The 72,089-nt window shown below is 39.6% G+C and overlaps 2 protein-coding genes across 3 annotated transcripts in view; one reads left to right on the plus strand and one right to left on the minus strand.

Annotated features, from left to right (window-relative positions):
* The first annotated feature begins 15,893 nt into the window (after positions 1-15,893).
* On the plus strand, positions 15,894-46,705 carry Serpinb13 (serpin family B member 13). The gene is made up of 8 exons (XM_013121517.2): positions 15,894-15,998; positions 17,122-17,303; positions 17,822-17,878; positions 27,488-27,616; positions 27,975-28,092; positions 29,536-29,678; positions 29,838-29,993; positions 44,340-46,705. The coding sequence occupies exons 2-8, from the start codon at positions 17,139-17,141 to the stop codon at positions 44,739-44,741; spliced, it is 1,170 nt and encodes a 389-aa protein (XP_012976971.1). The 5' UTR covers positions 15,894-15,998; positions 17,122-17,138; the 3' UTR covers positions 44,742-46,705.
* A 19,848-nt stretch (positions 46,706-66,553) lies between these two features.
* The window catches only part of LOC101832132 (serpin B4), a 6,216-nt gene continuing 680 nt past the window's right edge, over positions 66,554-72,089 (minus strand). The window contains exons 2-8 of one of the 2 annotated variants that reach the window (XM_040738690.1): positions 71,900-72,076; positions 71,400-71,456; positions 70,281-70,409; positions 69,480-69,597; positions 68,518-68,660; positions 67,924-68,079; positions 66,554-67,266 (exon numbers count right to left, since the gene is read on the minus strand). In XM_040738690.1, the coding sequence (XP_040594624.1) occupies positions 66,862-67,266; positions 67,924-68,079; positions 68,518-68,660; positions 69,480-69,597; positions 70,281-70,409; positions 71,400-71,456; positions 71,900-72,061 (1,170 nt within the window). In that variant the 5' untranslated portion in view covers positions 72,062-72,076 and the 3' untranslated portion in view covers positions 66,554-66,861. The remainder of the gene's footprint in view (positions 67,267-67,923; positions 68,080-68,517; positions 68,661-69,479; positions 69,598-70,280; positions 70,410-71,399; positions 71,457-71,899; positions 72,077-72,089) is intronic. The other variant, XM_005081447.3, reaches the window with a different exon arrangement.

The following is a 72,089-nucleotide window of genomic DNA, read 5'->3' on the forward strand; positions in this document are numbered from 1 at the left end:
TCTTCCCATTAGCACCCATGTGATTTTAGATGTTAGATCCATGTTTAGGATGAATTCCAAGTTTCAGAATAACAGTGCAGCCACAGACTCTGAATTAGAACTGTGATAAGCCTAGCACTTAGTGTATTAGTTGTGTAGCAGTGTTGGTGATCCCATTCCATCAGACTATCAGCCATTCACCCCTTTCCCTCATTCAGAGATCTAGGTTACTTTTTAAAAAATATATGTTTTTATTTAAATTAGAAATGTGAATGTTTCACATGTCAGTCCCAGCTCCCTCTCTCTCCTCTCCTTCCTTGTCCCTCCACCAGCTCCCCAGCCCCCACCCAATCCCCACATCATTCCCCAGGGAGGGTGAGACCCTCCTTGGAGAGGGGATCTCTAAAGTCTGTCATTTCATCCTGGGCAGGACCTAGCCCCTTCCCCATGTGTCCAGGCTGAGAGAGCATCCCTCTATTTGGAATGGGCTCCCAAAGATCGTTCATAAACCATGGTGAACACTGATCTACTACCCAAGGCCCCAGTGATTTCTGTGGCCTCCTCCCTGGCACTGCATTCATGGGGTCTGGATCAGTCTCCTGTTGGCCTCTCAGCCATCATTCTGGGATTCAAGAGCTCCCCCTTATCCAGTCAGCTGTCTTTGTGTGTTTCATCATCATCGTCTTGACCCCTTTGCTCATCACTCCTCCATCTCTGTCACTAGGTTCCTGGAGTTCAGTTCAGTGTTTAGCTGTGGGTCTCTGTCTCTGCTTCCATCAATCCTTGGATGAAGGTTCTAGGATGGCATATAGGATAGTCATCAACCCTATCATCAAGGAGGGGCTATTAGTGTAGTCTCTCCACTATTGTTTAGGTTGCCAGTTGGTATTATCCTTGTAGATATCTGGAGATCTCACTAGAGTCAGCTCTCTCCTCAGGCCTATAATGACTCGATCTATTATGGTATCTCTCATCTTGCTCTCCTCTATTCTTACTTCGACTCAACCATCCTGCTCCCCCAAGCATTCTTTTATTATTCATATCCAGCAAGTGGCAAACTGCGATACAGAGATTCAGCGATTTGACCAAGATCATGCAGGAAGCAAATGGTTGAATTTAGATTTGAACCAGATGGCTTGTTTGTTACACAGTTGATAACCGTTTCTCTGCATCCTTTTAAGCAAAAATCAAGGGTACAAGGATTCATTTGCTTCCATCTCTTTATTTTACTTGTTTGATCTAGTAGAGCTCAGAAAAACTCACCCAGAAGTTTTTGGGCATAGGAGTAGAATTTGGGTTTAGAGAGCCAGTGTTCTTGAAGTCCAGAGATGGAACATTCAGGAAAATGCAGAGTACCATTTTGGTGGCTGGTTTCAGGACTGCAGTTGGTTTCAGGATTGCTATGTATCTGATAGTGAATGGCACAGGCCTTTGTGCCCAGGCCAGATCAGTGTGTCCGATGGAGTTGTGGTGGTACAGTGGTACCTGGCAATCTAAAGGGAGATGAGTTGTTCCCAAGAAAATTTATGGCCCACTAATACACTTACCTAGAAGCATGTAAAGTCTCTCCCACTCTTAAATTTCTAAGGTAGGCTTGAAGCTAAGCCCCAAAGGGTAATCATTCAGTTTGATGAGGGATTACACCTGCAAAGACTAGTCTTTCCCCTAGACCTATCCAATATTAGAGGAAAATAATAATGCAAGGAAATCAACTTCAAAGTGTTTATAGACCAAACGAAAGGCTTAAAAAATAGAAAAATAGTAGTCATAACATCCACTAATTATGGATTCATTATTACTATGAATTTCACCAGCATATCAGACAGACAGTGGTCTGAGCAGCATAATAGACTGGGCTAAAGAGTTAGACAAATGAGTGCTACATTGACTTCTATAATACACAGAGCATGAAGCTAAATAAACAGAAATGGAAAGGAATTAGAAAATGGTAACCAGGTATTGTGACTGCAATCCCAGTGTTGAAGGCTGAGGCAGGAGGATCACTATAAGTATGAGGTGAGTCTGAGCTACACAGTGAAACCCTGTCTCAAAAAAATGCTGAGTTTTGTGCATGGTTGTTTAAGAAGTATAACTACTTTGGGGCATTCTAGGAATAAGGGAAGAAGGAATTGAGGCCAAGCACGAAAACTCTATCTACATAACCAGAGGTTGAGCTCATTGATAAGAACGTTTGCCTAGAACTGGCTTATCAGAAACCCACACTTCCATATGACAAAGAAATGAAAAAAATTCTAAAAGCATTGATAGCTAAGAGAAATAATTCATAAGAGAATGAAAATCAGGATTTTTTTGGTCCTACAAGACAAAGAACAGTATTTTGAAGTTCATGTTCAGGGCTGGAAAGAAGGCAGAGAGGTTGAGAGCACTGGCTGCTCTTCCAGAGGACTTGGGTCCAAGCCCAGCACCCACATGGCAGCTCATAACTGTTTGTAATTCTAGGTCCCCGGAATCCAGTGACCTCTTCTGGCCTCTGAGAGAACTACATGTACATGATGTACAGATATACATGAAGGCAGAACAACCACATACAAAACAAAACAAAACAAAACAAAAACCAAACCCCCAAACTAACATGTTTGCCATATAAACTGTCATTCAAGGTTGAAGGCACCAAGGAAGGCCTCTGAGTTAACTATTTGCTAACCCCAACCTTCAAAAATATCTAGAAGGTTTGTTCTAAAAATACAGAAGTTATTAAAAAAGAAATATGAGTAGTAATGATGAAGAGAGCAATTATGATTTTAAATTAAGTTAGAATTAGCAATTGCAAGAATTAACAATTACAATTACAAAATCCTGACGTGAGAAGTGGCGTATGGCAGTACTAGGGTGTGAAGGAAATGAGAGAGCACAGGGAAGGAAGGGAAACCTGTGGGGTTATCGTTCTATTTTGCGAGGCAATGGGAAAACAATTTAACTATAGACTTAATGGAAAATGGGTGCAGGATTTCATTAAACTGTGGATAACCATCTGAAGAATTGAGACACTTTGCAAATTCATTAGAAAAGGAATACTGGAAAACACTTCAAATTAGAGAAACTGAAAAAGAATGTGCATACAGGGATATGTGCATACAGGCATACAGTGGGCAGTGAGCTGGCCTGGTTTGTTAAAAGACAGGCCACATTACAAGGATCCAACAACAAACTATGCACAGGAGACAATGAGTTAGTCGGGTTTCTCCAGGGAAATAGGACCAAGAGGATGATGACATGGACACACAGATAGTTATAGGGAAAATGCCCTGTGAGGAATTGCTCCCAGAGAAGTCCCACGAACTGCGTGTGCACACAGAAGAGCTAGATAAGCACCTTTGTGGTAGGCTTACACTTACATGTTACTCCAGCTGCCATTCTTTGCTGAAGTTCCTGCAGTCAGTTTTTTGAAATTCATCTGATAAGTTCTTGTCAAAAAGAATGTTCTGTAGATAGCTGACAGTTCAGCATTCCTCTGTGGGCTTCTTCTTTAAAGGGTATTTGTTGGGATGCAGGAAACTTGGTTTAGAGTTTCTTTACATATATTGTTCCACTGAGGGGCTGGCGTGTAGTCAATCAGTAGAAGGCTTGTCTAGCGTGCATGAGTCCTGGACTCAGTCCCCAGGACCCCATAAAGTGGACCTGATATATATATCTGTAGCCCCAAACACACACACAGACACTGTATAATATTTATAATATTCACGTATTCTATTGATTTGCATTATTTCTAGGCAATTTCATTGCCTAGATTCAAGATGTATTTTGAAATACTTTCTTGGATCACAGGTTTAAATAAATTTCTACCCCACAATTTTGTTTCTGTTTTTCAGAGACACAATTGCACATTTAAAGGCTGTTTTAAGGCTTTTGCTTTCTCTATGTCCATTCTATATAACCTTTTAACTCCACATTTTGTTTTGTTTTCTAGTCTATCTTTATACCTCTTCTCTATGTACCTTATGGTACTGTAACTCTGTAGGCAACTTAGTCTTATTTCTGGGGAGAAATAGTTTATTCTATAATTTTATTTCCTAGTTTAAGACAACTATAATTACATACTTTTTATTGTTATTTTTGTTATTCACATCTGTTCTAAATCATGGTTTGGAGCATCTTTCATGTGCCTCAATCCCTGTTGGATGTTACTTAGTAGTACTGGACACCAGGCTTCCTTCCCATGATCATGCTCAACTTGCTGGCCAGGGTTCCCAGCTTCTGGGAAGCGCTTATTTTGCTGCTTCCCCTCTACCAATTTTCAGGACTTGTTTCAGACTTCTTTATATACTGTTAAATTTTCACATGTCCATATTCTCAGGCCATTTCAACATCTAGATTTAGAATTTATTTTATTTTTTGAAAATTTTTTAATATATTTTAAAGGTACCCTTGACTGTGTGTGCTAAACTGTGCAGACTATTCAGACTAAACATGATTGACGTTAACAAAGTGTTGTAGGGGCACTGTATTTTGTTTTTCTTGGTTCAAGACTGCCCTCTTCTGTTTGTGTAGATAAGTGCAGTTTTAGATAGGACACCCAGGATATAGTGGCATAGTTCCTACAGGGAAGTTAAGTACTAGCATGTGTTAAGTACCCAGCATGTGTGAGGTTCAGAGTTCAATCATTTGTGTAACACACACACACACACACACACACACACACACACACACACACACAATGCTGCAGGTAGAGACCAGGAGACCACCCAGCATAACCAAAGTGCAAATTTAGAGTCAGTTTTAAGCCAGCCAGCGACTGCCTCCCTGAGCATACTTGAATGCATTTTACAGGGAACTTTTAAAGACAAAGAACACAGAAAAATCACATCCTGGTTGGCAGTTGCAGGGGGAAGTAAAGCAAGCTAGCAATTTAACGGAGGAAAAACCTTAGCTAGGGCATCCCTACCCTGAGATTCTAGAATAGGATTGGGCATTTTCCCATGGGACTCTTCACAACAGGGGTGGAAAAGATTTGGTGAGTCAGTGTCAGGTAATACAAAAGAAGGTTCAGCGGAGGTTCTTGGCCCCACCTCCTCATTTCTATAAACACGTGCCTATGTGCATGTGTACGTGTGCATGTCCGTGTGGATATGTGTGTTCTCAGGACAACTGTTGTTATCCAAGTATGTTCACTGAGATTTGAAGTTAAGTAGCTTCAATTCTTTTATCATTATTATTATTTTATTTAAATTAGAAACAAGCTTGCTTCATGTGTCAATCCTCGCTCCTTCTCCCTCCTCTCCTCCCCCGCTCCCCCAATCTCCCACCCAAATCCCACTCCAATCTCCAGAGAGGGTAAGGCCCTTCATGGGGGAAATCTCCAAAGTCTGTCATATCATCTGGGGCAGGGCCTAGGCCCTCCCTCATGTGTCCAGGCTGAATGTAGAATGGGCTCCCAAAGTCCATTTGGATGCCAGGGACAAATACTGAGCTAGTACCGGAGGCCTCAAAGATTGCCGAGACCTCCTCACTGACACCCACATTCAGGGGGCCTAGATCAATCCCATGCTGGCCTCTAAGTCACCAGTTTGGGGCCCATGAACTCCTCCTTGTTCAGGTCAGCCGTCTCTGTGGGTTTCACCAGCCAGGTCTTGACCCCTTTGCTCATCATTCCTCCCTCTCTGCAACTGGGTTCCAGGAGTTCAGTTTAGTATTTAGCTGTGGGTGTCTGACTCTGCTTCCATCAGCCACTGGATGAAGGCTTTAGGATGGCATATAAGGTAATCATCAATCTTATTATCAGGTAGGACATTGACTTCTTCCTTTCCAATTTGTATCCCCTTGATCTCCTTTTGTTGTCTTATTGCTCTAGCTAGAACTTCAAGTACAATATTGAAGACATATGAGTTGAGGGACTCCTGCCTGGGTCCCATTGCAGCTTTGGCCCCCAAATAACACACAAGACACTGTATTAATTACACAAAAGGACTTCCCCCATCGTCTCCTCTTTTCAGTCTAAATAAAAAGAAGGTTTTAACTTTAACATACTAAAATATATAACAAGGCAGTTATTAAGCAAGAATTATACATACAACATTCAGTCCATTAACATTTAGTAAGATTTAAAGCAGTTTCTTGCCCAAATGGCTAATCTAGCCATTTTGAAAGCAAACTCCATAACGAGTTTCTTAATGCCCATCTTCCTCTCAGACGTAATTGGTTTGTCAGGAATGGTTGTGTCTCACTATTATGAACAACCCTAAACCATTTAAATGCCACATATTCTTTCTGTCTTTGAAATGTCTGAAGAAAATCTATCTCAAATACATCTCTGTATATCTAGAAAACCTAACTAACCTAACTATAAGTCCTGACGATTATAGGTAACTATCTATAATCTGTATTTAATTATATATTACATTTTTTTGCTTGTGAGCCTAGCATTTAATGGCTGAGCTATCCCACCAGCCCATATATTACATTTTTAAATGAGTTATACAAACACAATACCTAAACAAGAGGAGAAATATACATATCACAAAAAGTATTTATTTCTATACCATAATGCCCTTTTACCTTTAAAAAGAGATTGGTTGTGTTCATTAACCATTTATGAGTAACCCCATTTAAATGAAAGAAAAATTTTATAAACAATATTTGGGAATTTGGGTGTTGTTCATTCCAAACTGCTTCCTGCTGGTTGAGGACACTGTCCATATCATGGGCATCATGATAAAACACAGAGACCTGTCTAGGTCCTTATTTTTGCAGTCTGCATGGCTGAATCATCTCAGCTGTCTTAGATGTTGGATCACCTGGGACACAGTTTCAGGGGGTCTTACTTCATCAAACCATATTATTCTGGAAGAAATCCACAGCTTTTCATTTTCTGTGGGAACACAAGTAGAAATTCTTTTCTCAAATAACTTGTACTTGTATTTAAATTTAGAAATCAAAGCATTTTTAAAATATATAAGCTGGATTAATTTAACAGCATTGATAATCAAGTGTATTTTAGCAGTTGTTGTTCCTTCCTTAGCGATTGGACAACTGAAAGACAATGCAACAGCCTGCAATATCCAGATTCTGTGTATTTTCCATCTTTACGTGGCTTTTTTATTACTCTATTTTTTAAATTTTATTGCCTTCTTTCTTTCTTCTCTGAGCCAAGGTTTCTATGTGGAAACCTACCTTCCTCTGTCTCTGGAGTGCTGGGATTAAAGGCTTGTGCCACCACACCCGGCTACTATCCTGTTTCTTTTTCTCTTTCAAGCCTATGCATATTTTTTAGCACATGATAAACCTTTAAGAGGTTTTACTTTATCTGAATCTGACCCTACTGTAAATATTTGTTTTTCTGGCTACATGTCTGTTATCTGCTAAACAATATTGCTAAAAATCAAAGATGCTGCTGTTTTAACTGCTGTCTTTCCAAGATGGCGGGCCTAAGTTTACTGCTAGCACTGACCGCACAAGTCTCTGCTTGTCTCTAGCAAAACAGAGCCCACCCAAGAAAATGCTGCTACCCAAAAGCCATGCTGTTCTCTGTTCTTCTGTTTATAAAATCCCTTTTAAGATTTGTCATTCGATGTGGAAATTCATGCAACCAACTTTGGGTGCCACATGTACTATGCATTCTTCCCACCAGCCTGGTACTAGAGTCACATCAGTCCCAAATGAACATGCAGGACACTATATTAATTATGAAGCTCTTGGCTGTATTCTATGGTTTCTCATTGGCTAGCTCTGACTTAATTATTAACCTATAACTACTAATCTATATATTTTTACAAGGTTTTATCTTACTGAGAATTCTGGACTCATGTGTCTTCTCCTCCTGAGATCACATGGTGACTGTCTACTCTTGACTACATTTCCCAGAATCCTTCTTGACTCCTAGTCCCACCTATCTTGCTTCACTATTGGCCAATAATGCTTTATTTGCCAATCAATAGGACAACATATACACAGAAGTACTTCTCCCATCAGATATGGAGAGATATGGACAACCTTGTCATGTTCCTGATTTTAAAGGAATTAAGTTGAGTATCTCTCCATTAGTTTGGCTGTTGCTTTACTGTGTATGACTTTTATTATGTTTAGGTATGTTCCTGTTATCTCTGACCTCTCCAGGATCTTTATAATGAAGTGGTGTTGGATTTTTATCAAAGACTTTTTCATCATCTAGTGAGATGATCATGTGGTTTTTCTTTAGCAGTTTGTTTATATGGTGGATTACATTAATAGATTTTCATATGCTGAACCATCCCTGCATCTCTGGGATGACGCCTACTTGATCATAGTGGATGTTTTTCTGATGAGTTCTTGGAGTCGATTTGGTACTATTTTATTGAGTATTTTTGCACCAGTGTTCATGAGCAATATTGGTCTGTAGTTCTCTTTCTTGGTTGTATCTTTGTGTGGCTTGGGTACCAAGGCAATTGTAGCCTTGGTAAAAGAGTTTGACAACAAACCTTCTGCTTCTATTGTGTGGAACACTTTGAGGAGTATTGGGATTAACTCTTTGAATTTCTGTACTGAAGCCATCTGGGCCTGGACTTTTTTGGTAGCGAGACTTTTGTGACTGCTGACATTTCATTAGGGGTTATATGTCTGTTTAAATTGCTTATCTGTTCTTGATTTAATTTTGGTAAGTGATATCTATCCAGAAAATTGTCCATTTCTTTTAGATTTTCAGATTTTGTGTAGTACAGGTTTTCAAAGTATGACCTGAAGATTCTCTGGATTTCCCCAGTGTCCATTGTTATGTCTCCCTTTTCATTTCTGATTTTGTTAATGTGCATGCTCATACTCTGCCCTTTGGTAAGTTTGGATAAAGGTTGTCTATCTTGTTGATTTTCTCAAAGAACCAACTTTTTGTTATATTGATTCTTTGTATTGTTTTCGTATTTTCTACTTTATTGATTTCAACCCTCAATTTGATTATTTCCTGACATCTACTCCCCCTGGGTGAGTTTGCTTCTTTTTGTTCTAGAGGTTTCAGCTGTGCTGTTAATTCTCTAATGTGACTATTCTCCAGTTTCTTTATTTGAGTACTTAGTGCTATGAACTTTCCTCTTAGCACTGCTTTCAAAGTGTCCCATAAGTTTGGGTATGTTGTGTCTTCATTTTCACTGAACCCTACAAACACATGGAAATTAAATAATGTGTAACTGCACCATTCCCGGATCAACAAAGAATTAAAGAAAGAAATTAAAGACTTGCTTCTGTCGTTCGTGATTATTTACTCACCATTTCTAATTCCAGCATTCCTTCAGACTGTGTTTTTTAAATTTTCTTTTCTTCAGCTTTCAAACCTTGCATTGAGTGAATTGTTTCTTGCATTTTTGGTTTGTCTTTTCTTCCATTTCTTTAAAGGATTTTCTCATTTCCTCTTTTTGGGTTTCTATCATCTTCATGAAGTTGTTCTTAAGGTCATTCTCTTCTGCTTCATCGGTGTTGGAATATTCAGGTCTTACTGGTGTAGAGTCCCTAGACTCTGGTGGCATCATATTGGTATTTCTCTCGTTGAATGTGTTCTTATATTGTTGTCTTCCCATCCTGTCTTCCAGTGGGTACAGCTGGGGTCTCTTCCTTTCCTGGTGGGTACAGGCCCAATGTTCTCTTCCAGTGTGTGTAAGCAGGTCCAATAATCTGATAGGTCTCAAGGTGGGTGCAGGCGGTTTGGGGCACTCCCTCTCCCAGTGGGTGTGAGCTGGATTAGCACAGTGATATCAACAGACTCAAGGTTGTTTGGTGTGCCAGGGGTGAGTCGACTTGTCTGCAGTCCCCAGGCCAGGAGATCCCAGAGTGGGCAAGTGGAAGGACATTGGCCCAAGGCAGGGCTGGAGCTCACCTATGCCTTCTGCCCTGAGTGGGAGCTTGAGTAAATTGGCACTCTCAGCAGGCTCCAGGTTGCTTGGTCCTCTGGGGGTGAGTTGACCTGGCTGCTGCGGCTTCAGTTCTATCGCAGGAATAAATATTGGCAAAGGGTCACTAAGATGCCATTTGATAATTTTGTAAATGGTTTTTGGAAAAATTCTCATGAATAAGTTGTGAATTTAACAAGAGATAATAATTGAATGTGGCTAGTGAGTTATCCCTTGTAAAAGATTAGTCACCAGCAATAATTTTACAAATTTAATCCTTTAATTAATTCATAACAGTACAGTCTATTAGAAATTGTCTTTTGGTACGGTATTGTACACATCTAGTCAGGAGAATGTGAATTTAATGATTAAAGGCCCTTGAATCAGATCCACTGCTGTACTTTAGTAGTACTTATTTTGAATCTAATATAAAGTAGTTGCTCAAAATTTGTTGAGTAAATCATGGACAGCTCCCAGCCTGACTCATAAGATTGAAAAAAACAAAACAAAACTGTGAAGTACTTGCCTGAGAGTCTGATCAAATTTTTTTTTATTGTGAGTGTCTCAGTCAATGTGCTATTAATGAGAAGACATATGATGACCAAGGCAACTCTTAGAAAGGCAACCATTTAATTGGTGCTTGCTTGCTGTTTTAGAGATTTAGTCTGTTATTAGCATGATAGAAAGCATGGCAGCCTTCTGGCAGATGTGTTGCTGGACACTGGCTGAGAGTTCTATGTCTGTATCCACAGGCAGCAGGATGAGAGGAATTCTGGTCTTGGAATGAACTTTTTGAAACCTAAATACTCCCTGCTGCAAGACACACTTCCTGCAAAGTGGAGGACAGCCTGAGCTATATCAAGAGAGTTTGCTTAAAAATACAAAACCAAAAGTAAAATGAAATTTCAAGTATAGCTTAAACACTGTCACAAAGTGTAGAGTTTGTAGCTGCTACCCAAGTAAAAAGACAAAAAATTCCTTCAAAAATGTCTGCCTCCAGCCCTTTTATAAATAGTCCTTTCTTCTTGACTTGTACCATTCTAGTTTAGCTTTGCTGTCTTGGAATTTCACATAAATACCATCACTTATTAGGATTCTTTTATACCTAGCTACTTTAAAAATATTGCTTGTAAACCAATTCATTTTACTTTCTGCAGTTTTCCGAACTGTAGGTAGATTACAATTAATTTTTAAAATGCTGTTGGTGCACATTTGGCTTCCTGGTATCTGGGTATTTTGAATAAGGCTGCTGTAAACCCTTGTGCATGTGACTCTAGGTGCCTTGCATGCATTTAACTAGATGCATACTTAAGGTGGAATGGCCAGGTCATGGGGTATACTTGTTCAATTTCAGTAGTTTCTTCTGATAAATGAAAGTGTTTAAATTTTACACAGTAAATCTGCTAATATTGAGTATTATTGCCAGTGCTTTTGTGTGTCTTACTCTAGCTCAGTAATATATGGCATCTGGAAGTTTGCATGTGGTGTCTGGGAGTGTAGTGAAGATTTCTTTGTCCCCATGTGGATATTTGATGGACTCAGTATAATTTTTGGAACGTCCATTCTCTCCTCATGGCCCTGCAGCAACAGCTTACATCAAGTGTGAGCATGTGACTGTTCCAGCCTCACCCCTCCCCACACCAGACAGGCTTACTTATTTAACAACAGGTCTCCCATCTGATAGGATAGTTCGTCTCTCCTCCTTCCTACCTTTGAAGGGTGGTTTGGCTACTGTTGGCCCTTTTCTATCTCCTATAAATTTGGTATTGGTTTGCCAGTGTTTCGAGAAATGAAACCTGGAATTGTGATGAGATTGAAGTGATGAGCTTGGAGAAAATGGACGTCTCTAAGATACAGAATTTTCCAAACAATAAGTTGAACACATTCTTCCATTTACTTAGTCTGCTTAACTCCTTTAAAATCATTTGTATTTTTTTCTTTTAAAGGTTTATACAGGTTTTCTTTGCATAAACTTGCCTAGTATATGCTGATTTTTAAATTTTGTTTTACAAATTAATAGGTAAAAATTGTATGTGTTGTGTACAACATGTTTTGATGTGTATGTCATCATATCCAGAATTCAGTAGACTTTCTATGTTCTTTAAATTATATATTAACATTTTCTAGTATATGTTGTCAGTATATTTGGTTTTTATATTGATCTTGCTTTAAGTAATCTTTTTAAATTTGCCCTTTAATTAGATGTTTGTCTCAGTTCTTTTGTGGGTGTAATTGTAATTTTTCTTTTGAATAATTAGCTAGTTAATTGATCAGTTAATTAACATCCCTATTGTACTTCTATGGGTCTCTGATATAATTGAGAATGTATGCATTGATGGTGTACACAGCTTTTTCATTCCTTTTTATTGTGTCTATAAATAATATTTATTGCCTCCCAGGATCATAGCTATTTCTTTTAGCTTTTGTGTATCAATTCTAAGTTATTCAAAGAAAAATGTTACAGTAATCAATGTTTTCATCATGATTATGCTTAGTATAATTAAAATGATATGCACAAAATCTTACATTTTAGAAATTCTTCAAGTCATATTTCACTTTAATTTCTTTGTTTTAATCATAAATAGAAAACTCTTTTATTTCTATATGTTTCTGTTTACCTATGAGTGCTACCAAGGGACATGAAAGATGATAAACTCCTTGCTTAATGTGTAAAAATGAAAATATATTACTTTAAAAGACCCAAAATCTATACCCAAAGAGAAAAATTGTTATAAGTCTTAGTGAATCAAGAATTTATGTAAAGCAAAATATATGTAAGGATTGCTGAAGAATTTTATTAATTTTGCAAAAGCAATGGGGTGTTTGGGCTAGGCATAAAAACATGTTTGTCTTAGGTTAATTGCCTTAGAAACAAAGTCAAAGATACTTACAATTGCTTTTGTGATTTTCCAGAGGGAGGAGGTGCTTTGAAAAAAGAAAGTTGGGGTAAGGGAAGCGTTAATTATTAGTATATTTCCACTAGAAATTTGATTCTCTGGTACCACAGGACAATTCTGGAACCAAGACTACATAACAGTTAGTCCTGCCTGAGGCAGGGGTTGGGGGGTAGGGGTGTTGGGCACTTTCTTTCCCATGTAAAAATAATTATGCAGTTTCATGGGTATGGTGAGTGTTAGTAATTTTTACCCCCATTTCCCTTCTTTATCCTTCCTCCCCTCCCACTAAACCCTTCTTTTTCACAAGTCTCCCCCTGCTTTCATGTCTTCTTTTCATATGTGACCCAGTGAGTTCAACTAGAATCACTTGTGTGAGCATGAATGGAGGCTGCTTACTAGAATGTGAGGACTAGTTACTGTGGCACTGGAGCATATGACAGTTAACTAGCAATGGACTCTCAGGGAGGTCTCAGACTCCTCTCCTCTTCACAGTGACATGTTGATGGGGCCAATACTGTGAAGGTCTTATGCAGATAACCACAGTTACAGTAAGTACATGTGTGCAGCAACCATAGCAGGCACAGAAGATACCATTTGCTGGGTATCTCCTCATCCTCTAGCTCTTATAATGTTTCTTATCTTCCCCAGTGTTCCTCGAGCCTTAGAAAGGGGTGATGTGGACAGCTCATTTAGGACCAAGTATGCCACAGTCATTTATTCTTGACTCTTTGGCTGGTTTTGAAGTTCTTGCATTAACCACCATCTGCTGAAATAAGAAGTGTCTTAGATGAAGGCTCTGAATGTCACTAGCCTTGGATGGTTATCAGGAATTGGGTGGGATCTATATTTTTATACTTGTTTTCTAGGGAGCCACAGCTGAGTTATAAGTAGCTCCTGGATTGGTAGATTCCATTCAGATGAGAATCATTGACCTTAGTAAAGGGCAGATGAGGGGGTAGATGTACAGGCTTGGAAAGGGAATCTCATTGAGACATCAACAGCATCTAGAACAATAAGTAAGTATAAGTAATAGATAAGTAGACATTATAACAGAGCTGTGAGCTATGGGAGAGGATAAGTAGTCCAATGTAATCTGCTTCAGGGCTTGTTTAGTTTATCTTTTTACTCACTGACACCAACATTTTCTTTCCTGAGGATGTTTGAAACCAGAGACAAGAGACTGATAAAGCAGAAGAAATGGAAAGAGTCTCATGATTGGGGATTAGTGGTGGGAGCAGTTAGAAAGGACAGAGAGACTGGGTGCACAGGATCAGAGGGACATACTATTTGGGAAAGGGTAGTACAAGCAAGATAATGAAAGTGTTAAATGAGGAGAGAATGGCTTGGAAGGAGCAAGAGTGGGATGGAGCCCAAATGGACCATGCTTCCTGATCCCAGGATATGAATGACTATTCCCAGAGAAGACTGAGAAATGCCTGATCTCATAGGAAGCCAAATTTCCCTGAAAAAGCAGAGGAAATGTTTCTCAACAGCAGCAGAGAGCATTTGGAAGCATCTACACAGTGGGGCAGTGAATGCAGGGCGCACAGAGAAAGAACTACAGGATAAAAGTGGATAGGCATATTAAAGCAAGAATTATTATGGTAGACTTAATGATTTTATGCCATCAAAACCTGTAACATTACTGTATCATCGACATTAGGGTTAACTATAATTTAAAACCCTTAACATTTCTACTTGACTGATGTTAGGGTTAGCTATAATTAAATGCTGATTCTTTCTCAACCTTACTCAATTTGCATATTTCCAGTGACAATTAAAAAGAAGAAGCTAATTAAATACTGCTTTGAATTTGCTTTAAAGGCTATAATTTTTTTTAAGAAATGAAAAAGGCCAATTGCGAATATTGAGATGGGTCTGTACATGAGCTCTGTCTCAAGGCTGCATCTCTCTCTCTCTCTCTCTCTCTCTCTCTCTCTCTCTCTCTCTCTCTCTCTCTCTCTCTCTCAAGGACCATGTTCAGGTTCACTAGAGCTACATCACCCTCCCAGGAAGGCTCAGCAACAATGACAAACCCTCACACCCTTGATTAAGAGCGACGCTGAGTTCAGTCTTCATTGTTCCTCTTGTTCTTTTGATGAACTGGTAAAGCCAGTTGGGATGTTCCAGGGTTGAGAAAACTGGACTTTGGAGGTGCAGTTTCCTACTAAGCTTCCTTCACTTTGTAGATTGTAGATTGTTTTCCTGAACCCCATGGAGGTTGTTGAATATTCATGAAGTATTAGTATTTAGCACAATGTCTGGTACATGTTACAGTCAATAATTATTTATTGAATTCATTCTGATGGGAGCCTTCCTAATTAATGGGCTAATTATTTGAGAACAGCAGTGTGTGTGTGTGTGTGTGTGTGTGTGTGTGTGTGTGGTGTCTGTGTGCCTCTGCATTCATATGCCTACAAGTTTGAAGTTGCCTACCTAGACTTTTCTTTTTTCTAGTTCATGCCTAGCACAATTATGCTCTTTAATCTCATTTGCATTTGATACCACAAAATAATAGAACCACAAACTAGAGCTTCATATAGTGAATGGCCTGTCAGGACCCAGCACTGTTGACGTGTGGTAAATAACGCATGCCTTAACTGGTGTCTTCATTAAGCTACATAAACAAGTGGTGCCCAGCCTTGTCTGTGTATCCACCCTCCCTCCTGGGTGACTCAGAGTTAGTGCTGGCTCTCACCACACAGAGGCTTACTCTTTCTAGGTCAGGGCTGGGGCACAGATTCTCAAGTCCCTCAGGAGTGTGATGTATTTCTAGGGTGTAAAACTGCTGCTCTACAGATTCTTTCCTCCCAGAACACGCTGCTATCGTTTAATGATGGAAAAACCTCTCCTGGCTTGTTCCCTTGCCTCTCGGGCCATAACTGCCTTGACCTGGTCATTTCGGTTCTGTCCTCTAGTCCTGGTTGGGACTTCTGCCTTCAATCCTGTTTTGTTCTCTGGTTGATTTGAATGTCTTTACCCTTGGTTTCCAAGTACATTGTCAAAAGGATCTTGAAGAAGTTTACTTCCTGTGGCACGCACTATTTGGGTTGAAGTGGATAATGCAGTTTCTGGTAACTTTAAGTACATTACTTCATGGCCACAAGGAACATAAAGCTGTCAGTTTTCTCATAAACCCTGTGTGCTATTTTTATTAGGGAAATTGTCGTTGAGAAACCAGAGGCTGCTTCACTGGAAAGACAAACTCTAATGACTAGGGAGAGGCAGAGAATGCTATAAATTAAAGGCCTCAGCTGCTCACTTTACATAGCCTCCTCGCCCCTTGTCCAGACACTTCTGTCCCTTCAGGAGCCAGGTAAGTTCTTCCTCAGGTTCAGCTTTAGAGCCTGTGTTTTGGGAATGAGGATGCTTGCTGGTCTAAAATAAATATATTTTATTGTGCATAGACCCTTCTTGAGGTGATTTTATTTATTTCAGTGCCCAAATGGCCAATGCAAGTCATCTTCCCCATCTTGTGTGACAGTGAGCTAAATCCTTTTGTTTCTGAGTAAGGACTCCTTGTAAAGAAACTGAGGCTGAACCTCTAACAGTCAATGTAGGCTGGTGGGTGGGATTTCCTAGCAGGAATGAGACCTAGAGTGTGAGCAGCTTGCTTTCTTCACTTTCTTTTTATTTGGGTTTCTTTAAAAGACTTTATGAAATAAATGCTAAAGAAAACATAAAGCACATTTGTACTCTACTTGTTTATTTTTTGTTCAATATTAGCTGCTCTTTGAAAATTATTTTTTGTTACTTAGTAGCAGTAAGATTTGCTCATTGTATAAGCCCAAAACAATGCAAAAAAAGAAAAGTGCAAGAAAATAAAACTACACCACCTAATAATCCCTGACTATGGATATACCACTGCCCTTTTGGAGACAATTCAGCCCACAGACTACTTTTTGTGGGGTGAGGAATCAGGGGTTAGGGGATTTAATATTTTCTGCTACTCTGGACTATACTACTCTGTTGAGACACGGGAATTGTCAGATAAGAATACAATTGTTGTCAGTATAATGAATCTGGATTGGAGAACATTGCTTGACTGTGAGGCTAATGAGGACACCTGTGCTTTAGAACTGTTTTGTCACAAGCTGGGCAGCTGGGTAAGCTGCAAGCTGGCAAGTCAAGGGTGGATCTGTTCAGAGAAACTTGTTATAAGATATGGAGGTGGGAAGCAGCTTCTGGCTGTGGATAAACAACAGGAGAAAACCATTAAGGCATTACCCTACCACCTGGGGAAATGAAATCTGATAACTACTGGAAGAAGCTAGAGCGCCAGCTTACTTCTGTCTCCTGCCATGGGGATGGGGGCAAGGATCTGGCAGCTGTTCTGAGAGGGCTCTGAACCTCAGTGTTCTGGATAAATTAAGGAAGGTGTGACCACAGCATAAAGCAGCCCAGTCCAGATGCTGTGTTGATTGCTATTGTTCTTCTAGATTGCTTGGGAACCATCATGGAGTCACTAGGCACAGCAACTGCACGGTTCGGGTTTGATCTTTTCAAAGAGCTGGATAAAACAGATGATGGCAACATCTTCTTTTCTCCTGTGGGCATCTCAACAGCCATTGGCATGATCCTCATGGGGACTGGAGGAGCCACTGCCTCTGAGTTACAGAAGGTGGGGAGTTTCCTTTGATTTTCAGGAAGACTTGGTTTTGGGGTTTAGCCCTCTACTCTAGTGTTGAAAATGTACTCATCTTGACCTGCTGGTCAGAAAACCGATGATGAAGATGTGGAATAGTTTCAGGTCTGTCAGGGAAGGCCTCTTCCTTCTCTAGATGCCACAATACCATTTTCTCTTTGATTCTGGGAATTCCTTTAAGTGGGAGTGTGATGAGTGGCCTTGTCAAAATCTATTATTGTCATAGTTAAAGATAGAATATGAATGCCTAAGGCCACTGAGATCACCTATGTAATTTCTATTTGGTCTACCTGACGTATGGAAGAGGAAGACCTAAGTGAGTCCTTGACTAGGCTCCTTGGAAGAGATCAGTGGGCAACCAAGACATTTCCCTGGTTTGTCAAGGAGATGCGGCTGCCTGTACAGCCTTGAAAGGACTTTTGTGCTAGCCCTCCATTGGCTATGTGAAATTTCTCTCTATTATGACAATAATGACAATGTTTTCTCTCTACCAGGTACTTTACTCTGAAAAAGGTACAGGAAGCTCCAGAACAAAGTCAGAAGAGAAGGAGGTGGGCACGTGTTTTACACCCTTTAGTGGGATTAATTTTGGGTGTAGGATAAACATAGAGAAGCACTAGGAAAATCATAGAAGGTGTAATAAACCTCACTTACTATCAAACAGTAGTCACTGGAGCCAAATAATATTTCTGGGCATATTAGTTCATTTTCTGTTGTTATAACAAAGTACTAGAGTCTGGAAGCTTTATAAATAAGAGTTGACTTAGTAAGCTCAGGGTTTTGGAGGCTGAAAGTTCTAGACTGAGTGTCTTGATGTCTTTGGTTTCCATGGAGATTTATCTGAAATGCATTATAATGTGGAGAATTAGGGGTGAACACCAGTGACACACAAAAGTGGATGGACATTGAAGACAAACAGGAGGGAATGGACACTGGTGACAAACAGAAGGGAGATGAACACTGGTGACACACAGGGCAATGGACACCAGTGACACCCAGATAAGGGGATAAACACCAGTTACACACAGATAGAGAGATGGACACTAGTGACACCCAGATAAGGGGATAAATACCAGTTACACACAGATAGGGAGATGGACACTAGTGACACACAGAGAGTGGGTGGACACTGGTGACACACAGAAGGGGTTTAACACTGGTGACACATAGAAGGGGATGAACACTGGTGACACACAGAAGGGTATGAACACTGGTGACACACAGAAGGGGCTAAACTTGTAGGCTGGTCTTACTTCATAAAAGATGCTCTTACAAGAACCATCTTACTTTGAGAAGCTACCATTAATCTCTTCTGAGGGAAGTGCCTTTGGTGACTTAATCAACTTTCATACAACTTTCATACAAGGTACCTTAGGTGTTTCATTACCTCTTAACATGACTATACCGGGGTTAGACTTTTAGAACATAAACTCCTGGGAGAAAAACCAATCCAATCACAGCATTTGGACTGTACACAAACAATAAATTCTCAATAATAAGAGGAGATCATAAGTTTAACAGATAACAGCCACTATAAATGCTGATACACTGAGAAGTTCTTATAAGAGCTTTGGAGTTACAGAGAATTGGGTTGAGTTCTGGCTTGGGCATGTCAGGACTATGGGACTCTGGCAAGTCATTTCCTTTCATCTAGATCATACATTTAACTCACTTAGCGCTGATGGGAGCTGTGAACAATATTATTGCTAAACTGAATTAATATTTTGCCCTTCCTGCTAATATTTCCTTAAATATTATCAGTGTAGGAACATTGGTCATCTTCCAGATCTAGTGTTATAGCATTTCTCACTCGATCTTACTAAATTCAGGTGGATTGGGCCCATTAGGTCAGGGTTAGCATCTGGAGGAGCTCTCAGAAGGCACAATTACTCTGACAGTAATCACAACCCAGTACCTCTCATAAAGTCATACTTTCAACCTCCCAACACGGTGAGCTGTTCACTTCATAATCCCACAGTGCTAGGTTGTCCCGGTGGCCTGGTTTCAGTTGAGGACTTGGATTTCCTTCCCTGGGATTTTTAACTGAGTTATGTCAAGTGACTGCTCCCATGTGTACTCAAGTGAGATATGCAGTGGCTTCTAGAGTATTTCTCTTCCTTGGCACGGTAGTCCCTGCAGAATCTTTCTACAGATTACCCAAGGCATCTCATCTGGGACAGAAGCCCTTATCCCGGGTGAAGAGGTTTATGATTGGATGGAAGTTGCCTTTCAGCCTTGGGAGGTATAACCTGCCCTCTTCCACCATGAGCCAGTTCTGTCCTTTACCAGGAGGATTTGGGAGCTGAGGACATACACAGTAGAGGTACTGACTGCGACAAGGATGCTGGAGCTGGAGTACAATGGAGAGGCCAGCTAATCCAATCTCTTTATCGATAGATGAATAAACAGATGAGGAAAGTCCAGTGGCAGGCTGATATGTACTACTTGATGATCACATGAATTCAGAGTATTCTGAACTTTTTTGGTCCAAAGTGATATTAAAATCTCAAGAGTATGTAGGGATGTAGAAGAAATAATGCAAGAGTACCTCTCCTAGTGTGAGGAAAATGACATAAGTCTCTTACTTTGCCCTGGCTGTGGGTGGTGCTTAGTCAAGTGAGTACTTGAAATGCATCTGGCTTGACTTGAGATATACTAAAAGTATAAAGTATTTACTGTATTTCAGGAGCTTAGTTTGAAATATTCATGTTGAAATCATTTATTTTATGTGTTGCATGTTGAAACGGTATTGTGTCTGTCATATAGGAACACATGCTTTATTTTTCTTATATTTACATACTGAAATGATATTCTAGATAAAATATTAGTAAAATTAATTTAATTTCTTTATTTTGATTTCTTTGAAAACAGATTTATAACTATAATCCATGTATTCTGAAATTTACCTATTTCAGTTGTAATTCAGTGGTTCTGTAAAGTTACAGAATTGTTTGACCATCAGGATCACATTTAGAACATTTTTATCACCCTAAAAGGGATCTATCTCCATAGCCATCAATACTCATCCCAATCTCTCCTTTCCCTGCTTCCACTCATCATTTTTTCCTTCATCTTTAGGACCTAGAAAGGTTTTTTTTTTGTTTGTTTGTTTTTACGAGACAGGGTTTCTCTGTATTGTTTTGGAGGCTATTGGTCCAGCCCGGCCTTGAACTCACAGAGATCTACCTGCCTCTGCCTCCCGAGTGCTGGGATTAAAGGCGTGCGCCACCACCACCCGGCCCTAGAAAGTATTTACTGACTGTTAACTATATTAGACTCTGTATGTCCAAATGACGCTGTAACGATAAGTGACACACAATTACTGAAAGTAAATCTAAGTATTTATTGTAGAAATTACTCACAAGATACCAAACAAGTAACCCAGATGAGACAAGCAGTTTTCCGCTGCCGAACCGGAAGCCGAACTCCGGGAAAAGAGAGCGAGACTTCCTGTGTGCTGTCTTTTATACCTTCCCCCGTAACGCCCCCTAGCCATGCCCAAAAGTGGGCCTGGCTAGTGACGTAGTTCCGCCTACGTACGTATATGTCTTTACGTCCAGCCGTATATGTCTTTAGTCCTGCCTAAAGTGGGTGTGGTTGGCGGTGTGGTAAACCGCCCTTTTATTACCTCATCTGTATGCGCCTCTAATAAGTCACATGTTTAATGGCGGCATACAGACTTCCTCCTACAAGACTCAATTAAAAATATCCCTTCTGTCTGAGTCTAAACATATATCCTTTGACCAGCATTTCTCCCTTGAATTTTTCCTCCTATCTCCCCCACCTCTGGTGAACAGCATTTCATTCTCTACTTCTGTGAGAACAACAATTTTTGCTTCTCAACATGAGTGGGACAATGTGGAATGTCACGGTTGGCTTTTTTTCAATGCTTGGCCTATATCATACAACACAGAATCATCCTAGTGTTTTCATATCGTCTCAAAGGACAAGATATTCTAATGGCTGAGTTGTATCTAATTGTGTGTATGCGCCTTTGAGTCTGTGACATTTTCTTTAGCTACTTAACCTATTTTTTAACCTTTATAGTATAATTACTAGGGAGTTTATTTTAACATGAGGTTTACATCTGTGGGAAAATGATAATAAAAATCGAATGCTACTAAGTCATTCGCTAAAGGGAAATGTCACTATTAATAGTTATTGTAGGTACACTTCATAATTTCATGCAACTGCCCAAAGAGACTAAGACTTAAAATCCCATGGCCTTACAGTTTCTGGGCATCTGTGAATACATGCATTGCATCTTTATTTTCTGTTTCTACTGGTGAGCATATGACTTTTCTATGTCATTGGAAGGGGTTTTATTAACAGAATTTCTAGTGGTAAAGTTTTTTTGTACAGTAATATACTTAGTCACAATAGTTTAAGCACATTTGGTTTACTAATATTGTGAGTTCATGAGTACAGAGGTATTGTCATGCCCTGAAGACACTTTGATCATGGTTCTCACAACCTCTGGTTCCCTTATGTGTAAAAAGCTGTTTACTCTAGTTACTCTCTATATTCCCTTTTAGTGACTTTTGATAGTTTGGTTATGATGTGTGTCTTCAAAGGTCTTTGTAGCTTTATCTTGGAGATCTTTGAGTATCTGAATGTCTATACTTGTTGAGAGCTAGACTGATCCAAGACTTTCTCAGAGGCCCAATGAAAGGAAATATTCTCCCCTCTCTCTTTCTCTCCCTTCTTCCCTCCCTCCCTCCCTCCCTCCCTCCCTCCCTCCTTCACTCCTTTTTTCTCTTCCCTCCAAGTCTCCATCTTTTTCTCCTTTCCCCTTTCCTCTTCCCTTCCTTCTTTCCATTTTTTTTGTTGTTGTTGAGATAGGGTCTCACTATATATTCCTAGTTGGCCTGGAACTTGCTATATAAACATGCTGGCTTTGAACTCACAGAGATCTGTTTGCTTCTCCCTTCTGAGGGCTGAGATTAATGACATGTACCACTACACCCAGCCTGGGATATAAATCTCAATAAAATTGTTGAGATGCACAAGATCTACTAAACAAACAAACAAAAACACTTTTTTGGGGATTGTCTGTGAGAAGCTTGTATATATAATACAGTTGGATATTTATGAGTTGCTACTTCATCATTCATCCTGTTGATTTTTAGTGCCACTGCAGGACTCATCACACAGGTGCCTAGTTTGTGTCATAGCTTAAATTCAGAAGAGACACAGATGAGTACTTCCATGGTACCATAGGAGTCAGAATGCTGGACATGTTTCATTCTTCTCTTTCTCTCTTCTTCTTGGGGCAGAGTTAGGAGTAGGCTCACCTCTGCAGACTCCATGCTGTGTGATTGGAAGGTGCTGTGGGGAGTGAGTTCCAAGGACTTTCCTGTTAATTTCAGTGTACTCCACTTCACCCTCACTTGAAATGGTTTGGAAAGTTTCCCGAGGCAAATTTGTTAGCATGAAGTCTCTTTGTGGGAGGCTTGGGCCACCTATTCTGCTGGTGTCGTTACTTTGTGGTTTCCTTAGTTATGATTTACACATGGTGGATGATGTCAGGCTGTTCAACTCTACTATGTTTGAATGACTGTGTAGCGTTCTAAGTTTATGTTTCTGGTAGCCACTGGAAGATTCTCTTCTCATAGTCTAATAGTTCTATTGGCAAGCTGGTTTAGTTGACATCTTTGGTAGTGATTTACCACTTTTTTCATTTAAAGAACTTGCCACTATTCGTCTAATCATGGATTTCTTTTATTTACTGTAATTTCAGAATAAAAATTCATGTATTTCATGTTATAGTTTCAGGAGTCACTTATCTTTCTTTCAATATGGAGTTCCAGGGATTGAAGTCAAGTCATCAGGCTTGTTGGTGACAACCACCTGCACTTGAACCATCTTGTAGTCCTTTCGTGAGTTTTTGACATAAAATAAGTCCTAAAAATGGTCATGAATTATAATTTCTAATATTTTGTTGATAAGGTCAGCAAGGATTTTTGCTTTCTTTATCTAATTTAACTATTTTTCCCTCAAAACCTAGCATTCAAGACTAATTAATTAATTTTTTTGTATTAAGAGGACTCATACTTTTCATTAAGTGGTGAAAATTCTCAGCCACTTAAGTTTTGAAAAATATAACTTCCCCATTTACTTCTTCATTGCCTTTTAAAAAAATGCCAGATTTCTTATTACCATTTTTTGTCTTCTGAGGAACATGGAGACAATTGTTTAGAGCTATCTTCAGGTCACCAATTCAGTACTGACCACCTATCTGACCATGTAGTGGACTTTGACTTAAATGTGGACCAAATATAGGAGCTGAAAACTATAGGCAATCACTTGCTTCCTAAACACATCTTTTTCTCCTTTTTATTGAAATAAATTCTTTTCTCATACAGTATATCTTGCTTACTGTTACCCTCCTCTTCTCCTCTCAGCTCCTCTACACCATCCAGATCCTTCTCTTTTTGTCTTTTATTAGAAAAGAATGAGCTAAATTAAGAGAACAAAAAATAAAATATAGCAAAATAAAATTGAATCCTCACACAGAAGTTGAACAAGGCAAACCAAAAAAAAGGAAAAGAGTTCCAAGAGAAGGTACAGGAATCAGAGACCAGCTTATTCACACACCCAGGAATCCCATAAAATTAGTAAACTGGAAGACTGTATACACATACATACATATACAGAGGACCTGGTATAGACCTGTGTCAGCTCTGAACTTGCTGTTTCAGTCTCTGTGAGTTCATATGAGTCTTGATCCATTGATTCAGTGCCTTGTTATCCTGATGTCCTCTATCTTCTGTCTCTTTCACTCTTTCCATCTCTTCTTCCTAGGGTTGTCTGAGCTTGAGGAGAGGGATTTGTTGGGGACATCCCATCTAGAGCTGAGTGTTCAAAAGATTTGCTGTCTGCATAATGCCCAGCAAAGGGTCTCTGTATCTTTTGCCATTGGTTACAGGAGGACGCTTCTTTGATGATGAATGAATAAGGCACTGGACTATGAGTATAGCAGAATGCCAGTAGGAGTTATTTTGTTGCTCCTCTTTTTAGACAAGTGGTATTTGCTTTTACCCTAGGACTCTGAGCTATCTAGTCTTTGGCTCTTGGTCACCCAAATGTCAGGAATGGGTTCCATTCTGTGGAGTTGGCCTTAAGTCAAATAAGACATTGGTTGGCTACTTCCACAAGTTCTGTTCTACCATTGTTCTAGCATATCTTACAAGTAGGACAGAATGTAAGTCAAATGTTTTGTGTCTGGATTTGTGTTTATGTATCTCTTTTGGCAGCTTGCAGAGTATCTTCCTGCACCAAGGGCACTAGAACACAAGGGTGAAGTTTCCATGGAGACACCAGATAAACTTTTCCATGTTCAATGACTTTATGGGTGTTGTCCTTGACAATTGGGCCCAGTGTCAGTTTGCAGAGAGTACTCTATTGCCTTGGCAACGTCTGTGTTGTTTGGGGATTTCCATAGGACACTCCTAGCCAAAAGATAAATTGAATGCAACCCAGTCCTGCTACTGGAAGCCTTGTTTGATGACAAGAGATGGACAGTTGGAACTATGTCTTTTCCATTATTAGCAGACTTCATTAGGATTGCTTCCATATATTTTATGAAGATTTCAATTTACTGTTTCCATATTATCCCTCAAATGCCTTTCAATTCCATCTGTCTCTTCTTTCATTCCCTCCCTCAACCCTATCTCCTCCCTCATTTTACCTGATCCTCCTGTTCCTGTCCACACACACTCCCTTCCACTTGTAAAATATATTCTACTCTCCTTTCCCAGGGAGATCATCCTCCCTAGTCCCTTCTTCTATACCTAACCTCTCTCAGTCTATGGATTGTAGGAATGAAGATGGGCTACCATTTATTTAATGGCTCCTATTCACCTGTAAGTGAATACATGCCATATTTACCTTTCTGGGTCTAAGTTACCTCACTTGGGGTAAATTTTTTTCAGTTCCATACATTTACATGCAAATTTCATGATGTCAGTTTTTTTTTTGGTTTTACGAGACAGGGTTTTTCTGTATTGTTTTGGAGGCTGTCGGTTCAGCCCAGCCTCAAACTCACAGAGATCCACCTGCCTCTGCCTCCCGAGTGCTGGGATTAAAGGCATGTGCCACCACCTCCTGGTATGATGTCAGTTTTTTAAACAGCTGAGTAATACTTCATTGGGTAAGTGTTCCACATTTTGTGTATCCATTCTTCAGTTGAGAGACATCTAAGTTTTTTCCAACTTCTGGCTATTACAAATACAGCCACTATGAGCATAGTTGAGTAAGTGTTCTTATGATAAGATAGATCATCGTTTTGGGTATATGCCCAAGAGTGGTGTAACTGTGTCTTGAGGTTGATTGATTCCCAATTTTCTGAGGAACTGCTGTAGTGATTTCCACAGTGGCTGTACAAGTTTGCACGCCTACGAGCAGGGTAAATATGATTCCCTTCTCTGTTTAGACCTGAACTTCATTTTTAATTGTATTATTTGGTTTGCTGATATCTAGTTTCTTATGTTCTTTATATATTTTGTGTATTAGCCATCTATTGGATGTGAAGTTGGTGAAATTGTTTTCCCATTCCGTAGGCTGCAATTTTGTCCTATTGATGGTGTTCTTTGCCTTAAAGAAGCTTTTCAGTTTCATGAGGTCCAATTTAAGGTTTATCCTTGTGCCTGTGCTATTGGTGTCCTGTTCAGGAAGTTGTCTCCTGGGCCAACTCATTCAAGGCTAGTCCCTACTTTCTCTTCTATTTGGTTTAGTGTATCTGGCTTATTCTTGAGGTTTTTTTTTTGATCCACTTGATTGTAAGTTTTATGCAGGGTGCAGCCATTCAGTTTTTACTAGCATCATTTGTCGAAGATGCTGTCTTTTACACATGTTTTCAAGGACCAGTAGCCTCTAGAAACCTTTTCTTACATGGTGGAGCTGATGTGAACATCTAAACGTTTGTGTATGTGTTGCAACTGTTTGTTATTTCCCCCATAAGTTTGATTTGGGACTTGTTTCTTCACAATGTGTAATTCTGGAGCATGATCTTGTATTTGGTTGATGACCTTGGGGACACAGTGAAACCTGTGATGTAGTCAATATTGTGATGAAGCTATCAAGGCTACTACCAAGATAGTATAAACTAAAACTTCAAACCTGTTGGAAAACAGGGTTTTCTTCTTTTCCCTTATTTGTAGGTCAGCTTACTCACAAATGACTCACTAGGAAATTAGTGCAAGTTGAACTCTTAATTACCACAGGGTGTGATGCACCTGACCTGTTCATCACATGCCCCTACAACCTAAGCATCCAGAAACCGATTGATAGCCACTTAGTTTCATAACAACAAGGAGGCAGCAAAGGTCAGACCCATAGATACTGTCAGAGCAGTGTGGATATGCATTTTCAATTCAAGTGTCTTCAAATAGTTATTAGTTATTTGCAAAAGTTAGCTATTTTTTCTGGTACCGTGGTAGGCAGTTAGGCATGAGAAATGAAAATAAGAGACACAATAGAGAATTAAATAGACATTTAGGCATTATATTGTACAAGAAATGGGTTCTCGGTTCTCATGTAGCATCAGTAATAGACCACTCACTTTAGAACTAAGCTGCTTCTATTTGCATCCTCTGTGAGTTAAAACTACTAGAGTCCATTCAACAGGCCATGAGACAATGTTCTGCTCACTCGAATTTGCCACACAATGTCTACAGTACACAGTCAGAAAGCTGGTACACCCTATACAAGATATCTAGAAGATTTTGGTAATTGTTTCAAAACAAAGACAAATTTAATTTTAGTTCAGTTTGCAGCTCTGGTAACTGCTTACTCGATGAAGAATTGCTTTTATTATTCACCATTTAAAAGAGAAATATCCAAGTGTCAGTGATGAGAAATTATCTAGGGGATTATTTCTATTTCTCAGGTTTAGAGTCTGTGGGCAGATAAAAACAAATGTATGAATCACTTAGTGAGACTCAAAGTTATAGCCAGAGCAGAAAAGAAAGATCTGTGGTGTTGGGGCTCTTGGAGGATTCTCTGTGAAGCTCTGATTGGGTGTGACTGACTTCTGGGTGTCTGGACATTTCTTCTTTACTCTCAGTTTGCTCATCATAGGAAGGGCTCTAGCTCTTGGAAGAGAATGTAGGCTTGCTTTCTCCAAGATAACCCACTGAGTTTTTGTCTTGATTTTGAAGATTAAGAAGACAGAAGAAGTCCATGATCAATTCCAAAAGCTTTTGACTGAAATAAGCAAATTCCCTAGTGGTTATGAACTGAACATAAGCAACAGGCTGTTTGGAGAGAAAACATACCTCTTCCTTCAAGTAAGTTCTGTTGTGTCTGCCACATCTGTGAGTGGTAACAACAAATGGCCACTATCCCTTCTAGGACTGAGTCCTGGGGCCATGCTGCTAAGTTGGCTGCTTGTCATGGTCCTGTTTTACTAGTCTTTCTGGCCTACTCTCCAGATATGCAGTTCCTTTTTGAGTTCAGGGAGTCTATATCTGACTTTTGCTTTAATCACATTGCACCTGCATGACAGCCCATGGAGGGAATGAGGACCTAAAATTCAAATTTGAACATTAGTTTTCCTAATGAACAGACACATTTATTAAGAGGTATTTGTATTTGATAAATAAATTCTTCAAATCTCTTTCTATTTCTTCCCTATCTCTCCTAAAGAAATACATAGATTATGTTGAAAAATATTACCATGCATCTCTGGAGCCTGTTGATTTTGTAAATGCTGCAGATGAAAGTCGAAAGAAGATTAATTCCTGGGTTGAAAGACAAACAAATGGTAGAGTATGGATGGGTTTTTCACCAAAAAGCACTTCTTGATTACCAGCTGTGACTGAAGTCTTGGACTTGAGGCTGAGTAGATGCCAGGTGGATGAGCTTTGGGAGGAGCTAGAGATATGTACAGGCAAGGATATGCATGCAGGTTGGATGGAGTACTGCGAGGGATGGATGGTTTTATATGTATGGAGAGATGCAACAGTGGGAATTGCTTGCACAAACTGTGAATCTCACTGTCTTTGCAGTTCCTGGGCTGGCATCATGCTTGTCTTTAGTTTATCTCTGAGTAATAACCTTTGTCTCTGAGTCCAGAGCTCCAAGAGCAAATGACATAGTTTCCACTTTCTTTGTTAGGTGAGGCACACACTTCTCTGTCTGCTACCTACAGCTAGGGCCACTCAGGCCCTCTCCTATTTGAGCATTTTGTATGGATGATTAAATCTTAAGACACCTCTACAGTAACTTTTGAGGACTATCTCCCCTACCTTTTCCTTATCATTCTCTATTAGGAATCAAACATATTAGAAATATTAAGATGGAAATACTCTTTGTGTGAGAAATATGTAATATCTATAGTTTTCTATTACCACTTTTAATGAGATTTGTCATGACAATGAATGTTTTTCTTTGTATTTTATCTAAAGAAAGAAATAAAACAACCAGAAAACAAGGGTTATGGGAAGGTTAACTAACAGAAGTTTTCAGTATTTAGTGTAGTGTGAACTGAACAAGAATCCAAAATGCAAGTTTCTGGGACTGAGGAGATGCACAGACAGCATGAATACCAGAGTTCAGATCTCAGAGCCTATGTAAAAGCTGAGCATAGTGGTGTGTATGTAACTGGCATTGGGAACGTCAGGGTGGAAACAGATTGACATTTGCTGGCTGGCTAGCCTCCTTGAATTGGCGAATTCCTGGTTTGGGGAGCAACCAGGTGTCAAGGTGGTGTGTGAGAGAGGAAGGCAATTTGATGTTGGACTTTGGGGTGCACAGGTGAATACCTCCCTCATATACACACTTCACATTCTGTTTCTTATAAATAATTTCTGAATCACAGGTGAGGATTCTTACTTGTTGACTAGGAAAGAATAAAGGCTGAAACAGTGCTTAAGACATGTCAGGTAGTGATTACAGGTCTACACATATTAAACTACTTGCTCATTTCAACAACTCCATGAGACATATTATGTTTCTATTTTATAAATGTGAAAACTGAGCCACTGAGAGTATAAATAAGTTGCCTAGGATTCCTTAGTACAGCTGCATGGAAAACAGAGACTATATGAGAATTTCCACAGTGACTCTGCCAGCAAATCTTTGGTGCTCAAGGTGTTGACTTGCTTCAGTGTTAATAGTTATCCAAGTCCACCTGCATCCATTCATGGCGCACAAATAGTTTGTGGTTTGCAAGATGAACCGGTCTTTTTTCTTTCTCTGTTTTCAGAAAAAGTCAAGGACCAGTTTCCAGAAGGCTCTTTGAGCAGCTCCACTAAGCTGGTGCTCATTAATACAGTTTATTTTAAAGGCCTGTGGGACAGGGGGTTTGAGAAAGAACATACCAAGCAGGAGGACTTCTGGCTGAATAAGGTATGGTCCTTTATATATGTGGTCTGCTCGCATCTGTCATTTGGCCAAATTCAGTAACTCAGGTCTTTGGCACTACTGGAAGCTGTATTATTTTCACAGGCTACTTGGGTGGCATCTGATTTCGGTCTTAATGTTTTTGCCTCTGCTTATTTGTTGCAGAGCACAAGCAAACCTGTGCAGATGATGACCCAGTGTAGCTCCTTCAGCTTCACCCTTTTAGAGGACCTGCAGGCCAAAATTGTGGGGATTCCGTATAAAAACAACGACCTCATCATGTTTGTACTTCTGCCCAATGACATAGATGGTCTGGAGAAGGTAAGTCTTTGGCATTTCCTGGACCAATACCACTTTTTAACACTCTGTATTGCATCTCTTGTACCTGGGGAGCCTGGGAACAGGGCTTTTGAACAGAATTTGATGCCTGGCTATGTTACTTGGGAAGTATTTCTCACTCTGTGAAGTGGCTACCAGCTGATCTCTATTGAGGAATAGACTTTGTTGAGAATAACTAGAATGCAATTGCATTGAGATGAGCTAAATGAACATTTTAAGAAGTATAGGTGGTGGTTCTAAAGAATCTCTACCATTCTGAGGAGTCATTAATGTCTATGAACTCTTTGTCTGGAAAAACCATATGCATATGTATAGAACATTTGTGTGCAATTCATCAAAGCCCTTGGGTTTTGCATATATTCCTTGAACCTAATTCTTTACTTAGGTCTTTTCATTTTCTTTTCAAAACAACGACGGCAAGACTAGTGTTTTATATTCTGGACACCAGGAATATATAGTTGCAAATACTTATTCTTTAAATTGTTTCCCAACCATAAATTCTCCCAACTTCTTTGTTCTTCAGTGTTCTAATCTAAGAATTTGGCCTCCCTGGGACTTGATATGTAACATTTTCTGGTGACTAAGGAAGTGGAGCCTAGAACACGTGGAGCATGTAGAAAGAACTATGTAAATTTAATCTGTGCTGTGGAGTTTTGCTTACAGCTTTGTAAGTTGGAAACATTTTGGAACAGAGTGAAAACATGTATTGGAGCTTTACACACACACACACACACACACACACACACACACACACACACACACCCTGATACAAAAGCCTCTTTCTGGGCATCATTGAGATGAAGTGAATCAGAAGGAGAAAACTGACTTTGCTAGTTAAATCATCAGTTCCAACACTGAATCTAGTAGGGTGCTAGTTTGAAATTAATAGTAATTGTTGATTTTCTTTTTTAAAATTTTTATTAATTTATTTTTACATTACAACCTCAGTTCCCCATCCTTCCTCTTCTTCCATTATCCCCACTGCCCACCCACCTCCCATCTGCTCCTCAGAGAGGGTAAGGTCTCCCCTAGGATGTCTACTAAGTCTGACCCATCATCTTGCTGAGGCAGGACCAAGGCACCTCTCCACCACCCACACCCCTGTGTCTAGGCTGGGCAAGGTATCTCTCCATATAGAATGGGCCCCACCAAGTCAGTTTGTGCTTCAGAGTTAGATCTTGGACTTACTACCAGTGACCTCATATATTGCACCAGTCACACTATTGTCACCTATATTAAGGGAGTCTTATGCAGGTTCTCCATTTGTCAACCCGAGTCAGTGATCTCTCATTAGCTTGGGTCTGCTGATTCTATTGGTTTTCCCATTATGGTCTTGACTCCTTTGTTCATATTGTCACTCCTCCCTCACTTCAATTGTACTCCAGGATCTTGGCCCATTGGTTAGTTGTGGATTTCTGTATCTGCTTCTACCTGTTTCTGGAAGAGGGTTCTAGCTTCTCTAGGGTTGTGGATTGTGTGCTGGGTATCTTTTGGTTTATGCCTGGTATCCACTTATGAGTGAGTACATATATTTGTCTTTCTGGTTTTGGGTTACTTCTTTCAGGATTTTTTCTAGTTCTGGCCGTTTGCCTGTGTATTTTAGGATGCCATTGTCTCTTACCACCAAGTAGTATTCCATTGTGCAAATATACCACATTTTTTTACCCATTCTACAGTTGAGGGACATCTAGGTTGTTTCCAAGATCTTGCTGTTATGAATAATGTTGCTATGAACATAGTTGAGAAAATATCCTTGTGGTGTGAATGTGCCTCCTTCAAATATATGCCCAAAAGTGGCATTGCAGGGTCTAGAGGAAGGTTGATCCCTAATTTTCTGAGCAATCACCATACTTATTTCCACAGTGGCTGTTCAAGGTTGCACCCCACCAGCAATGGAGAAGGGTTCCCATTTCTCCACATTCTCTCCAGCATAAGCTGTCATTGGTGTTTTTGCTCCTAGCTACTCTGATCAGTGTAGGATGGGATCTCAGAGTGATTTTTATTTGCATTTCCCTGATGGCTAAGGATGTTGAGTATTTCCTTAAGTGTCTTTCGGCATTTGAGAATCTTCTGTTGAGAATCCTTTGTTTAGATCTGTGCCCCATTTTTAAATTAGATTATTTGGTAGTTTGATGTCTAGTTTTTTGAGTTCATTTTATATATTGGATATCAGCCCTCTGTCAGATGTGGGGTTGGTGAAGATCTTTTCCCATTGTGTATGGAGCCATTTTGTCTTGTTGATTATATTCTTTGCTTTATATAAGCTTCTTGTTTTCAGGAGCTTCTATTTATTAATTGTTTCTCTCAGTGTCTGTGCTACTGGTGTTTTATTTAGGAAGTGGTCTCCTGTGCTTATGCTTTCAATTGTATTTCCCACTTTCTCTTCTATGAGGTTCAGTGTGGATGAATTTATGTTAATATCTTTGATCCATTTGGACTTCAGTTTTGTGCATAGTGGATCTACTTGCATTCTTCTACATGTAGACAGCCAGTTATTCCAGCATTATTTGTTGAATATGTTTTCTTTTTTTCCATTTTATATTTTTAGCTTCTTTGTCAAAAAATCAGGTGTTCATAGGTGTGTTGGTTGATATTGAGGTCTTTGATTTGATTACATTTGTCCACCTGTCTGCTTTTATGCCAATACCAAGCTGTTTTCATTTCTATAACTCTATAGTAGAGCTTGAAGTTAGGGATGATGATGCCCCAGATGATTTTTTATTGTACAGGATTGTTTTGGCTATTCTGGGTTTTTGTTTTTCTATATGCAGTTGAGTATTGTTATTTCAAGGTCTGTGAAGAGTTGTGCTGGGATTTTGATGGGGATTACACTGAATCTGTAGTTTACTTTTGGTAGGATTGCCTTTTGTTTTTGGTTTTATGAGACAGGGTTTCTTTGTATTGTTTTGGAGGCTGTCGGTCCAGCCCAGCCTCGAACTCACAGAGATCTGCCTGCCTCTGCCTCCCGAGTGCCACCACCGCCCAGCTAGGATTGCCATTTTTACAATGCTGATCCTACCTATCCAAGAGATTGGGGGGATCTTCCCATTTTCTGATATTTTCTTTAATTTCTTTCTTTAAAAACTTGAAGTTCTTGTCATACAGGACTTTCATTTGTTTGGTTAGAGTTACCCCAAGATATTGTATGTTATTTGTGCCTGGTCTTTTTTTTTGTCTGGGTGACTATTGATAACTGTTTCTATTTCCTTAGGGATTATAGGGGCATTTTAGTTGTTTATTTGTTCTTGATTTAATTTTGGTATGTGGTACTTATCTAGAAAATTGTCCATCTCTTTAAAGTTTTCCAGTTTTGTGGAGTACAGGATTTTCTGGATTTCCTCAGTGTCTGTTATGTCCCTGTTTTTTTTTTCTTTCTGATTTTGTGAATTTGGATATTCTCTCTGTGTCTTTTGGTTAGTTTGGATAAAGGTTTGTCTATTTTGTTGAATTTCTCAAAGAACCAACTCTGTCTTATTGATTATTTGCATTATTTTCTTTGTTTCTGTTTTTACCCATTTCAGCCCTAGCACTTTCAGTTGTTCTGTTAATTTAGTAGTAGTATGGGATTTTTCCAGATTCTTTATGGAGGTGTTTAGTGCTTTGGACTTTCCTTTCAGCACTGCTTTCATTGTTTCCCGTAAGTTTGGGTATGTTGTACAGTCATTTTCATTAAATTTCAGGGAGTCTTTTCTTTCTTTCCTCTTCCCTTCCTTCCTTCCTTCCTTCCTTCCTTCCTTCCTTCCTTCCTTCCTTCCTTCCTTCCTTCCTTCCTTCCTTCCTGCCTTCCTGCCTTCCTGCCTTCCTGCCTTCCTGCCTTCCTGCCTTCCTGCCTTCCTGCCTTCCTGCCTTTCTTTCTTTACGCAGTGGTGATTCAGTTGATCATTGTTCAATTTCCATGTGTTTGTGGGCTCTCTGAAATTAATGTTGCTGTTGAATTCTAAGTTTAATCTAGGGTAATCTGATAGGGTACAGGGGTTTATTCCAATTTTTTTTGCATCTGTTGAGGTTTGATTTGTTACCGAGTATGTGTTCTGTTTTTGAGAAAGTTCCATGAGGTGCTGTAAAGAAAGTATATTCTTTTGTGTTTGGTAGAATGTTCTATAGATTTCTGCTAAGTCCATTTGAGTCAAAACATCTGTTAGTTCCTTTATTTGTCTGCTAAGCTCTGTCTGGCAGATCTGCCCAGTAGTGAGAGTGGAGTGTTGAAGTCTTCCACTATTAATGTGTGGGACTTGATTTGTGATTTAAGCTTTAGTAATGTTTCTTTTACAAATACGTTCAGTATTGAGATTTCCTCATGATGAATTTTTCCCGTGATGAATCCTTCTTTATCTTTTTTATTGATTTTAGTTTGAAGTCTATTTTGTTAGGTATTAGGATAGCTAACCCAGCTTGTTTCCTAGATCAATTTGATTTAAAAGTTTTTTTTTCTAATCCTTTACTTTGAGGTAATATCTGCCTGTGAAATTGAGGTGTGTTTCTTATATGCAGAAGGATGGATTCTGTTTTCATATTCAATCTGTTAGCCAGTATCTTTTTATAGGTGATTTGAGATCATGTATATTAATGGATAATAATGACAGGTGATTACTAGTTCCCGTAATTTTTTTTTTTTAGTTGCGGTGCCCAAGCCACAAGCAACTCCGAGGTATCAAGAAAAGAAGGACCAGATGTCCAGCTTTTTGTACTAAGAAGTGTCTTTATTTTTGCAAGTGCTAAGAAGTCTCTCTCTTATAGGAAGGAGCAGTCTTATATATAATCTTACAACACAGTGGAAAAACCCCAGGTGGAAGAGAGTGAGTTTTCCTCCTGCTAGATGTTGATGTCAGTGGGGCAATGCGGGGTCAGTAAGCCAGGACTGGAAAACAGGATGCACCTGTAGCTATCAGCTGACAAGCAATTCAGAGACACTGTGAGGGCTAGGCCCCAACAGTTGATGATGGCATTGTGTGTTCAATTCCCTTCTTTGGGATTTGCTGCTGTAAGCTCATCTATTTCCTGTGGTCTCTTGGACATAGGTGATTTCCTTGGGTTGATGTTTTCCTTCTAGCACTTTCTGTAGAGGTGGGTTTGTGGATAGGTATTGTTTAAATTTGATTTTATCATTGAGTATCTTGTTTTTTACATCTATGACTATTGAAAACTTTCCTGGGTAAAGAAGTCTGGGCTGGTATCCGTGGTCCCTCAGTGTGTGCATAACATCTGATGAGGACCTTCTGGCTTTCATTGTTTCCATTGAGAAGTCAGGTGTAATTATGATAGGTCTGCCTTTATATACTACCTGGCCTTTCTCCTTTTCAGCTCTTAATATTCTTTGTTTATTCTGTATGTTGTTTTGGTTATTATGCGGCAAAGTCACCTTTTTTGGTTTAGTCTATTTGGTGCTTTGTAAACCTCTTGTATTTTCATAGGCATGTCATTCTTTAGGTTGGGAAAGTTTTCCTCTTTGATTTTGTTAAATATATTTTCTGTGCCTTTGAGTTGGACTGCTTCTCCTTCTTCTATTCCTATTATTCATAGGTTTGGTCTTTTCATAGTGTCCCAGATTTCCTTCATGTTTTGTGTTAAGGATTTGCTAGATTTAAAATTTTCTCTGACTGATGCATTTATCATATTTTTAACATCTGAGAGCCTTCCATCTCTTGTATTCTGTTGTTTATGCTGCATTTGTGGGTCCTGATCATTTACTCAACTTTTCCATTTCCAGAATTCTCTCATTTTGTGTTTTCTTTATTGCCTCCATTTTAATTTTCAAGTCTTGGACTAGTTTGATTGTTTTTTCTTGGTTTTCTTTAAGGGATTTGTCAATATCTTTTTAAACAATTTTTTTGTCTTTTCCTCCATTTCTTTTTTTTAAGTATTCTTTTTTTATTTATTTTTATTTATTTTTTATTTTTTTATATTTTATTTTCCATTTTAAATTTAGATAAGAAACGAGGTTGCTTCACAAGTCAGTTCCAGGTCCCTCTCCCATTCCCTCCCCCTCCTCCCGTGCCCTCCCCCCAGCCCCCCCTCCCGTTATCCCCTCATTACCCCAGGGAGGGTGAGGCCCTCCATGGGGGTGTCCATAGTCTGTCATTTCATATAGGGCAGGGCCTAGACCCTTTCCCAAGAGTTCAGGGTGAGAGTGCACCTCACATTGTTCTATGGGAGTCCAAAGTCCGTGTGTATATTTGGGATGGGTACTGATCTGCTGCCCAAGGCTCAATAGATTCCCTAGGCCTCCTCACTGACACCCAGATTCAGGGGGGTCTTGATCACTCCCACGCTGGATTCCCAGGCTGATGCCTGGGATTCAAGAGTTAACCTTTGTCTGGTCAGCTGTTTCTGGGGGTTAAACCGGCCCAGTCTTAATCACTTTGATCATCAGTCCTCCCTCTCTGTTACTGGCTTTCTTGAGTTCAGCTCAGTACTTAACCGTGGGAGTCTGCCTCTTCTTAGATCAGCCACTAAACGAAGTTTCTGTTTCCCAGACTCTCTGGCCATAGAATTGTAGGCTGGCACTCCCGAGATCTATGTCTAAAATCCATATATGAGAGAGTACATGCCATGTTTCTCTTTTTGTGACTGGGTTACCTCACTCAGGATGGTTTCTTCTAGTGTCATCCATTTGCCTGCAAATCTCATGATTCCATTATTTTTTTCTGCTGAATAGTACTCCATTGTGTAGATGTACCACATTTTCTCTATCCACTCTTCGGGTGAGGGACATCTAGGTTGCTTCCAAGTTCTGGCTATTACAAATAAAGCTGCTATGAACATAGTGGAACAGACATCTTTGTTGTATGAATGGGCATCTTTTGGATATATGCCTAAGAGTGGAGTTGCTGGGTCTTGTGGTAGGTTTATTCCCATTTTTCTGAGGAATCTCCACACTGATTTCCAAAGTGGCTGAACCAGTTGGCACTCCCACCAGCAATGGAGGAGTGTCCCCCTTTCACCACATCCTCTCCAGCATAAATTGTCATTGGTGTTTTTGATTTTAGCCATTCTGACAGGAGTGAGATGGTATCTGAGAGTTGTTTTGATTTGCATTTCCCGGATGGCTGAGGATGTTGAGCACTTTCTCAAGTGCCTCTCAGCCATTTTAGACTCCTATTGAAAACTCTCTATTTAGTTCTGCAGCCCACTTTTTAATAGGGTCCTTTGGTGTTTTGGAGACTTGCTTCTTGAGTTCTTTGTAAATTTTGGAGATCAACCCTCTGTCAGATGTGGGATTAGTGAATATTTTTTCCCATTCTGTGGGCTGCCTTTTTGTCTTGCTGACTGTGTCCTTTGCCTTACAGAAGCTTCTCAGTTTCAGGAGGTCCCATTTATTAATTGTTGATCTCACTGTCTATGCTACTGGTGTTATGTTCAGGAAGCTGTCTCCTGTACCAATTCGTTCAAGGGTACCACCCACTTTCTCTTCTAAGAGGTTCAGTGTGGCTGGATTTATGTTGAGGTCTTTGATCCATTTGGACTTAAGTTTTGTGCATGGCGATAAACATGGATCGATCCGCATTCTTCTACATGCCAGTCTCCAATTATGCCAGCACCATTTGTTGAAGATGCTTTCTTTATTCCATTGTATATTTTTAGCTTCATTGTCAAAGATCAGATGTTCGTACGTGTGTGGGTTAATACCCGGGTTTTCAATTCGATTCCATTGGTCTACCTGTCTATTTTTGTGCCAATACCAAGCTGTTTTCAGGACTATAGCTCTGTAATAGAGCTTGAGGTCAGGGATGGTGATGCCTCCGGACGTTGCCTTGTTGAACAGGGTTGTTTTGGCTATCCTGGGTCTTTTATTTTTCCATACAAAGTTGATTATTGTTCTTTCAAGGTCTGTGAAGAATTGTGCTGGGATTTTAATGGGGATTGCATTGAATCTGTAGATTGCTTTTGGCAGGATTGCCATTTTTTACTACATTGATCCTACCTATCCAAGAGCATGGGAGATCTTTCCATTTTCTGAAGGCTTCTTTAATTTCTTTCTTTAAAGATTCAAAGTTCTTACGATACAGGTCTTTCACTTGTTTGGTTAGCGTTACCCCAAGGTATTTTATGTTGTTTGTGGCAATTGTAAAGGGTGATGTTTCTCTGATTTCTCTTTCAGCCCTTTTATCATCTGTATATAGTAGGGCTACTGATTTTCTTGAGTTGATCTTGTTGATTTTCTCAAAGAACCAACTCTTCGTTGCATTGATTCTTTGTATTGTTTTCCTGGTTTCTACTTTATTGATTTCAGCCCTCAATTTGATTATTTCCTGGCGTCTACTCCTCCTGGGGGGAGTGCGCTTCTTTGTGTTCTAGAGCTTTCAGCTGTGATGTTAATTCTCTGGTATAACTGTTCTCCTGTTTCTTCATGTGAGCACTTAGTGCTATGAACTTCCCCCGTAGCACTGCTTTCAAAGTGTCCCATAGGTTTGGATATGTTGTGTCTTCATTCTCATTGAATTCGAGGAAGTCTTTAATTTCTTTTTTTATTTCCTCTTTGACCCAGGGATGGTGCAGTTGAGCATTATTCAATTTCCATGAGTTTGTAGGTTTTCTGCAATTTGTGTTGTTGTTGAATTCTAATTTTAAAGCATGGTGGTCTGATAAGATGCATGGAGTTATTCCAATTTTTTTTGTAGCTGCTGAGGTTTGATACGTTGCCAAGTATGTGGTCGATTTTTGAGAAGGTTCCATGTGGTGGTGAGAAGAAGGTATATTCCTTTTTATGTGGATGAAATGTTCTATATATATCTGTTAATCCCAGTTGGGTCATTACTTCTATTAGACCTTTTGCTTCTTTGTTGAGTTTCTGTTTGGTATTCCTGTCTAGTGGTGAGAGTGGTGTGTTGAAATCTCCCACTATAACTGTGTGGGGCTTTAGATGAGATTTAAGTTCTAACAATGTTTCTTTAACGAATGTGGATGCCTTTGTATTTGGGGCATAGATGTTCAGGATAGATACTTCATCTTGGTGGGTTTCACCTGTGATGAGTATGTAATGACCTCCTTCATCTCTTTTGATTGATTTTATTTTAAAGTCTAGTTTGTTAGATATTAGGATTGCTACCCCTGCTTGTTTCTTGGGTCCATTTGATTAAAAAATTTTTTGCCAACCTTTAACTGTCAGGTAATGTCTGTCTTTGAGGGTGAGGTGTGTTTCTTGTATGCAGCAGAAGGAAAGGTTCTGTCTTCGAATCCATTCTGCTAGTCTGTGTCTTTTTATGGGTGAGTTAAGGCCATTAATATTGAGGGATATTAATGACCATTGATTGCTCATCCTTCTTCGATTTGCGATGGTTGTTGTTGGTGGAATTATGTGTGGAATTTCACCCCTTTGTTCTTTTGGCTGTTGGTAGAGAGGGATTCTCTAATGCTTATGTTTTTCTGGTTGTAGTTAGCTTCCTTGGGTTGGAGTTTTCCTTCCAAAATTTTCTGTAGGGCTGGGTTAGTGGACACATATTGCTTGAATCTAGTTTTGTCATGGAATATCTTGTTTTCTCCGTCTATAGTGATTGAGAGCTTTGCCGGGTATAGTAGTCTGGGCTGGCATCCATGGTCTCTTAGTGTAGGTAGAATATCTATCCAGGACCTTCTGGCTTTCAGAGTTTCCATGGAGAAATCAGGTGTAATTCTGATAGGTCTGCCTTTATATTTTACTTGACCTTTTTCCTTAGCTGCTCTTAATATTCTTTCTTTATTCTGTATGTTTGGGGTCTTGATTATTATGTGGCGAGGGATTTTTTTTGTGGTCCACTCTATTTGGTGTTCTGTAGGCTTCTTGTACCTTCATTGTCATGTCTTTCTTAAGGTTGGGAAAGTTTTCTTCTATGATTTTGTTGAATATGCCTTCTGCCCCTTTGAGGTGGATTTCTTCTCCTTCTTCTATACCTATTATTCTTAGGTTTGGTCTTTTCATGGTGTCCCATATTTCCTGGATGTTTTGTGTTAAGGATTTGTTGGATTTAAGGTTTTCTTTGGTTGATAAATCCATTTCTCCTAGTGTATCTTCAACACTCGAGATTCTCTCTTCCATCTCTTCTATTCTGTTGGTAATGCTTGTATTGGTAGTGCCTGACTGTTTGTCCAGCTTTTCTATTTTCTGCCTTTCTTCAGATTGTGTTTTTTTAATGTCTCTATTTCAGTTTTTAACCCTTGCAGTGTTTGCATTGCTTCTTGCAATTTTCTGTTTATCTTTTCGTCCGTTTGTTGCCTTTTATGATTTTTTTGTTTGTTCTTTCTTCCATTTCTTGCATTTTTTGGTTTGCTTTTTGTTCCATTTCTCGCATTTTGTACTTTGTTTCTTCTTCCATTTCCTGCCTTTTTTGGTTTGTTTCTTCTTCCATTTTTTCATTTTTTGCTTTGTTTTTTCTACCATTTCTTGCATTTTTTGCTTTGTTTCTTCTTCCATTTCCTGCCTTTTTTGGTATGTTTCTTCTTCCAATTCTTGCATTTTTTTGCTTTGTTTTTTCTTCCAATTCTTGCATTTTTTGCTTCATTTCTTCTTCCATTTCCTGTCTTTTTTGGTTTGTTTTTTCTTCCAATTCTTGCATTTTTTGGTTTGTTTTTTCTTCCATTTGTAGCATTTTTTGGTTTGTTTTTTCTTCCATTTCTTTGAGGGATTTTCCTATATCCTCTTTTAGGGCCTCTATCATTTTCATGAAAGTGCTTTTAAGGTCGTTCTCTTCTGCTTAGTTCGCATTGGAATGTTGGGGTCTTACTGGTGTGGAGTCTCTAGAATCTGGTCGTGTCATATTTGTTTTTCTGTTGCTGACTGTGTTTTTTTTTTTTTTTTTTTTTTTTTTTTTTAATCATTTTTTATTTTAATTTTAAATAGCTTGTTTCGCATGTCAATCCCAGTTCCCTCTCCCTCCCCTCCTCCCGCACTCCCCTTCCACCCTCCCTCCCACCCTATTGCCAAATCCCTCCACATAGGGGATGTCTAGAGTCTATCATTTCACTCTTGGTAGGGTCAAGGCACTCCCCTAAGAGTCCAGGCTGAGAGAGCATCTCTCTTTGTGCCATAGGCACATGAAGACAGATTGTATACCAGGGATAGACACTGATCCACAGCTCAGAGCCCCATAGGTTGCCCAGGCCTTCTCACTGACACTCACATTTGGGGGGACCAGATCAGTCCCATTCTGGCCTCCCCACTGTCGGTCTGGGGTCCAAGAGCACTCCCCTGTTCAGATCAGCCGTCTCTGCTGGTTTTGCCAGCCCATTCCTTGCCAATTTGCTCATCACTCCTCTCTCTCTGTCACTGGGTTCCTTGGGTTCAGTTCAGTGCTTAGTTGTGTGTTTGCCTCTGCTTCCATCAGTCCCGGGATGAAGGCTCCCGGATAGTTATAGACATCAAGTTCATTATCAGGAATGGGCATTCGAGGTGGTCCTTCCACTATTGCTTAGCTTGCCAATTGATGTTATACCTTTAGATCACTCGAGGTCACTCTGGTGCCTGATCTGTCTTCGATCCTATGATTCCCTCTTCCCCCTATTTTACCCCCACCCCTCAACTTCCTGTTCCCCCATGACCCACTCCCTTCCTCTTTACCCCCTCTACTCTTCCCAGGTCCCACTACCCCCCCCCCTCGCCCTGTTCCCCATCCATTCAGAGGATCTCGTTGGTGGGAGAGAAGATCTGGAGTCTGGTGTGCTTGGCTCCTGCCGGGATTGGGAGCTCTGTGCAGTTCCCAGGCGATCTGCAGGCACTGGTCCCTCCATTTCTTTTTTAACACTTTTTATTATATATTTAAATTAGAAACAAGCTTGCTTCCCATGTCAGTCCTAGCTCCCTCTCTCTCCCCTCCGTGTCTACCCCCTCCAAACCCCCCCAGCTCCCCACCCAATCCCCACTCCATTCCCCAGGGTGGGTAAGGCCCTCCATGGGGGAATCTCTAGAGTCTGTCATTTCATTTCAGGGAGAGCCCAGGCCCTCCCCCAAGTGTCCAGATTAAGTGTCCTCATTGTAGGATGGGCACCCAAAGTCCATTTGTGTGCCAGTAATAAATACTGATGTACTACCCAAAGCCCCATAGATTGCCTAGGTCTCTCACTGACACCCACATTCAGGGGGTCTGGATCAGTCCCATGCTGGCCTCTCAGCCATCAGTTTGGGGTCCAAGATCTCCCCCTTGATCAGGTCAGCTGTTTCTCTGGGTTTCACCAGCCCAGACATGATTCCTTTGATCATCACTCCTCCCTCTCTGTCACTTGGTTCCCGGAATTCAGTGTTTAGCTGTGGGTGTCTGCCTCTGCTTCCGTCTGTCACTGAATGGAGGTTCTTGGATGGTATGTAAGATAGTCATCAAAATCATTATCAGGGAGGGGCGTTTAAAGTAGTCTCTCCACTACTGCTTAGTTTGCCAGTTGGTGTCATCCTTGTAGATCTCTAGAAATCTCACTAGTGCCAGATCTCCCCTCAAACCTAGAATGTCTCCTTTTATTAAGGTATCTCTTATCCTCCTCTCCTTTATTCTTCCCCCAACTCAACCTTCCTGCTCCCCCATGTCCTCCTCTCCCCTCCTCTTCTCCCCCCTCTTTTTTTCCTGGCTCCCTCCTCCCTTGTGCTCCTAATCTGCTCAGGAGATCTTACCTCATTCCACCTTCTTCAGGGTACCATGCATATCTCTTTTAGGGTCCTTCCTGTTTCCCTGACTCTTTGTCAATGGGACTGTAAATTGGCACTCCCCTGACTCATGTCTAAAATCCATATATGAGTGAATACATACCATGTTTGTCTTTTTGTGACTGGGTTACCTCACTCAGGATAGTTTCTTCTAATGCCATCCATTTGCCTGCAAATTTCAAGTTTCCATTGTTTTTTTATTCCACTGAGTAGTACTCCATTGTGTAAGTGTACCACATTTTCCTCCATTTCTTTAAGGGAATTTTTCATTTCCTCTTTAAGGACCTCAATAATCCTCATAAAGTTGCTTTTTAGGTAATTGTCTTCTACTTTATCTGTGTTGGGATGCTCAGGTCTTGCTGTTGTAGCACCACTAGCTTCTATTGGTGCCTTATTGCTCTTTACATAGTTGAGTGTGTTTTTTTTTCTTTCTGGTTTTTCGAGACAGGGTTTCTCTGTATTGTTTTGGAGGCTGTCCTGGAACTCACTCTGTAGACCAGGCAGGCCTCGAACTCACATAGATCCGCTTGCCTTTGCCTCCCAAGTACTGGGATTAAAGGTGTGCTCCACCAACGCCAGGCTTTGAGTGTGTTCTTACCTTGTTGTCTATGCATCTCTTCCTGCAATTGGCATAGGTGGAGCTTGTGTTTCAAGGGGTCTCTCTTTCTCCAGTTGGTACAGTTGGGGGCTGTGCTCCGTTGACCACTCCTTCAGGTACAAGTAGAGCAGAGCTTCTGTTGAATGCTCCTCCTGGTGGAAGTGGGCCCAATGCTAAGTGGTCACTCCTTGAGGTGCAGGTGGGGCTGTAGCTCTAGTGGATGCTCTTCCTGTTGGAGGTGTAGGTGGGGCTGAGGGTCCAGTGGTTGATGAGGTAGCAGGGTATCTCCAACCAAGAAATGTCAGTGGATGCTGGCTGGGACACAGGTGCTCTTTCCCAGGGGAACTATTTGCAATAGTTTCTGGAAGCTACTGTTGGAAACCAATGCTGTCTTATACACAATGATCACTCCTAGTTTCTGGGCATGAGGTTGGGACCTCCCTCTGACACTGCTCTCAGATCTGGGGCTTGTGGCTTCCTTGATGCTGCTTGGTGCCTGAAGCTTGCACCTCCCTCTGACGCTGCTACTCCAGGCCTGGAGTTCTGGCTTACCTCTGGAGCTGCTCCCAATTCTGATCCTCATGGCTTCCTTGATGCTGCTCTGGGCCTAAATTTCCGGCCTTCCTGTGACACTGCTTCCGGGTCACAATTGTTAATTTTCTATCTGTAGAATTTATTAGCTTATATTAGAATGCTTCATACACATTAAAAGTCTGTAAGGGGAATGGGTAATATTGACTGCTGTCTAACGCATAGCAACTTGACAGAATTATTACCTAACTTTATTGGTTTATGAGAGACATGTGGTGTGATGTTAAATACAATAAAATAGATATTCACTGTGAGTACATATAGCCATACATACCTAGAAACTAGAAGAGAGAAGAAATTGAAATGCAGAATTTGAAATATCTTGTTTTTAGTTTGAAAGATTCCCTTCATGCTATCTATAGACAGACACTATAACACAGGAAAATATGGTAGAGAATGTAAGACAACATTCTTTTATGTAGACAACAGACTGAAATGGAAGTTCTGAGTTTATTATTACCAGTAATGCTTTCTGGCCGGCTAGAGCCCGTGTGTGGCTTTTAAAGTGTTCTTGGATTTCTCTTGCCAACTGCAGATAATTGATAAACTATCTCCCGAGAAGCTGGTAGAGTGGACCAGCCCCAGACACCTGCAGCAAAGGAAAGTAGACCTGCGTCTGCCTCGCATGCAGGTGGAGGAGACCTATGAGCTGGAGCCCACGCTGGAAGCTATGGGCATGCACAGTGCTTTCAGAGCGCATGCGGACTACTCAGGAATGTCTGCTCACTCCGGGCTGCATGCCCAGAAGTTTCTGCACAGATCCTTCGTGGTGGTGACCGAGGAAGGCGTTGAGGCCGCTGCAGGCACTGGCATGGGCTTCATGGTCTCGTCAGCTGCAGGCTGTGAACTTATGCACTGTAACCACCCGTTCTTGTTCTTCATCAGGCACAGAGTGTCCGACAGCATCCTCTTTTTTGGCAGGTTTTCTTCTCCCTGAGACATGGAGCTGGGACATGGCTCCATCAAGCAGCGCTCAGAGTTGACAGACCATGGGATTCATACACGTGCTTCCGAGTCCGCTGCACTCCGACTTCAGGTGCAATGGCAGCAACAGCATATTTTCATAACTTGTTTGAAAGTGATCCCGAACGTGTGTGTGTGACACGCAGGAGGCTAGTCAGCTTCAGCTCAGTTCTCCCCTGATTTCTTTCGAAAGGTTTTTGTGTATTGAGGGGCAAAATTGCTTTTTTTAAAAAAAATAAGTATGGACACTATGGGGAAATTTAGGGCTCATCCAGTTCTAGGTTTTTGGCATATTATAAACACAAGTAAAATAAAATAATAAATTACTCAGATAATGTGTTTTTTTCCTTTCCCTGTACTCAGGAGAGAGAATTTAGAAATGTGTCAATGGAATATAAGTCAAATGCCAGGAAGAATTAAACAACAGTGTGCCAGATAGAAAGATTTCCTTGTTTTTATCCTCTATGCTGACAATATATCCCCCACGTTCCTTTCAGCATCAGTTTGGTATTAGAAACAATTGCGAAGGTAAATGTATCTGACCAATACTGCTACCCCATCATTCTTTTAGGTTTTGGAAAGTAACTATTTGGACTATCCTTTAGAAGAGTGGCCATTTTTTTTTGCCCTCTTGAATTTTTCTGTTGGACTCTTGAGTGAGGGATGGCTACTGCCAGATGACATTTCCTTTTAATTTTTCTTTTAGTTTTGAGATTATATATAGTATTTCTCCCTTACCCCTCAAATCCTTCCATATACCCCTCCTTACTCTCAAATCCATGGCCTCCTTTTTCATTAATTGTTACATACATATATGTACATGTGTATAACATCCCCAGATATGATCTACTCATATGACACTCATGCTTTCATGGTGTGGGTAATCAGTTGGTGGGCTTCCATGGAGAAGATTATTTCTCCATCTTTGAGCATTCCTTATTTCACTGTAATTCTTTTAGGGCTGAGATCTCATGGACTTCCCCAGTATACTTTGCCATATTTGTTGATAACCAGATGACACTTTCTTAAAGTTGCCTTTGAAAAGCTCTATGTATTTGGCTAACACCACATTTCAGACATGATTCAGGCTTCAGTTTTATCAGTGTTTAGTAAGATCACATTGATGACTTATTTAACATTTTTCTTGAAGTATCATTGCACAAGTTATATATTCATTGATTTTTTTGATCAGCTCTTAGGGTTGCTCATCCATCATCATAAGCCAGTTTTAGGTCATTTCCTCCACCTAAAATGCTTCTACTTAGTTGTCCTCACCTCCAACCACAGGCAACCACTCTCTCCTCTGGCTTTGTAGCTTCTTGATTTCTATGTCTCACAAAAGCAGGCTCACAACATATTATATTTCATGCCTCACTTCTTTCCTCTTGATTCTTAATTTCCCTCTATTGGTGAAAGTATTCTGCTTCATGGAAAAGATCCTTTTATTTATCCATTTGCCAGCCAATTATTTTCTTATTTCCACTTTTTGGCCATTGTAAATATTACTATTATGAACATTCATATGAAGGTATTTGTATGTATATATGTTTTTTACTTCTCTTGAGTAGATTCTTGGAATAGAGTTGCTGGGTTACACAATAAATAACATTTTGGTTTTTGAATAAATCATCAAATTTTCCCTATGTCAGCATCATTTCACATTTCTACCAGAAGAGTATAAGGGTCCAGTGCCTTCACATGTTTGCTGGCATCAGTATTGTGTCTTGACAGTTGGAGTCTTTCCTTTGGGTGTAAAATGTTCTATAGTGATTTTTTTCTTGCATTACTCTAATGATTAATTAAGATGAACATTTCTCTCCATGTACATTTGGTTATTTGTATGATTTCTTTGTTGAAATGCACCACCAAAGCAATCAGTTATTTTAAAGTGGCAGCTTACTTTGTCTTATTATGGATATAAGTTTTTTATAAAATATGTAATAGGTGAATATCTCCAAACTCTTTGGTTTCTTTTAGTTTTCTCACTAATGTCTTTTAAAATATATACTAGCTTTAAAAGATGTAATTTAACATAATTCATTAATTTTAAATCATTTTAATATCCCAAAAAGAAACACCAAACACATTAATAACCTCTTTCTATTCCTTTGTCCATTAACTAAAGGAAGCCATTATTCTATGTATAGTCTATGGATTTGTCGGTTCTGGATACATAAGTGACATTGTGTAATAGATGGTTTTTTGCTATTTGGTTCTTTGTTACCACAACAATTTAAGACTCACCCAAGTCATTGCACATATAAGTGCTTAGCTCTTTATTATGTTTAATACTGCATACAGATGTATCAGTTTTTGTTTAGCCATTCATCAGTTGATAAACATTTACCTTTGAACTATTAGCCATTATGAATAATACTGTAGGGACATTTTGTGTGTACTTTTCCCCATATGAAGATAAATTTCCATTTGTCTTGTTTTATGCTGGATCATATGTCATGTTTATGTTTACCATTTTGAGGAAATGCTGAATTGTTTTACTTTACAATCCTGCAACAAAGAATAATAGATTTAATCTAGACATGGTGGTGCACACCTTTAATCTCAGCACGGGGAAAGCTGAGGCAGGCAGAACTCTGAGAACTGAGGTCAGCCTGATCTATAAGCAAGTTCCAGGTCAGTGAGACCCTATCAAACACACACACACACACACACACACACACACACACACACACACACACACACACACACAAGATTTATTTTCTCTACATCTTTGTCAATATTTATAATCTTTAAATTTTAACAAATCTATTCTAGAGAGTGTGACATTGTATCTCCCCATAGCTAGCTTCCTTCCTTCCTTCCTTCTTTCCTTCCTTCCTTCCGTCCTTCCTTCCTCCCTCCCTCCCTCCCTCCCTCCCTCCCTCCCTCCCTCCCTCCCTCCCTCCCTCCCTCCCTCTCTCCCTCCCTCCCTCCCTCCCTTCTTTCTTTCTTTCTTCCTTCCTTCCTATTTTTGAGACTGGGTCTCTACATAACACTTGCTGTCCCAGTACTCACTATGTACTCGGATTAAAGACGTGCCACCATGCCTGGCCTATAGTTTCAAGACTGATCAGAGACTAGCTCATCAGTGTTATTCCTTAAGATTACACTTTTGGTATCACATCTAAGACCTCTTTCCCTAACCAAACAACAAAACACTTCCTTTTGTTTTATAGTAGAAGTTTTGCTGTTTTGGTTCTTCTGTCTAAGTTCACAGTTCATTTGCAGTGTGTTTGTGTGTGTGTGTGTGTGTGTGTGTGTGCGTGCATGCACATGTGTATGGAGGGAAGTTTAAGGTCTCAGCCTATTTTATTATTTATTGTGTGTAGATGTGAAATTGTTAATTTTTTAAAAGGTAATTACATTGACATGGAATTTTCTTGGCATCTTTAAAAACTCAACTGATTAAAAATATAATCTTCACGAATCGATCCATGTTTATCGCCATGCACAAAACTTAAGTCCAAATGGATCAAAGACCTCAACATAAATCCAGCCACACTGAACCTCTTAGAAGAGAAAGTGGGTGGTGCCCTTGAACGAATTGGTACAGGAGACAGCTTCCTGAACATAACACCAGCAGCACAGACAGTGAGATCAACAATTAATAAATGGGACCTCCTGAAACTGAGAAGCTTTTGTAAGGCAAAGGACACAGTCAGCAAGACAAAAAAGCAGCCCACAAAATGGGAAAAAATATTCACTAATCCCACATCTGATAGAGGGTTGATCTCCAGAATTTACAAAGAACTCAAGAAGCAAGTCTCCAAAACACCAAAGGATCCAATTAGAAAGTGGGCTGCAGAACCAAATTCTGAATTTTTCAATAGAGGAGTCTAAAATGGCTGAGAGCCACTTGAGAAAGTGTTCAACATCCTTAGCCATCCGGGAAATGCAAATCAAAACAACTCTGAGATACCATCTCACTCCTGTCAGAATGGCTAAAATCAAAAACACCAACGACAATTTATGCTGGAGAGGATGTGGTGAAAGGGGAACACTCCTCCATTGTTGGTGGGAGTGCCAACTGGTTCAGCCACTTTGGAAATCAGTATGGAGATTCCACAGAAAAATGGAAATAAACCTACCACAAGACATAGCATCTCCCCTCTTAGGCATATATCCAAAAGATGCTCATTCATACAACAAGGATGTCTATTCCACTATGTTCATAGCAGCATTATTTGTAATAGCCAGAACTTGGAAGCAACCTAGACGCCCCTCAGCAGAAGAGTGGATAGAGAAAATGTAGTATATTTACATAATGGAGTGCTATTCAGCAGAAAAAAACAATGGAATCCTGAGATTTTCAGGCAAATGGATGACACTAGAAGAAACCATCCTGAGTGAGGTAACACAGTCACAAAAAGAGAACCATGACATATACTCTCTCATATATGGATTTTAGACATAGATCTGGGGAGTGCCAGCCTACAATCCCATGGCCAGAGAGTCTGGGAAACAGAAACTTCATTCAGTGGCTGATGGAAGAAGAGGCAGACTCCCTCGGTTAAGTACGGAGCTGAACTCAAGAAATCCAGTAACAGAGAGGGAGGACTGATGATCAAAGTGATTAAGACTGGGCCGGTTTAACCCCCAGAAACAGCTGACCAGACAAAGGTTAACTCTTGAATCCCAGGCATTAGCCTGGGAATCCAGCATCGGACTGATCAAGACCCCCTGAATGTGGGTGTCAGTGAGGAGGCCTAGATAATCTATTGAGCCTTGGGCAGTAGATCAGTACTCATCCCGAGTATACACATGGACTTTGGACTCCCATCCAACAATGTGAGATGCACTATCACCCTGAACTCTTGAGGGAGGGTCTAGGCCCTGCCCTGGATGAAATGACATACTATGGACACCCCCGTGGAGGGCCTCACCCTCCCTGGGGAAATGAGGGGATATTGGGGGGGCTGGGGGGCACGGGAGGAGGGGAAGGAAAGGAAGAGGGACCTGGAACTGACTTGTGAAGCAACCTTGTTTCTAATCTAAATTTAAACTGAAAAAAAAAAGACAAAAAAGGAAAAAAATTTAAAAAATATAATCTTTTTCTTCTGTGCTTTCATTTTGTCCTTTGCTTTATATTGTTATTTGTCAGTGGTGTGTGTTCTAATCCCCAAATGTGAAATAGCTCTTTGTTTATTTAGCAATTTCATTTCTTTGATAAATATGTATATGTGATAACTATGTTTATTCAGCATACATGCCTTCTGATACTGTCAAAGGTGACATTTTCTTAATTTTAGCCCAATTGGTAATTGTTAACTTGTAGAATTATGACATTTTCACATACTATTTTTATTCTTCCATATTGATATACCTATGCATTGTTCTAATTAGTTTCTTATAGGTTTCCCAAGATTGAAACTTACTTTTCTAAATGCTATTTATTATACCCTTTTTCTATCCCTAATTTGTGGGGATTTCAATGATGTTTTGTGAAATACTTTTTTCCCTCTATTTATATGTACATTGAATGCTAAATAAAGCATACATGCCTGGGAAAAAGACACTTCATCATGGTGTGTAATCTTATAGGATTCACTTAATTACTACCTGTTGGTGGGGATTTGCATATATGCTTGTAAGGGATAAATGTTCTACTTACACAAGGTCCTGAGTAATTGGGAAAGGCATCTTGGCAGGCTAAGCAGGAGAAGTTGAAACCAGGTCTTCAGCTGCTGCCATTCATATGACCACCTCTTCCCAGCCTATTAAAAAGGCAGGGAGGAAAGAGAAGTGGTGATTCACCATCATCATTAGTAATCAGCCTTTGTGAAGTACAGTGACTCAAAATGCAGTAAGGACAGGCTGATAAGTAAACAGATGTAACAGGAGTGCTGCCAGCCAGCAGCTACACATAAAGGGTCCTTCACTCTGCACACACATTTGTATGTGAGCTCCCTTTCTTTGGGCTTCTCAGTATCTTCAATGGATAAGAGCATTTCTGTAAGTTGTAAAAAAGTGATAATGGGAAAACCCAAGTTACATAGTTGGGCAGCATACTATCTGACAAAAGGAGAGGGCTTCTTGTTGCACAAATGTGGGCACCATCTGGAGCTTAGTTGGCAAGGCTGAAAATCATAGCAAGGCTCTCAATTGGTCTAGGTGATCGTTGTGGCCATTCTGCACAGAAATCTACTTCAGAGATGGGAATGGGTACTGGGAATTTATATGACGATTATGGGAGAGGTGTTTTCTTTCCTTGGGACTTCCAGATAGAACACAGTAATGTTGACTAAAACTAGATGTATTTTTTCTTGTCCTTCAAGAAGCTTTTCGTAATACAGTTAATATGTTACTGGGTATTAAAGGAACCACAAGGGACATACAACCTCTTTAGATAAATCTTGACAATATGGGAATGTTCTGGGAGGTATCTGAAGTTCTAGCTCCTTTGAACAATTAATTTAAAGCTCATTCAGTTGTAGAAATTAGTGGAATGGGTAGTCTTAGCTTCTATGATTTTTAATTAGGTATAAACCATCTACACCTGAAGAGAGAATGAAAGCAGGACGTCATTTTAGAATTAAACCTCAAACATTTGCAAATTAAGTGGTGTTTTCAAATGAAAATTCTTGCTTGCTTTCACGAGACAATTTACATATTGGACACTTCACATATTCAGAATAGTTTGGTTTTATTTGGACTGTGCTCAGATGATGTAGATCAGAGGTAGTGAGAATATAGGATGAATTTGGAAACATCTCCTGAAGGAAACACACTACCTAGATGTTGCTTTGTCTGAGATTCCCCAGAAGCTCCCCTCCCTGTTCCTTTGTCTATACAGCTAGAATCATTCCTTCTTCTTTGGTGCATCATTCTTTGCTGCACATTTTACCCCCTAGAACTCAGGCTAGTTAGTTTTATGTTTATCTGTGGACAAACTATGGTGCTCTTGAGGCTAATACACATGTCTTATTCTTCATTTCCTAGTGTTATCAAATCATTCTTCTGACACCTTTTGCTAAAACTCACAAAAATTAATAGCTTTGTTTAGAAAGGATTCAGTGCAGCTGACCCAAGTTTATGGGTAACAACATGCTTGTGAAGGAACATAAACTCATCAAAATGAGCTCTGAGCGTCATGGAGTGAAATAAGACACAAGTGATTGAGAAGCATTCTTTATGCTAGTTGATTTAAAACAATATGTCTTGTCTTGGGTGGTGACAAGTCACACCCAATCTAGAGAAGTATGTGGGTCAAATATAAATGACTGGCCATATTACATTCTTTACAAGTTATATCCTTCTGAGAAATGGGCAAAGTAGATGAAGGAATGGGGTGATGCAGAATGGGAGGATTATGACTGTGAGACAGGATGAAGACATGCTTCCAAAGGAAGATTCCAGAAGTTTATTACCCAAGTCTGATTTTTAATTCTACCACTTACTATGTGTCATATCACCTAGTATGTTCCAATTTTGACATCCATAAAATACAAATTACTCAAAAAATAATAGCATATAGGGTAGTTCTGAAGATTAAATATCATTATTAACTAATAAATAGTGTAATTTAAATGTGAAACATCTTCTATTGGGTCATGTGTTTGAACATTTGATCCCCAACTAGTGGTACTGTTTTGGGAGGTTGTGGAGCCTTTAGAAAGTGGGGCCTTATTGGCGGAAGGAAGTTGCTGGTGGAGGGCATTGAGGCTTAAAGGCAGACCCTACTTCCTGTCTATAGTCTATGCCCCTCACTGTGGTCTCAACATGACATTCTTGCTGCTATGCCTCCCCTGCTGTAATGGACAGCACCCTCAAACTGTAAGGCAAAATGAACCATTCTACCTATAATTTATTTTTAACAGGTATTTTGTCAAGTAACAATAAAGGTAACTAATACAAAAGAGCTTAAGAAAATGCCTCAAAATTAATAAATGCTAACTAAATATTAATTGTTACCTTTTTATTTCATGTTCCTGCTTGAATCCTCCACCATCCCCTTTGCTGTACTATTGGCTATAAAAGTAGAGTTTAGAATTTCTATTTGTTTGACTCCAATAAAGCAGAAAGAAAACATAATCAACTAAGGTATTGAGGTAGAATTTAGAGCATATACATTTTATTTAGATTATCATAGAGTTGAATATACAGTATAGCAGGTTGCCAAACACCCCTACCTACTGTTGCTTAATTATTATGCCACATTTAGTGACGTGCAAGCAAACATCATTACTAGATCCCCATAACAGGCAGAATTTTAGGACAGACTCTAATCTTCAAGGCTCCTGTGGTACATCCATCCATTCTTCCAGTTATTCAGTCATTAATGAGCAGGGGGTTTTCAAAAGAAATTAACATCCTGAGTTAATTGCTCTTAATATAAAGAAGCTATTAGAGTAGGAGACAATCTTTAATTACACAGAATCTTTAACATGGTTTAGACATCAGAGTCAGGAGATTTAGCATGAGTAAAATTCCCTTACTAGCTTTGAAGAGAATACCATCCCCCATTGTAGACCTGTTTGTACCCCCATGGTTTTTTGCTGTCTTAACCACTAAAGTGAAGAATTGAAATCAATCTAGCATAGTGAAGAATTGAAATCAATCTAGCATAGTGAAGAATTGAAATCAATCTAGCTGTCCATCAACAGATCAATGGATAATGAAAATCTGAGTCTATATATACACAATCATATATGGTTTTACTTTCTTGATGGTGTTTTTGAAAAATAGTTTTAAATTTTGTCAAGTCTAACTTATCAAATTTTGTTTTACAGTGTCTACTTTCCAGGTCTTATCTAACTTTTTACCCATTTCAACTTCACTATGACCTATGTATGTTTTGTTTCTAGATGTTTGGTGGTTTCACTTTTACATTCCAGCCCTAGGGTTCATTTTGTAGAGTTTTGTGAAGGAAGGGTTAAGATTGACTGAACTCCACATGGACATAGGTTGCCTCAGTCTTCATGATTGAAGGGAACTTACTTGAATGGACACTTGCCTTGACACTGTGGGACATGTAAAATGTGGGGTTATCTTTGTCATGTCAAATGCTTTTTATTAAGGTCTCTGTTATTACAGTTCTGCCTCGTGATAGGTGTTGTTCTAAAGCCCAGTTTGTCCTCTATCAGCAGCCATTCAGGCCTTTGTTTATGAGTGCTAGCATGGCATGCTTCATTCTTGATTCATACTTTCCATCACATTTATAATGAAAAATTACAGCATGTTGTATACTTGGATGCAGTGATGACTCTTGGAAGTTGGAAGATCCTAGCAAAGCAAAGCTGGTGGGATGTGTTTGTTGATGCCTCAATGCTCCACTAGGGTGGCGAGAGATTGTTAGACACCGAGGCCTTATGGAGAGGACAGAGACAGGCACAAGAATGTTTGAGAAGCTCAATAGGGTTAACTGGTTTTGATTTCTACTAAGGTTAAAGTTTGGAAGAAAGGTTAAATTTTTCTGTTGTGGTTAAGGCTTGCTCGCTTTGAATTTCCCTTGGCTGCCAAAAGAGGGAGCACAAGTGCTTTCTTATCAACATTATGGAAGAGAAGATGAAGGTTTTTTTTTGGAGTCCTCAGTGGTGATGAATGCATTAAAAAGTGGAATATCCTGTGGGTTTCTGCATCTGTTCCCATCAATTGCTGAACGATGCCTCTCTGATAATAACTGGGCTAGGACCCAAACTATGAGTATAGCACAATATCATTAGTAACCGTGTCATTGAGTCCCTCTCCCCCAGTTATGTTTGGTTCTATCCTGGCTCTTTGGGCTATTCAGTCTCTGATTTCTGGCCTCCAGATAGTACCAGGCATGGGATCCCTTTCATGGTATGGGCCTCAAGTTGCAACAGTTATTAGTTGGCTGCTTACACCATTACCCCAGAACATCTCAGAGGAAGGTCAGATTGTAGGTCGAAGGTTTTTGAGGCTGGATTGGTGTCCCAGTCCCACTGCTGGAAGCCTTGCCTGGTTACAGAAGATGGCTAGTTCAGGCTCCTAGGAATCTTAGATAGGGTCACTCTGGTAGATTCCAGGGACTCTCCGCTCTACTAGGTTTCCACACCACCCCCTTTCACAACCTCCCTAACTCCTGTGTCTCTCTCAGGACTCTTTCCCTCCACCCCACACCTGCTACCCCCATGCCTGATTCCTACTGTTCCCACCCGCACCTACCCCCAGTCTACCCACAAAATTCATTATATATTCTCTTCCCTGGGAGATCCAAGCCATCATTCCTTGAACACTCTATGTTACTTATCCTTTTTGGGTCTATGGATCATATCATGATTATCCTTTACTTAAAGCTAATGTCCACTTACAAGTGAGTACATACCATGCTTATGTTTCTAAGTCTGGATTACCTCACTTAGAATGATTTCTTTCCCTAGTTCCATCCATCTGCCTGCAAATTTTATGATGTCATTGTACTTTACCTCACTTAGAATGATTTCTTTTCCTAGTTTCATCTATCTGCCTGCAAAATTTATGATGTCATTGTTTTTAACAGCTAAATAATTCTCCATTGTGTTTCTTTATCCATTCTTTGGTTGAGGGACATCTACGTTGCTTCCAGTTTCTGGCTATTATGAATAAAACTGCTATAAACATAGTTGAACAAGTATCCTTGTGATATAATGGAAAAGCCTTTTGGGTAAATGCCCAAGAGTGGTATAGCTGGGTCTTGAGGTAGTCTGATTCCTAATTTTCTAAAGAATTGCCATATTGATTTCCATAATGGCTGTTCAAGTTTTACACTCCCACCAGCAATGGAGGAGTGTTCTCCTTGCTCCAAATACTCTCCAGCATAAACTGTCATTTATGTTTTTGATCTTAGCCATTGTGACATGTATAAGATGGAATCTCAGAATCCTTTTGATTTGCATTTCCCTGATGGCTAAGAATGGTAAATATTTCTTTAACTGGTTCTCTGCCATTTTGGTTTCCTCTGTTGAGAAATTTCTGTATAATCCTGTACCTCACTTTACAATTAGACTATTTGTTTCACTGATGTCCAGTTTCTTGAGTTCTTTATATAATGGATACTACTCATCTTCTGGATGTGGAGTTGGTAAAAATCTTTTCCCAATCTCTAGGTTGTTGTTTTGTTCTCTTCACAGTGTTCTTTCCCTTACACAAGCTTTTATTGCTTTTTCTTTCTTTATTTAAATTAGAAACAAGCTTGTTTTATATGTCAATCCCAGGTCCCTCTCCCTCTCCTTTCCCTCCTCTCCTCCCTACCCCTACCAGGACTCTGCTCCCCAGGGAGGGTGAGGCCTTCCATGGGGGATCTTCAAAGCAGGTCATATCATTTGGAGCAGGGCCTAAACCCTCCCCTATGTGTCTAGGCTGAAAGAGTATCCCTTTATGTGGAGTGGGCTCCCAAAGTGCATTCCTTTACTAGGGGTAAATACTGATCTACTAACAGAGGCCCCATAAATTGCCCAAACCTCAAAATTGACATCCATTTGAAGGGGGTCTGGAACAGTCCTATGCTGGTTTCCCAGATATCATTCTGGGGTCTATGAGCTGCCTCTTGTTCAGGTAAATTGTTTCTCTGGGTCTCGCCAACCTGGTTTTAACCCCTTTGCTTATCACACTGCCCTCTCTGCAACTGGATTACTGAGTTCAGTTCAGTTTAGCTGTGGGTGTCTGCTTCTTTTCCCATTCTTTGGGCTGCTGTTTTGTCTTGTTGACTGTGTCCTTTGCCTTACAAAAGCTTCTCAGTTTTAGGAGGTCCTATTTATTAATTGTTGATCTCAGCATCTGTGCTACTAGTGTTGTGTTAAGGAAGCAGTCTCCTGTACCAATTCTTTCAAGGGTACCTCCTACTTTCTCTTCTAAGAGGTTCAGTGTGACTGGATTTATGTTGAGGTCTTTCATCCATTTGGACTTAAGTTTTATGCATGGCGATAGACATGGATCTATCTGCAGCATCCTGTTATGCCAGCACCATTGTTGAAGATGCTTTCTTTTTCCATAATTTTAATTTCTTTGTCAAAAATCAGGTGTTCATTCTTGTGTGGGTTAATATCAGGGCTTTCAATTCGATTCCATTGGTCTACCTTTCTATTTTTGTGACAACACCAAGCTGTTTTCAGGACTATAGCTCTATAATAGAACTTGAGGTCAGGCATGGTGATGACTATAGAAGTTCCTTTTTGTATAAGGTTGTTTTGATTATCCTGGGTTTTTTGTTTTCCATATAAAGTTGAGCATTATTCTTTCAATTTTTGTGAAGTATTGTGCTGGGATTTTGATGGGAATTGCATTGAATCTGTAGATTGTTTTTGGCAAGATTGCCATTTTTACTAAGTTGATCATAACTATGCAAGAGCATTGGGGATCTTTCAATTTTCCAGTATCTCTTTAATTTCTTTCTTTAACAACTCAAAGGTCTTGTTATACAGGTCTTTCACTTGTTTGGTTAGCATTACCCCAATGTATTTTATGTTGTTTGCGTCTATTATAAAGGGTGATGTTTCTCTGATTTCTTTTTCAGCCCTTTTATATGTAACTTGGCCTGTTTCCCTAGCTGCTCTTAATATTCTTTCTTTATTGTGTATGTTTGGGGTCTTGGTTATTATGTGTTCAGGGGATTTTTTTGGGTCCACTCTACTTGGTGTATCTGTAAGCTTTTTGCACCTTCATTGACATGTCTTTCTTTAGGTTGGGAAAGTTTTCTTCTATTATTTTATTGAATATGTTTTCTGGACCTTTGAGGTGGGTTTCTTCACCTCCTTCTATACCTGCTATTCTTAGGTTTGGTCTTTTCATGGCGTCCCAAATTTCCTGGATATTTTTGTGTCAGGGATTTGTTGGACTTAAAGTTTTCTTTGGCCGATGAATCTAATTCTCCTAGTGTATTTTCAACACCTGAGATTCTCTCTTCCATCTCTTGTATCCTGTTAGTTATGCTTGCATCTGTAGTTTCTGACAGTTTTCCCAGTTTTTCTATTTCCAGCATTCCTTCAGACTGTGTTTATTTATTGTTTCTATTTCAGATTTCAGCCCTTGCACTGTGTGAATTGTTTCTTGCACTTTTTGCTTTGTCTTTTGCTCCATTTCTTGAATTTTTGGATTGTTTTTTCTTCCATCTCTTTAAGGGGTTTTCTCACATCCTCTTTGAGGGCCTCTATCATTTCCATGAAGTTGTTTTTTATGTCATTCTCTTCTGGTTCCTTTGTGTTGGGGTGTTCCAGTCTTGTTGTTGTAGGGTCTCTGGACTCTGGAGGTGTCATATTGGTTTTCTATTGCTCCTTGTGTTTTTATATTGTCTCCTTCCCATCCATTTTTGCAGTGGGCTCCAGTGGGTGCCTCTTCCTCTCCTGGTGGGTGTGGGTCCCGGGTTCCCTTCTGGTGGGTGTAGGTAAGTTCACTGTTGTGGTAGCTCTCCACTTCCTGGTCTCGTAGGTGGAGAAATGGACTAGGATGCTGGGGTCCTTTGGATCCCACTGGGACTGATGGGGGCCCCAGTGGTATACCCCTGGCACAGGAGTGTGGCCTGGAGACAGGCCCTGATAGGCTTAGTCACATGGGTGGAGCAGAAGACTAGGATGCTGGGGTGAGTTTGTTCCTGCCACTGGGATAGAAGATGCAAGTGTAGGCAGCCAGGCTAGTCCTATTTCTGTGGGTGGAGCAGGGAACTATGGTGGTACCTTCGCTCCTGCTGCCTCCACTGGGATGGAAGCCTCAGTGGCAGAGCCAAGGTCTAGGTAGGCAGTATGGAAATGGGACTTAGTTTACCTGGTCCAGTGGGTGGAGCAGGAGACTATGGTGCATTGGTTCCCAACACTGGGTTGGAAGCCACAATGGTAGTCTCCAAGCACAGGCACCCACGTAGTCCTGTGAATAGAGCCAGAGATTAGGCTGCTAGGTTGCCTTGCCTCCTGCCTCTGGGATGGAAGCTATAGTGGCAGCTCCCAAGCACTGGCAGGCGGCCCAGAAATGGGTCCTGGTTTACCTGGTCCCGTGGGTGGAGCAGGAGACTATAGTGCATTGGTTCCTCCCGCTGGGATGGAAGGCACAGCAGTAGATCCTAAGCACAGGTAGCCGGTCTAGTCCTAGTTCCATGGTTGGATCAGGAAACTATGGTGTGTTGGTTCCCAACACTGGGATGTTAGCCACAGTGGTCTCTCTTTTTTTAAAACCCTTTTTAATTATATATTTAAATTAGAAACAATCTTGCTTCCCATGTCAGTCCCAGCTGCATCTCCCTCCCCTACATGCCCACTCTTCCCCAGCAGCCCTTCCCCCCTCCCAACACCCAATCCTCACTGCATTCCCCAGGGAGGGTAAGACTCTCCATGAGGGATCTCTAGAGTCTGTCATTTCATTCTGGGGAGGGCTCAGTCCCTCACCCAAGTGTCCAGATTGAGAAATCATCACTCATTGTGGGATGGACACCCAAAGTCCATTTGTGTGCCAGGGATAAATACTGATGTACTACTCAAAGCCCCATAGATTGTCTAGGTCTCTTCACTGACACCCACATTCAGGGTGTCTGGATGACCAATCAGCCATCAGTCTGGGGTCCAAGATCTCCCCCTTGTTCAGGTCAGCTGTTTCCCTAGGTTTCACCAGCCCAGTCTTGACCCCTTTGCTAATCACTCCTCCCTCTCTGTCAATGGGTTCCAGGAGTTCATTTCAGTGTCTAGCTGTGGGTGTCTGCCTCTGCTTCTGTCTGTCACTGGATGGAGTTCTAGGACGGTATGTAGGATAGTCGTAAAAATCAATATCAGGGAGGGACATTTAAAGTAGTCTCTCCACTACTGCTTATTTTGCCAGTTGCTGTCATCCTTGTAGATCTCACTAGTGCTAGATCTCCCATCAAACCTGGAATGACTCCCTCTATTATGATATCTCTCATCCTGCTCTCCTCTATTCTTCCCCCAACTCAACCTTCTTTCTCCCCCATATCCCCCTCTTCCTTCTTCTTCTCTCCCTCTCTTTTTCCTGGCTCACTCCCCCCCCATGCTCCCAATCTGCTCAGGAAATCTTGCCTCATCCCACGTTCTCTAGGGTACCATGCATATCTCTCTTCGGGTCCTTCCTGTTTCTCTGACACTCTGGCATTCCCCTGATTCATGTCTAAAATCCATATATGAGTGAGTACATACATTGTTTGTCTTTTTGTGACTGGGTTACCTCACTCAGGATGGTTTCTTCTAGATTTTGGAGATGAGTCCTCTGTCAATGTTCATGAGGGATATTGGTCTGAAATTCTCTTTCTTAGTTGTGTCTTTGTGTGGTTTTTGTATCAATGTTATTGAAGCCTTGTAGAAAGAGTTTGGCAAAGACCTTTCTGTTACTATTGCATGGAATACTTTGAGAAGAATTGGTATAAACTGATCTTTGAATTTCTGGTAGAATTCAGCACTGAAACCTTCTGGCCCTGGGCTTTTTTTAGATGGGAGACTTTTGATGACTGCTTCTATTTCCTTAGGGATTCTAGGTCTATTTAAATTGCTTATCTGTTCTTGATTTAATTTTGGCAGGTGATATCTATCCAGAAAATTGTCCATTTCCTTTAGATTTTCAAATTTTGTGGAGTACAGGTTTTCAAAGTATGACCTGATGATTTTCTGGATTTCCTCAGTGTCCGTTTTTTATATCCCACTTTTCATTTCTGATTTTTTTAATTTGCATGTGCATACTCTGCCATTTGTTTAGTTTGGACAAAGGTTTGATTATCTTGTTGAGTTTCTCAAAGAACCAACTCTTTGTTCCATTGATTCTTTGTATTGTTTTCGTAGTTTCTACTTTATTGATTTCAGCCCTCAGTTTGATTATTTCCTGGTGTCTGCTCCTCTGGGGTGAGTTTACTTCTTTGTGTTCTAGAGCTTTCAGTTGTGCTGTTAATTCTCTAATGTAACTATTCTCCAGTTTCTTCATATGAGCACTTAGTGCTATGAACTTTCCTTGTAGCACTGCTTTCAAAGTGTCCCATAAGTTTGGGTATGTTGTGTGTTCATTTTCATTGAATTCTAAGAAGTCTTTAATTTCTTTTTTTTTATTTCTTCTTTGACCCAGGAATGGTGCAATTGTGCATTATTCAATTTCCATGAGTTTGTGGGGTTTCTGCAATTTGTGTTGTTGTTGAATTCTAATTTTAATGCATTGTGGTCTGATAAGTTGCACGGAGTTATTCCAACTTTTTTGTACCTGTTGAGGTTTGCCAAGTATGTGGTCAATTTTTGAGAAGGTTCCATGTAGCACTGAGAAGAAGGTATATTCTTTTTTTATTTGAATGAATTGTTATATAGATATCTGTTAATCCCAGTTGTGTCATAACTTCTATTAGTTCCTTTGCTTCTTTGTTAAGCTTCTATCTGGTAGTCCTGTCTAGTGGTGAGAGTGAGGTGTTTATGTCTCCCACTGTAAGTGTGTGGGGCTTTATATGTGATTTGTGTTTTAGTAATGTTTATTTTATAAATGTGGATGCCTTTGTATTTGGGACATAGATGTTCAGAATTGAAACTTCATCTCGGTGGACTTTCCCTGTGATGAGTATGAAATGACCTCCTTCGTCTCTTTGATTGATTTTATTTTAAAATCTAATTTGTTAGATACTAGGATTGTTCCCTCCTCTTGTTTCTTGGGTCCATTTGATTGGAAAATCTTTTCCCAACCTTTAACTCTGAGGTAGTGTCTGTCTTTGAGGATGAGGTGTGTTTCTTGTATGCAGCAGCTAATGGGTTCTGTCTTCGAATCCATTCTGTTAGCCTGTGTCTTTTCATGGGCCAGTTAAGACCATTAATTTTGAGGGATATTAATGACCATTTATTGCTCATTCTTGTTTGTTTTGGAATGGTTGATGGTGGTATAATTATATGTGTATTTCTACCTCTTTTTTCTTTTGGCTGTTGGCAAGTGGGATTATCTAATGTCTATATTTTTCTGATTGTAGTTAACTTCCTTGGGTTGGAGTTTTCTTTCCAGATCTTTCCGTAGGGTTGGGTTAGTGGATACATATTGTTTAAATCTGGTTTTGTCATGGAATATATCATTTTCTCCATCTATAGTGATTTAAAGTTTTTATGGACATAGTAGTCTGTGCTACATCTGTGTTCTGTTAGTGTTAGTAGAATATCTGTGCAGGACCTTCTGGCTTTCAGAGTTTCCATTGAAGAAGTCAAGTGTAATTATGATAGGTTTGCCTTAATATGTTACGACCTTTTTCCTTTGATGCTTTTAATATTCTTTCCTTATTCTGCATGTTTGTTGTTTTGCTTATTATGTGACAAGGGGACATTTTTTGTGGCTTACTCTGTTTGTGGTTCTGTATGTTTCTTGTACTTTTATTGGCATGTCTTTCTTTAGGTTGGGAAAGTTTTCCTTTCTAATTTTGTTTCAATATGTTTTCTGTACCTTTGAGTTGGGTTTCTTCTCCTTCTTCTATACCTATTATTATTAGGTTTGGCCATTTCACAGTATCCCATATTTCCTGAATATTTTGTGTTAGGGATTTGTTGTATTTAAGATTGTCTTTGATGGATGAATCTATTTCTCCTAGTGTATCTTCAATGCCTTGGACTCGTCTTCCATCTCTTGTATTATGTTGGTTATGCTTCCTTCTAGAGTTCCTGATCATTTACCCAGCTTTACTATTTCCAGCATTCCCTCAGACTTTGTTTGATTTTATTGTCTCTATTTCAGCATTTAAGTCTTTCACTGATTGAATTGTTTCCTTCACTTGTTTGGTTGTTTTTTCTTGGCTTTCCTTGTTTTCTCTAAGATATTTGGTTTTTTTATTACAGTTTTTGGTTTGTCTTTTCCTCCATTTCTTGATTTTTTTTGTTTTTTCTTCCATTTCTTTAAGGGGTTTTTCTCATTTCCTCTTTGAGGGTCTTTATCATCTTCATAAAGTTGTTTTAGGGTCGTTTTCTTCTGCTCCATCTGTGTTGGGACATTTACGTCTTGCTGGTATGGAGTACCTAGACTCTGGTAGCATCACATTGATCTTTCTGTTGCTGATTGTGCTCTTTTTTGGGGGGATTTGTGACAAGGTTTCTCTGTGGCTTTGGAGGCTGTCCTGGAACTAGCTCATGTGGACCAGGCTGGTCTCAAAATCACAGAGATTCACCTGCCTCTGCCTCCCAAGTGCTGGCATTAAAGGCGTGCCTCACCACTGCCTGGCTTGCTGACTGTGTTCTTATACAGTTGTCTTCCCATACCTTCTTCCTGTGGGTGCCTGTGTGGTCTCTCTCTTGCCTGGTGGATACAAGCAGGTCCAATACACTGATGGCTCTCCTCTTCTAGTGGGTAGAGGCATGACTAGCACCAGGATGTTGGCAGACCCTGGATGGCCTGATCTGGTGGGATGGGTTCCCCAGAGCACAGTTCCCAGGCAGCAGGAGTCTCCAAGCTGGGCACTGGAAGTCAGACTGGAATCCAAAGTAAAGTTTTTTTTTGAAATGCCAGTTAAGAACAGAGAAACCCTGTCTCAAAAAAATAATAATCACACCAAGGTGGCTCAAAATGCAGACGCCATAGGATAACAGCATTCTCCCTGGAAAGCATCATATAATCTGCAGGGGTGTGCATGACCTGGAGGGACAAGATGCTAAATTACCAAAACAATATGGGATCCCATTGATTCAATTTCTTTATTCAAATGGGACATAGAAGCCGAGTAGATCAAAGCGTAGCAGAACGATTTGACAACAGTTCCAGTGTGTTACGGGACCTGCTCTTTGAACCTGGAGAACTCCTGGATTTATTTCTAAAATATTTGACAGACACAAGTGAGAAGAAGGAAAGAAATGCTGATGCTGGCTTGAGGTTTTAGTCCGTGGCTCCTGGTCCTTTCTCATAACCCATGACAAGGCAGAAACATTGTGGCAGAGGGCATGGCTGAAGAATGCTTTTTAACTAATGATGGCCAGAAAACAGAGAGTGAGCACAGGGCCATATGCAATGTACACCCTTAATAACTCTGTCTCAGCTTCTCCATTCTGACAGCACTTTATAGTTGCTATCACCTAGAGAAATCTAATCTCAAGTGAATTCAGTGAGTTCAAAGCAGTTCTCGAGTAATTTAATGGTGTTCAAAAGTTCCAACTCCTAGTCAGTCTCCCTACTTGGGAGTATGCTATGCAAAATCCAGGCATTTTCACAATTCTCCTCTGCAGGCTGATAGGTTCTCTAATGGAGGCCCAGGGTGTTTCAAGACATTGTCTCAATTTTATAGGTCCAAATGCATTTTCTGTGCGCCATAGATAACCAGAACCTATGGATCTAACTCAATTACACTCAATGTATGTCTTTTATACACTTGCAACAGAAAATGCAACCTGGACCCAGGACAATTCTTGCCTTGAAAGATGTTCAGTTTGATACTAGAAAAAGACAGGTAAGAAGATGAGCATCCCTAATGTTGCTGGTCTCAAAGAGATTTGAAGTCAGTTCAGTTAGAGTTCGTGGTGGGAGAGAGTACAGATTGGGGATGAATGAGAAATACTCCCTGGAATAGGGTTTGCACATTCCTCAAAGCCATGTGACTGGTTGTGATCATTCCAAATAGATACATTTATTGACTTAGAGAAAAGCTGTGCTTAGTCATCTTGGAACATCCTCAAGCTGGACAGGTCTGTTCACCAATAAATTATAGTTTGAAAACTTGCTTGGTAAGAGAAGAACCAGGAAAGGAAAACTGAATATAGCTGACATGATAATGGCGTGCATAATCCATTGCTTTGTTCTGTGAACTATCCTTTTCAATGCCACATCAGGCAGCTGTTTGAAGGGATATTGGCTTGTTTTTATTTTAATTTTTCTTACATGATACCTAAAGCTCCTTAATAGAAATTCAGTAGTATACACAGAGTAACTGCACATTCCAGATGAAATCCTAAAGAGCCCAAACTTATTCATGAATTCTAAGCTGGACAATAAGTTGTTTGTAAGTAACCATCTCTTCCAAATCCATCAGGGAAGATGGGTCCTCCATGCCATGACAAGAACAGAGTTGAATGAAGGAAGCTACCCTTGCCTACTTGGGAGTTCACACCACGAACACTCAGCTATGGAATCCCATAAGGGTATTGTGTGATTTATGAACAAATAGGAACACTCTAATTTTGAGCAGCCTTTGCTACTCCAAAGATTACTAAAATACAAAATCCTAATATTAAAATACGCTTAATTGAAATAAATACAAGTGTCTTATATTTTCAAAATCAGAACAAAACAGAAAGCCAAATGAAACAAAACTTTCTGATGCTTATCAGGCTGCTCCAGAGAGCTGTGATTCTTCTTTAGACTAAGTACCTATGTAAGATCTTTTCTTCTAAGCAAGTTTTCCCCGGGTCTTCATGTTGCTACTAGTGTGGTTTTTCAGAGCAATAAACAGGAAGTTGGGTTTCTATTGATTTTGGAAGTCAAAGTTGACCTGACCTGGGACCATGGAGGGAGTTCAGACCCTTTGTAACTGAAGAAAGTGGAGTCTTCTTTAAAGTTTAGAATCCATAATTGGTGGTGAAAGGAGGAGGGGAAGGATTAGAGGAGGCCAGCAGGTTTTTCCTGCTGTGGCAACTTACATTCAAAGTAGATCAAAAGCACTATGAGATCATTCTCATTTCCACACAGCCCTGGACATCCCAGACCCCATTTCTGTCTGCTCTGCTGGTGTGATGTTGTGTAAGTATTCCTCTAGAGATAGACTCTATATGTACACACGCGTGCTGGTCATTATGTATTCTTTGTAAAGACACAAAGCATGTTACAGTCTACAGACTCACTGACTCTTTTAATGAACCCATCTGATACTGTTAAAAGTTAAAACCATTGGTTTTCTCTCACAGTTTCCTTGGTTTAATGTTTCTAGTGACTCCTATTTAGCCTGAGGTTGGATTTGAAATTTGGACAGCTCTAATTTAATTGTTAAAGAGTCAACCCCTTCTATTTTTATTTATTTATTAATTATTACTATTATGTTAAATTTTGTCACATTTTTTCTAGGTTCTTAAGATGAGTTGTATTCTGTGGTGATGGAACTAGGATGCTAGAAGTGTTCAAAATTGTATGGTACAAGATACTACATGATAGCTACATCAGTTAGTGAGACACGAAAATGCACTAATTTTGCTTAATGTAACTTCATTTAATTTATATGTGACTACAGCTGGTTAATAGTTACTACATTGGACAATACAGATTTCTAGAGATCTTTTTCCAAGGCTACTGATATAGTAAATTATTATTATTATTATTACTACTGTTATGGTTTTTAAAGACAGGGTTTCTCTGTGTAGCTTTGGAGCCTGTTCTGGAACTAGCCTTTGTAGACCAGGCTGGTCTTGAACTCACAGAGATATGTCTGCCTCTGCATACCAAGTGCTGGGATTAAAGGCATGAGCCACCACTGATAGGCCTGATATAGTAAATTATATTAATATGTTTCTAATGTGTTTATCTTTTATAAAACTATTAAAGTTTGAATTTTCTTTGTGTTGGAAGCTTGTCTTAGTGGTAGAGAACTTATCTAGTATGCAAAAGGCCTGGAGTTGGATTCTTGGCACTGCAATGAACAGTAAATCCATAAAGTTTTCTTACCATTAAAATAATAAAATAAGCATGTATAGAAATATATCTGCATAGCACTCCATCTTAGCATAGCTGAGTTTGTATTGAATATTTCCTTCTATACGATTAATATATTTCCAACTTATATTTCTTATGTATGATTGACCTTTTGCAGTTGAAAATACAATGAATAAATAAGTTGATAAAAATCATTATTTTATTGATAATATTGTATGAAATCATACAAATTAGAAACATATAAAGAGCCCCAGATATCTCCCAAAGTCAAAGAAATATAGGTGTTTGTATTAATCAGTTAAAAATATGTGATTAACTTTATTTAATTTAAAACAGGTCACAGATAGATGTTAGATTAAAAGAAAATACATTAAAATATCCCCTTATCCTTTTATTGAACTTGTTCTTTTTTGCCAGAGAATGTTTGTATGGAGGAACTAGGTTTATATTGGTGCATAGAAAGTGAAAAATAGAGATTTTCTTCTTCAACACTACATTCTTAGTGACGATTCTGAGATGGGAAATTAAAATGAAGCAAGAGAAACTGTTGTTTCCAGGCCTCAGTTAACTTCAGTACCAGTAGCACAGTAGAACAATAGCACTTAAGGGGAAGACAGTCTGCCAAGGAAGAGGATGCTGTTGTTCTTCTTGTAGTTGATGTAGAAAAGGAAAGGGTGATCACAAGTAACAACTTCGGGTATTGATATTGATGTTACAGAGACTTCTACCCCTGTGGCACCTGCAGCTTCTGTCCCCTCTTCATTTACCTCAATAAAGGACTTGTGTAAAATATTAGACACCACAAGACCTTGACTGCCACTTATGCCCGAGAAGTCGGCCTTCTGAGGAATGAAGGCATCCACCATCCCCATGTGTTCCAATGGAGCTGGGAGGTCATACTTCTCTTCCACTTTGAATCGAGGTAATGATAAATCCAATTCTACTACGTGCATATTCTGTGGGCTTGTCCACTCTATTAACTTATCAGCAGTGAGCTTATCTTCAAGCTATAAAAATATAAGAAAAGAAGTTGCCATGATTAACTAAAAGCCTGTAACTCACATGAGCAATGAATTAAAGGGAAACCTTTAGCAATAAATATTATAGGTACTGTATTTTATAAATATAATAAATACTGATAATTCAGTATAGATATTATTTACTTAGCTAGCTTGAAATTACATATTATTATTACCAATATTCAAAAACAGAATCACTATTTTGTACAGAATAAATTATATCCATTATTGTTTATGGTGCCAGTCACCTGTTACTTTTAATAGATGTTTTTTTATGTTTTCCAAGCATAACTACATTCTATAGTTACTATATAATGCTCTAGGTTTTAAGTTTTTTATTCAAAATATTTATAAACATTTTATACATTGTGATTTATTTCTTTCAACAAAATTTGACTTGTTCCTTACTATTGGTATGAAGTTTATATTTAATGTATATAGCTCTATTTAATTACTAATTAGGCAAGCCTTCAGTGTGTTTCAGGCTGTGTGCAGAACACTTGTAATACAGGATGAAACACCATATATCCTTTAAATTTTTTAATTCTTGTCAAGTTTAATTATTTTCATTACTGTCTTGTTTAAATTTGATAGCTTAGGAAGAAATTAGGCAACAGAAGGAAGAGTCGGAGACACAAGCTTTACCTTCTTCAGACCATCGATTTCATCTGGTAGTAGGATAAACATGCTTAGTTCTTTGCCTTTGTATGGTAGTTCCACAATCTTGGCCTGTACATCCTCCACGAAGTTAACGTTAAACTTCCTTCTTTGTTTCATCATCTGGACAGGATTACTAGTACTCTGTAACAAATCAATGTGTCAAACATCCAGGGAGACACAAGATAGCATAGATAATGTTGCTGAGCTACCCAAACACATCAATATCTTTTGAAGAGATAATCTTGAAATTATGTGAAGTCCAAAGCAATAATTGTCTCTAGTTAAATAAAGTTATAAGAATAAAACATATGCCGGGCGTTGGTGGCGCACACCTTTAATCCCAGCACTCAGGAGGCAGAGGCAGGCGGATCACTGTGAGTTCGAGGCCAGCCTGGTCTACCGAGCGAGTTCCAGGACAGCCTCAAAAGCCAGAGAGAAACCCTGTCTCAAAAAACCAAAAAAAAAAGAATAAAACATATATCATACTTTATTTTGTACTTTCCATGGCATCACTTATATTTAAATTGAATCATCCACATATCGTCATAAGACATTATATAAATAAACTGTGATCAATACCTTGTTCAGCCAAAAATTTTCTTCTACAGTCTGCTTTTCATCAAATTTGTGATCCCATTGTCCTTTGAAATACACTGCATTCACTAGAACCATTATAGTGTCACTGCTCAGGCTCCCATGAGGAAATAAGTCTTTGATTTTGCCTGCCAGGGAAAGAACAAAATCTCTATCATCAAAGTAGAAGGAACTTGTCTGTAGGGTGCTCTACGAGAATTGTCCATTGATCGCTTATCACTTATTCATTCAAGTCATTACTTGAAGGAGAACTGACTTGTTCATAAGACATAGCCTTCCTCATAGCCTTATAAGATACTTGGGATGGACATATAAGTTCTTGTCATAGGAAATGTATTTAGGTTACTGTCTGGGTGATTATGGCTAACTCAGTGAAGACTGACAAGCTGTTTTGGTCTACTCTGTCAACTTACCTCTGTTCCTCCATCACTCCATAAGTTACTGTTTCCCCCCTTCAATTTAAGGTTCAATAACAAAAGTGTTATTCTATCCAAGGCCTGATTGTTCTTTTAACAAGTGAGGAGAACTCTACCATCTGAAGTACATTCCTGACAAAGTCAAACACAATTCCAGGTGTATCCTCCTGTTCACTTTCATTTTGGACTGCTGCGGGCTTGGCCTATCAAGAGAGTGAGATATGGGATAGGTGTCTAAAGAGTGGAAGCTTTGTTGTCATCTGCTCTAGGTGATGAAGACATGATCCAAGATGACAAGAAGTGCCTTGTTTTCCTCCCTGACAAAAGAGAATTGGTGACATAAAGAAACAGATACGATATCAAAATGTTTGGGAGGCGACTTCAGATTCTCAAAAATACCACTAACTAAGCTAAATGTAAATGATTCACCTGTTTTCACTGACAGGCTTTCTGTTAACTTCTCCATACTTCATATTTATGGAGATCACCCCATCATCTCTGGTACTTTCCCCAGTGACCTCCCACAAATACCATTTGTTTGGCTTTCCACCCAGGAATTAATCTTCTTTTGGCTTTCTTCTGCAGCATGTACAAAATCAAGTGATTCCACATTGGCTTGGTAAAACTCCTTAATGTCTTCTAAGAATTCCTTTGAAATGTGAAGGAATCAAAAAGAATTAAGAACAATTCAAACATTATTTAAATTTTATTATTTGTGATGATACTATAATCTGATAGCAGACCCTGACCACATCTGCTATTCTGAGACATATAGATGTCTTAGTTAGAGGATAATATGTAGGCAATGAGTGCACAGTGAAGGCTGGTATGTCACTAAAGTCAATACCACACAGCAAAAGGCAGGTGGAAAAGAGGCCATGACTTGCAAATTTAATAGTAAGCTGCACCAAGAGAGCTGATTTGCTCCTGAGCTATCATACCACTAAATTAAACCATTGCATTTCTCATTAGATTACATTTTCAATACAGGAAATGCTATTCTCAATGGTATGTATGAAATTCTTTCCAGAATTTCCCCAAGCCTGCCAATTCTGGAAACACCATAATCTCTGTGATTGAGTCAGTGCTGAGTTATTACTAACATTTCATGACAAACTTGGCTGACTTACATTCTCTCTTATTGGAAAGTTCCTGAGCCTATGCTTGACACGTATATCACTAGGATCTTGGACAATCCAGTGGGTTAGAAATGTGACTATGGGACTTGTGCTCCCTGCACAAATGTTGCTTCTCTGAATCTGCCTGGCTTCACTCTTACTTATGGCCATTCAGACACTAGATTAAAGGTATGCAAGAGCAGCTGCAGCTTACCTGGAGAAATGGGAAATCCTTTGCTCCATAGATACCATTGGCAGACTTCAGGTCATAAGCATCATTGGTTTTGTTTAATTGAGTCATAAGCTTTTGAAACTGGTGATGGACATTTTCTGATTGTTCATCCTTCAATATCAAAAAGGGCGTTCATTGAATCCTTCTGGTGATGTAAATAATAGACTCAAAATAAACACCCAAACACCTGTAATCTCAAAGACAACTTTTTGAGTGTTCTCTAATATCTGTTATATTTTATCTTAAATATGCCCACTTTGCATTCAACTTCTTCCAAAAATGCCTTTCTTCTTTCTTTAGCACATTACAATCTGCTGCCTTTTGAACTAAATATGCAGTGCTTTTAGGCTGTCTAGGCTTTTAATTGTCTTATGGTGGACATTCTTGGTATGTAAGGTAGTGCATGCCCACATTTAAGGACTGGACTACATGTCAGGAGTCTAGTCTGAGTACAATCTAAATTAAATACAAAGAGGTTCAGAGAATTTAATGACCTCTTTAAAGAAGTTAAACTTACTTAAATTCAAGTTACTTAAATAGATGTGATAACAATCATTTTCCAAGGTGAATTTGAATGTGCGCATATTTCTCTTAATATGTTAAATTAAGATAAATTGTTTTAGTAATATTATTGTGATATTTACTGTTATCTGACAGTAACAATAGCTAATCATTCATCATGCTTTCTTATTTATAATAGGCCAGACATCTTTGTGTTTACATATGTTGAGTCATATTCCTTTTTAATCCCACTTTACTGGAATGCAGACCCAGGGATTCAGGTCACCTGTGTTTTTTTCATGTTCTCCATCTGTGAGGGCAAAGAGCTAGAGCAGAAGCTAAGCCATCTTATTTAGATCCAGTGCTGACCTTCTTCTGTGCATAAAACAAACTCATGAACATAATGACTGTGAGACAAAAATGTGATACTACTCTGCATCCTCATCTCTTTTGTTTGGAAATTCCCTTTCAGATTGATTTTCTAATTGTGAAGTGTTCACTTTAAATTATAATACTTTAAACTATGTATATAAATGTTCACTTTAAATTATAATGTTAGTAATCTGTAGTTCTTCTCATCATTAGGTGCCCTGGACTTACGTGACAGTCTGTAGATTTTTCCGTTGTCTTCTTTGTGGTTCCATTGAATTGAAGAACCTGGAAGAGATGGCAAGCGGGACAAGAAAACTTTCCTTAAAGTTCTGTCCAAGTCCAACAAAACGAAAACAGAACAAAACCCTGAAAAACAAATAAAAAATTAGAAAAATTCCCCCAAACTTTAGCACAAGTATTTGTAAGATTCACCAGTCATGTGAATAGATGCTCATCCACTCATTGCCCAGAGAACACCTCAATCCATATCCCTCAGAGTTTCTGTTCACTTTTAGTTGTTGGGCACTTGAAGGCAGTCCTCCTAGCCCAGCACCCAAAGGAAGTCCAGGAAGCATCTGGAGCATGTTTGGGAAGGGTGTGTCCATCCCACAGTTTTGTGTGCAGTCATGGCAATGCCTACTCAACATCATGTTCTTCATCTTAGGCCTCTGACTTGAGGGATGGAGAGACAAATTCAAACTGGTCAACAAAATGAAGCTTACACCCACCTTCTCAATTTGTTGTTTAGTGTTTCCTTTGGCTCCAAGATCCAGCATTGCTAAAGCTGTCATGATACTGATTGGGGAGCAGAAGATGTTGTCCTCTGTTTCTCTGAGCTGACAGTACAGCTCAAGTGCGAATTTTGTAGTTGCTTCAGCAAATGAATGCATGGTGACCTTAAACTGCTAGAGTAGCATG

This window comes from Mesocricetus auratus, unplaced genomic scaffold (assembly GCF_017639785.1).
Source record: "Mesocricetus auratus isolate SY011 unplaced genomic scaffold, BCM_Maur_2.0 Super-Scaffold_100676, whole genome shotgun sequence".
In the NCBI taxonomy this organism is placed as follows: domain Eukaryota; kingdom Metazoa; phylum Chordata; class Mammalia; order Rodentia; family Cricetidae; genus Mesocricetus; species Mesocricetus auratus.

What these genes read in the sequence shown, in the direction of transcription:
- Serpinb13 (XM_013121517.2), top strand. Translation starts at nt 17,139, where the DNA reads ATGGAGTCACTAGGCACAGCAACTGCACGGTTCGGGTTTGATCTTTTC. An exon ending in CAAAGTCAGAAGAGAAGGAG is followed by an intron (nt 17,879 to 27,487) that starts GTGGGCACGTGT and finishes TTGATTTTGAAG; the next exon opens with ATTAAGAAGACAGAAGAAGT. An exon ending in AGGACTTCTGGCTGAATAAG is followed by an intron (nt 29,679 to 29,837) that starts GTATGGTCCTTT and finishes TATTTGTTGCAG; the next exon opens with AGCACAAGCAAACCTGTGCA.